Raw genomic sequence first — 58258 nt, forward strand, 5'->3', positions numbered from 1 at the left:
AAAGACCTATCTTTGACGCGGGACAAGCCGCGAGGTAACCGTTATCAGGGCAACTGTCTGGCGTCTCCAGCATCCGAGCACGCGCGACGGGGGCCCTCGGCGCGTCATTCTTTCAGAGGTCTCGATTGGTGGATTTCGGGCCAATCGGAGAAGCCGGTGGGGCGGGCCGGGGACGAGCAGTGTCCCAGGGAAGGCGTTCCCACCGTCTCGCTCCCCGACTTCCGGGTCGCGGTGCTTGCAGGGAGCGCACGGCTAGTAGCGTCGTTTCCGTTGCCGGCAGTTTGCAGTTGGGGAAACCGAGGCAGCTCCAGCTCCTCCTAGTTCTTCCGCTCCCTTGAGGTGGCTGCTGTTTGTTTTCCTCTCGCCGGGTGCTGCTTCGGTGCGGCTTCGCTGGAGGCGCGCGAGCCCCGTGGCGCCCTGCGGAAAGTCCACTGGGCGTCCGGGCCGGCGGGGCTTTGTGCGAGCCGTTCCCTCCCACTCGCGGGGAGGGCGCGAGCTGGATTCGGCCAGACTCCGGGAGGGGGGCTCGGCGGCGCAGCGACACCCCAAGGGCTGGGGAGCTCTGGCGCCGCGAGGCTGGCGTTCCCTCTGCTTGGCAGTTCGGCTTCTTTTGTTCTGATGAGCGCGGACCAGATGGATTCTTTTTAAAGTCACAGTTCAGCCCGTCTCTGATTGCACAGATTCTGCGCTGACTTGAGGGGATTTCGAATTTGACAATCCCTCGGGAGACTATGTATCGGTGGGAATATTTAAGCCAGGAGGGAGATGAGCTTTTTCTTTAGTTTTTAAGTAACTCCTCCTGACTTAAATTTCCCCCACCCCGCTCCATGTTAAGAACAGATTTTTTTCTTAGGGCATAAAGATTAAGTTTTATCGAGGGTGTAGTTTATCACTCTTTTTAATATTTCTGCCCTTCACCTGTTGAATGGAAAATCAGCAATTAGCCAGGGTGTGATCTACTCCGTGTTCAACTTTGTACTTCAATTTGTAAGCTATATGTAGTGATTTTGTCACCTGACTGGGACACATGTAACTGGGTTACCAACGGGGTTAAGAAGAGTTGTTCCTTATACAAACAATCCTGATGTATACTGTATTTGATTTAATCGTTGCTTAGCTGGGGTTTTTTCGTTCTTGGGCTGTTGATCCCTATTCTCAAAGAATAAGAAATTAAATAGTGAACCGAATCTTACCTAGAGCTTGAATCTAGGTAAATAGTTTGATTTTTACAGTTAGTTGTTTAAAAGACGTAAATAGACTGTTTGACCCAGCATCATTCAATTAATATAAATGGTGTATATTACACCTGTCATTGTTTTCTTAGATGTCTAACACTACTACAAAACAGGCATGATGGATTAACAATATAATTTGGGATTCAATGAGTTGGATAAACTAATTTTTCCCTTTTAAAAAATCCAATTTAGGGCCATTAAACCTGTCATATATTTCCTTCTGCAGGGAAAAAAAATGTTTATTGCTTTGTGGGAGTTCTTCTATGGGCACTTTTTTCGATTTTGGATGAAATGGCTCTTACGGCAGATGACTGGAAAATGTGAATTGCAGCGAATTTTTGATACCTATGTAGGTGCACAAAGGACGCACAGGATAGGTAATGTTTTTCAAAAAAGAATGATTAAAAATGAACAAGATTCTATTTTTCTCAGTACTGATAGTGACAGATGCTCTTGCGTATCGTGATCAAATCACTTAATCTGTTTCATGATCTTTGAATCCTTCTAACTCTAAAACTGATTTTATGGAAAAAGAAACAATTATTTAATTCATCAGTTGTATCTTAGATTATACTTGCAACCTACTTTCTAGAAAAAAAAATCTCTCTACTGCTATCACCCCTTTGAAATTTTCACTTAAGTAAAGTAAATTTTTACATTCAGCATCCTTCAGTCTTAATTTCTCAATGCAGTTCATGAAAGAACAATCTGGTAATCCCTGAGAAAAATCATTAGACTGGAAATCTGCTCTGTCATACTGTGTAGCCAATAGCCACATGTGGCTGTTGAACACTTGAAATGTGATTGGTTTGAATTGAGATGTGCAGAGGTATGAAATATATGCTGGATTTCAAAGACTGAACAAAGAATGTAAAGGTGCCTCATTAATAATTGTTTATATTCATTGAATGTTGAAGTGATAATATTTTGGATCATTGGGTTAAAATATATTAATGTTACTTTTATCAGTGTCTGTTACTCTTATATGGCTACTGTTTTGTTAAATGTGAACATACATGGTTCACATTTGGGCTTGCATTATATTTCTGTTGAACAGTGCTACTCTAGAACCTTCTAAAATTGATCAGATTTCCATGCTAAATTAAAAATATTACTTTAAATTAGAACACAGATGAGTGAGAAGTGTGACTGAGGTCATTTCTCCTTGACCAGAGTAAGGCAGACCAGGGATGGACTGCACTTCATGCTCACGGTGTTAAATGGGAAAATCATGACTTAACCAAAACCTCTTTTGTGTTGAACAAGTGCGCTTCAACTAAGAAATCCACCCCTGTTAGATGTGAGCAGTGGGTGTTGGTAGCCAAGACAACAGGCAAAGAATGGCAGACGGTCAGGGAGGGAACCTCAGGGCATCTGGATGACTGAAGTTTAATTACTTCCTAAGATTTTTCACAAATTTCTGACTGACTTAAATTCTTGCTTGATCTTAAGAGTTGCCCTTTTGACTGCTCTGAAGAGAGCAAAGTACCTCTTGATAAGAAAAAAATGTAAAAATTATTGTATCATCTAGAGCTATTAAAATAATTTGTTATTTTCTCGGTATTTATAATATTTGTTTATAGAGTAATTCACAAACAGTATTTAAGTAATAATATTCTTTTGCTTCTTTTCAGAAAATTCCTTGACATACTCCAAGAATAAGGTAGGATCATATCAAGGTAATAATTCTAGAAAATTAACTTGGAGATACTTTTTCTTTAAAAGAATGTCTCAGTTTTAGAGTTAATTATTTTTAGTGTGCTACTAGAAGAGTCTTTGCTGTTAAGAGTATTGTGTGAAGTTTTCCCACTTAAGAAGTAGTATTCTATTTTTTAAAACACTTTTTTCCTCTTTGTGTGTGTGAGGAGGGGGGGGAGCGTACAATACTTGTCACAAAGAAGTATTTGAATAATTTGTTCTGTTTTGAGGTTTTGCTTGTTTATTTTACCTCAAAACTTGATAACTTGTGGGAAAGCAAAGTGTTTAGGGGGAAAGCCTTCTCATAGATTGTGTCCTTAGGATAGGTTTGGATAGTTATTTGGGTTTTCAATAGAAAACCTTTTGATCCAAAATAAGTCACTTTTTATTACTCATGCTATTGATTAGTCAGCTACTGCTGTATTGTTGTGGTTTAGTCTCTAAGTTGTGTCCAACTCTTTGTGACCTCATGGACTGTAGCACACCTGGCTCCTCAGTCTTCCACTATCTCCACAGTTTGCTCAAATTCATGTCCATCGAGTCAGTGATGCTATCCAACCATCATCCTCTGCCACCCACTTCTCATTTTGTCTTCACTCTTTCCCAGCATCAGAGTATTTTCCAGTGAGTTGGCTCTTCACATCAGGTGGCCAAAGTATTCGAACTTCAGCATCAGTCCTTCCAATGAATATTCAGGGTTGATTTCCTTTAGGATTAACTGCCTTGATCTCCTTGCATTCCAAGGGACTCTTGTAAGAGTCTTCTGTGTAACAGAATTATAAAATCTCAGTGACATGTACCAAAGTTAGTTATTTCTTGCTCATATATCTGTGGGCCGACTGGACAGGCTCTTCCTCAAGCTGGTGCCAAGTTCAGGTCTGTTCCAGTTGTCTCCTTCTGGGATCCAGATTGAAAAGAATCCACATTGATTCATAGTAAATCATTGGAGCTCCAACCACACAAATATATTTTAAGTTTTCTTGTGTCATGTGTCATTAACATGCCTAGAATAAGTTACATGGCCAAGCCCGAGTCAAGGGATGGAGAAATACATTCTGCTCACCATAAACCCATGTTAGACATGTGAGTATATAATTCAGTTACATGGGAATGAAAAATAGGGGCCGATTATTCATTCTAACACATGCTGCTGCTGCTAAGTCGCCTCAGTAGTGTCCAACTCTGTGCGACCCCATAGACGGCAGCCCGCCAGGCTCAGCCATCCCTGGGATTCTCCAGGTAAGAACACTGGAGTGGGTTGCCATTTCCCTCTCCAGTGCATGAAAGTGAAAGGTGAAAGTGAAGTCGCTCAGTCGTGTCTGACTCTTAGCAACCCCATGGACTACAGCCTACCAGGCTCCTCCGTCCATGGGATTTTCCAAGCAAGAGTACTAGAGTGGGGTGCCATTGCCTTCTCCCTAACACATGCTATACTTCCCTATAGTAGTTCACAGTTTTTTTCCTCTGTATATAGATTAGTTGGTGTGGCAGAGGTAGAGTGGGTCATCTAGATTCTTGTTTGACTGACGTAGTGGATCACAACAAACTGTGGAAAATTCTGAAAGAGATGGGAATACGAGACCACCTGACCTGCCTCCTAAGAAATCTATATGCAGGTCAAGAAGAACTGGACATGGAACAATAGACTGGTTCCATATCGGGAAAGGAGTATGTCAAGGCTGTATATTGTCACTCTGCTTGTTTAACTTATGTGCAGAGTATATCATGCAAAATGCCGGGCTGGAGGAAGCACAAGCTGGAATCAAGATTGCCTGGAGAAATACCAATAACCTCGGATATGCAGATGATTATCGCCCTTATGGCTGAAAGCGAAGAAGAATTAAATAGCCTCTTGATGAAAGTGAAAGAGGAGAGTGAAAAGTTGGCTTAAAACTCAACATTCAGAAAACTAAGATCATGGCATCTGGTTCTGTCACTTCATGGCAAATAGATGGGGAAACAGTGGAAACAGTGGGAGACTATTTTTTTGGGCTCCAAAATCACTGCAGATGGTGACCACAGCCATAAAATTAAAAGATGCTTGCTCCTTGGAAGAAAAGCTATGACCAACCTAGACAGCATATTAGAAAGCAGAGACTTTGCCAACAAAGGTCCTTCTAGTCAAAGCTATGGTTTTTTCAGTAGTCATGTATGTATGTTAGAGTTGGACTATAAAGAAAGCTGAGCACCGAAGAATTGATGCTTTTGAATTGTGGTGTTGGAGAAGACTCTTGAGAGTCCCTTGGACTGCAAGGAGATCCAACCAGTCCATTCTGAAGGAGATCAGTCCTGGGTGTTCATTGGAAGGACTGATACTGAAGCTGAAACTCCAATACTTTGGCCACCTGATGTGAAGAACTGACTCATTTGAAAAGATCCTGATGCTGCGAAAGTTTGAAGGTGGGAGGACAAGGGGATGACAGAGGATGAGATGGTTGGATGCCATCACCGATTCAATGGACATGAGTTTGAGTAAGCTTCAGGAGTTGGTGATGGACAGGGAAGCCTGATGTGTTACAGTCCATGGGGTCGCAGAGTCAGACACGACTGAGCAACTTCACTGTCACTATACATCTATAAATTTTTTAGATATTCATATATGTTTGTATTTGGTCGTGATGTACAATGTGGATATAAGGCAATGGCACCCCACTGCAGTACTCTTGCCTGGAAAATCCCATGGATGGAGGAGCCTGGTGGGCTGCAGTCCATGGGGTCGCTAGGAATTGGACTCGACTGAGCGACTTCACTTTCACTTTTCTCTTTCATGCATTGGAGAAGGAAATGGCAACCCACTCCAGTGTTCTTGCCTGGAGAATCCCAGGGACGGGGGAGCCTGGTGGACTGCCGTCTGTGGGGTCGCACAGAGTCAGACACAACTGAAGCGACTTAGCAGCAATGTTGACTTTCTACTAGTGTCTGATGATACTGATATGAGTACCTGATTCATGCCAGATAGAAAATGGACAGTGTTGAATGTTGCAAGCTTATCAGTTAAGTTCTGGAAAGTGACCTATAAAATAGGTGCTTTACTGATATAGTCTTTTATTTATAAATGGTCAGTATAACTCATACATGAATGAATATTGTGGTGGGGAGCAGTGCAGAGTCCTACTTTTTTGTTCAGAATCTTACAGAATCTTATTTGGTTCAGAATCTTTTTCTCTCCTTCTTTAATGAGACTGTAGGGATCTAGAGTGTTACCAAATTGCTGATTCTAAAAATTTGTTTATACCTATCCACCCATATAGTTCCTTTAATAACTTGGAACACAATTTTATGAAGTAATAACATCATAAATTGTAGATGAACATCTGGCGAGATTCTGGAACTGGGAACTCTCTTTCACATATCTGTCTCTGTAACTATTATTACTAAAATTGATTTTAACATTTTCAGTCATGGAATTTGCTAGTGGGATTTCATGTGTTGTAAAATTATGCCCAAATTAAGTGAGACTGTATATAAGACGTTACTTTTTAAGAACTCTAGTGCCTTAGTCAAGTCCTTGAGCAAAGATTTGAGTGATTGCTATATGTTCAACATTCCATCAGGGTCTTTGGGATACGAAACAGGAAGTAAAAAACAAAATCTAATGTAATTATAAACAGGCATCTGGAGATGTAAGAGGTAAGGTGGGCTGAGGTGAAGTGTCTGGAGGCTTTAAGGTAGTAGTTGCAAGTTTAAAGAAAATAAAATGTTCATTATCTTTTATCTCCTTTACTGGCTACTAAAGTTCACTAGAGAACTACACATTAAAATTGTATTCTTATGATGTTATTATTTGAAAATTGCTAATTGTGTTTTCAAGAGCATACTAAAAAGAAATGGTCAGCAAGTGGGTGGTTAAATATTTACTGAATTAAATCATAGGAGCTTTGTTTTAAGTTTTAAATCTAGTGTAAACTTGTCAATAAGCTAATGGGCGAAGTCGTATCAGTTTAGACATACAATTTATGGTGTGTGTTGTATCTCATTTGTATACTTCATTTATCCATACTTTGCAGAGTAAAATTGATTTCTGATTTTGTGGTATTTCCATTAACTTGCTCTACTTTTTTATTTCTATGAAAAAAGTCTAAGTTCAGATTCTGTCACTTCCTTTGACTTTGTGCAAGTTACTCATTGTAAAAGGAAGGTATTAATATCCACATGGTTGTTTTAAGACTAGAGATGTTAATATGGAAGCAGTTAATATATAAAAATAATAATGTTTTCAAAGTCAGTGAATGTAACTTGCCACATTAACAAAGTAAATCAGAAAAATATGGTCATTTCAGTAGATATTAAAAAAACTGTTTTGACAGAACTTAATATCCATTCATGATCAAAAACAGTCAACTAACTAGGAATAAAAGGAACTTCATCGTCATATTAAAGGCTGGCATGACATACAACACTGAAATATTGAATGCTATGCACGTTCAGTTGGAAAAAAATGAGGCTGTTTACTCTCCTTTTATCCAGCATTTGCTGGAAGACCTAAGCAGTGTAGTAAGGCAAAGAAAATAAATCTAAGACATAATGAGTGAAAAGAAATAAATGCCATCTGTCTTTATTAACAGATGGCATAGTTTATGAGTATAGAAAATCCTAAGAAATCTAAAAATTACTAGCATTATTAGTAAATGAATTTAGCAATGTCCTAGGACATAGTATGTTTCTGTATGTTAACATAAACTTCTTAGAAACAAAAAAAGAGAATAATTCCACTTACAGTAGCATATTTTCAGGGATAAATTTAATGAAAGCTGTGTAAGACTTCCACATTACAACTCCTTTTCCTGAGAAAAATTAAAATGGAAAGATATACTGTATTCATCAATTAGAAGAGTCAGTATTGTTATGATGCCAATCTCCAAACTGACCTGTGGATTCAATGCAATTCCAGTCAAAATCCCAGCAAGTTATTTTTGAAGGGAGTGGCAAGCTCATTTAAAGTTGATACAGAGTTTTAAGGGACCTAGTATAGCTCAAATAGTCTTCTCAAAGAACAAAGTTAAAGGACATATACTGTCTGACTTCCAAGACTTTCTAGGCAAAGAGATAAATACAACAGGTGAGAGAACAGAAATAGGCCATATGTAACTTTTAAAAAGAATACTAAAGCAATTCAGTGAGATCAGGAAAGTATTGGAAAACCAGTAAAGTGCAGGAACAGCTGGAACCAAATTGGGAGGGTCAGGGGTGGGGAGGCTCCTATCACTCTCTTCTTGTGAAAATTAATTTGGTATGGACTTTAGACCTATATTTAAAATGTTAAGCCTTCTCAAAGAAACCATAGGAGAATATACATCTTCTACCATGGGTTAAGCAGAAGTTTCTTTTAGAGAAGACATAGCATTACCATTTAAAAAAAAAATCGAAAAATTAGACTTCATCAGAATAAAAACTAGTTATCAAAAACGCCTTTAAGAAATGAATTGGCAAGCCACACAGAAAACATTTACAGCACATATATCTGATTAAGGACTTATATCCAGTAACGAACTTTTTAGAACTCAGTAATAAAAAGCACAATTGCCCTTTTGAAAATACTCCTTTTTTTCCCCAGCTATAAGAGATTTTTCTCATACAGCTTTCTTTCACACAAATAGGTTTTACAGAAAGCTACACTTGTTGTTCAGAGTGAAGTGGACAGATGTGTAGAAGATATAATGAAGGAAAAGAATATTAACCCTGAGAAGGATGCCAGGTGTGTGTTTTTACAGTATTCTCATTTATTGTGTGCTTACATCCTGTGAGGTTAAAGATCACACAAAGTTGTGAAACATGAGAGGTGAAAGGTTTGTGAAAATCATCCAATTCAATCCTTACACCTCACTCGATGAGGAAGTGAGGTCCGGAGAGGTGAGTAGTAGGAAATCTAAAACCTGTATCTCTAGGTCCCAGGACTTCCCTGGTGGCTTAGACGGTAAAGTGTCTGCCTTCAATGTGGGAGACCCGGGTTCAATCCTTGGGTCGGGAAGATCCCCTGGAGGAGGAAATGGCAACCCACTCCAGTACTCTTGCCTGGAAAAATCCCATGGACGGAGGAGTCTGGTAGGCTACAATCCATGGGGGTCGCAAAAAGTCAGACATGACTGAGCGATATCACTCACTCACTCACTGGGTCCCAGTCCAGTACTGTTGCCAATTTATCATCTGCCTTCTCTCAAATAGCTTACCATTACTTTCCCAAAGTTAAATGTAACTTCAGCACCTGTGTCCTTTGTCTTTCAAAATTCAGTTCCTCCACCCTCCTCCAGGAAGGTCATCTATTACACAGTTAACCCATTGTCCTATAGTCGCTGATCTGCTCTTGCTCCTCCCCAAATGAATTCTGAGTTCCATAAGAGAAGGACTTGACTTATTCCAGTTTTGTATTCTCAGCACTAGTTTATTGAGATAGTAAATATTTAGCAATTTTTTCTTCATTTGGTATTTTCTATGTGGATATTGAGGAAGGAGTCATTTGTTTAGGCTGAAACAGGGAAAGGTACAGGAGAGAACTGTGATGATAATTCCACAGAAGAGGGAGCGTTTGCGCTGTACCTCATTGAGTGGGTTGGGGAGGACATTTCATGCAGAGAAGGAGGCTACAAGGCACAGAGCCCTTGTGGATCTGGAAATGGTAGAGTCCTTTGCGGCCTGAGCGTTGGATAGACACAGAGCAGAGGCTGGAGAAGTGGGTGGGGTGCGAGGTCAGACACATGCAAGGCTCACACGTCACACTGAAAAACTTGGATTTGTCCTCTGTTTTTTTTTTTTTTTTTAAGTGAACAAGCTGCATGATCAGATATGTATTTTAGGAAGATGGAGGGTAAATTTGAGGGTATAGAAGGCTGGTAAAAGGGATAAAGACAAAACAAGAAACTGAGGCATTTGGACAAGAGACAATGAAGCCATAAATATACCATGTTAAACAGATATATGATGAGGGCTTTAACGGACATTTCAGAGCCAGAAAGGATAAGGGCTCGGGGACCTTTTGATGTGTTTTTGATGGAGAGGAGTGTCAGAACTCGGAGCATTCTAGCTTGGGGAACTAGCTTAGTGATTCCATGAACAGATTGAGAAACTGAGTTGAGAAGGAGCATGCTTCTTCAGGGAAGATAAGCTGTTGTGTTCAGGAGAACTGGGAGAACCTGTCATGGTGATGTGTGTTGTTTGATCCTTGGAAAACCAGGTCTGCTGTTAATATTGGGCAATAAAAATTGGGAAATGTGTGAGATTGCACAAAGAAAATGTGAAAAGAAGTGAACAAATGAAGGATTTGCACACTTTACAGTTTGCAGAGTTTGCTTTTCCTATGCATCTTGCTCTCTTTCTAGGCCTTGTTCTATCTTACCGTACATGATACTTTGTATAATGTTTTGTGTTTTCAGAGGCTCTTGATGCTTATTGTATGCAACTGAAAACTAGAAATTGCTTTCTAAATAGACATATGAACCACAAGCTATGGAAGGTGTTACTTTATTGTGGTAGAAAGGTATGTTTTTAAAAAATGATAATTTTTATCATTTTCAGTTTTAAAATCTGCATGAAGGCATGCTTACTACAGATATCTGGTTACAAACAGCTCTATTTGGATGTAGAAAGTGTGAGAAAAAAGCCGTATGATTCTGATAACCTGCAACATGAAAAGCTGCTTATCAAGGTAAGTTTTTGGCATTCTGTATTTGGAGTGACACTGGAAAATAAATCAGGCTTAAGATAGTAAGGCCTGTGTGCAATGTCTAGAGGCTTACACAGCTATCTGATTTCTTTGCCTCTTAGAAAATGTAATCATGCTGGTGAAAGATTTTTCATTAACTACTTTTGTAATTTTCTGATAAGAATCAATAAGATATTCACATTTAATTTTAATTTTTTTAAATTCTGAAATAAATCATAAACTTAAAAAGGGAGATCTTTTCAACTGAGAAGTGAGTCCACAAGCTTCAGACTTTTTTCCCCCTTAAGTTTTATAGAATTCCTCATAAAAATTAGGCATTTTTTCAGCTTCCTCTCAAACTGTGAACACGGAGGTCCCTTTTCAGATCATTATGTCAGATCTTTGGGGATTTATGAAACGTGCTGAATATTGCCACAATAGATTTAAAAATTAAGGGAGTAAAGAAATTTACTTAGAACCTTCCTATTTCTTATTTCTGGAGTAGAAGTATATAAGGCCGGTGTGGTGCCAAAATGAGAGATTAGACCTGGAGCAAGCTTTCCAAATCATCTACTTTAGTACCTTTGTTTGAGGGATGAGTTTAATTCTGGGGCCTAGAGAAGATGAAGTCATTTGCTTCGGGAAGGTCTTACAATGATCAGTTCTAAAACAGAAATGAATCACCTGCCTGTCCACTTCACCTATTCTGATTGTATTTTTTAATGTTTAAAGTTAGGGAAGACAGCACAGAGCACCTGGTGTTTAGTTATAAACTAAAAGTGTTGTGGAAAGAAATGTCATTCCAGTAAGAGGGTATCTAAGTAACAGTGAGAGACAAGTTTAAAAACAACAACACTTTTTCCTTGTTTTCAGAAAGAGTATAAATATGCACTTCACCGAACTTTAAAAATAAAACTTGATTTTGGCAGAGGATAATAAAACTACTCAAAGGACTTTTGCTGCGGGTTGAGTTTTTATGTTTCAGGTGTTAGCATAGTTAGTGCCTGGCACTCACTGAGGCTGGACTGCTCTTTATAACCTTCTCATCATCATTATTCCCGTAACCTCAGACCCTCTCTACACTGTATCTTCTCTTTAGAGGAGTAAGACCCAGGTCCTAGCATTTTAGTCAGGGGAGTTTTCATCTTGGTGATTCATCGTGAAACTTACCGAAAGGTGAAGAGCCAGTGGCTGGCAGTGAATCACCCAGCCTCACACAAACTCAGCAGGGTCAGGGGCTGAGGAGATCCATGCCTCTTTAAGTGCAGTCTGAGGGCCTCCTTCACTAAAGGTAACCACTGTTTTAACGTTTGGAATCCAGAGTTCCACGTTGGCCTATGAAATCACAGTCTCCAGGGGTGAAACCCAGAAATTTGATATTTACACAGAGTAAGTGTTCAGTATTAGTGGTCTTACCTTGTCTCTCACCACATCGTTGTGGGCCTCACTCTTGGCATAATCAAATGCTTGCTGAGCTCATGGAGAGATGCTAAGGTGAGCAGATGCATGTGTTAGTGATGAGAGGAGGGACCAGAGAAAACCCAGTCTCATGACTGTATTAGCTTCAGGGCCAGAGTCCTGACCCTGTCTTACAGTAAGGTCACAAAGTCTTCACATTTCATTCTAGGTAACAGGATACTCCTTTCATTAGGAGTCCTTTACTCAACAATGCCTGAAATGATAGTGAAATGGAAAAAAAATGCAAGTATTTCTGTTTTGCAAGTTTTCACAAACTTTCTTATCAACTTTTGTAAGTCTGTTTTGTTTGATGACTTGTGGTGTTGAATTTGGAAAATGACTGATTTTTTTTTTTTTAACTTTAGTTTGCATTGATTAGTTTGTTGCTATCCAATAGTTGATAGCTGTTCTTAAATCCTCAGTCTTGAGGAATATATTTACTTACAAACAAGTCATACTTTTTTCTTTTAAAATTATGAAAATTTGTAAAAATAATGTTATTGGTATTGTTTCTCCATGATCCCCTCCCTATCTCAGACTTGTATTCCTTCTGACTAGGGACTAATCGCCCACCATTAGAATAAAGCCTACTTAAGAATATAGTGTTTGAGGCAAGGGCCAAGTGCCTAGGACTGTGTTCTTCTCAAGGAAGCAGTTTACCAAGTCTAGTGTATATGTATTACTTAGTAAGTAAAGCCATCTTATTGTTTCAGATTTCTGTGTATTTGTTACCTTTTCAAAATCTGTCATTCTTTATATCAGTCTTTTATATTGGAATAAGTGTGCTACATTTTTTAGGATAACTGAAATGTTCTCTAAAGTCTTTGTTGAGCCTGTGATTTGTCTACAAAAGTAGTTTAATTGAAAGCATTCAGCTTACCAGTATGTCAGCTGCGAGAAGGAAAATGTCTTGGTAATTAAGAGCATCACTATTGTTTGTAATATGGAAGCATGTTTATACAGCTTTGGAATCTTCTAATGCCCACGAAAAAGTTGAAGGCTAGAATCTCCAAGCAGTGGGCTGACATTGGTTTCCAGGGTGACGATCCCAAAACAGACTTCAGAGGCATGGGCATACTTGGATTAATCAATCTTGTGTAAGTGAAAATAAACTTTCTTTTCTTCTCTAAATGAAATTCCATGTAATCTCCAATCTTGTTAAGTTTTAGGAAGAATTAATCTGGTTGTTTCATATTATCTCTGAATTTTAGTAGCTGCTGTGCTATTAGTATTTACTAATATGCTGGCAAAAATTTGAATATGGCCATATGCTTTGTCTGTGTGTGTGTATGATTTCTTTACTTACCAACTTTTCCTCTTTCTCTTCCTACGTTTCTGATACCATTTAAGGAATTGTATGTACTCTTTTCCTACTCTTTTTATCCTTTTGCCTCTTCCTTCTTGGCTCTCTGATTCCATTTTAGGAAATATAAGCACACAAGATGAAAATAAAGTCTCTTCACACTTATTCTTCACCATCTGTGACAAGTGATCTAAATCCCTGACCTTTCAGAGCCTATATGAATTCTCTCTTGTTTTTCTTTTTTAATATTTATGCTTGGGCATATATGTGAAATCTCAAAATATGTAACTAAAGTCAGAATTGATAACCAACTCTATTTTAGAAATTAACCTGGAAGATTAATATGTATATGAATGTGCAGATGGAGATATTCTAGTGTTTGGGCCTGTCCTTGAGTAGTGATTTATAGGCTTATAAAATGCCTAGGGTGAGAACCCTAACCATAACAAAGTTCATATAATTGTTACTGTGAAAGAATTAATCCCCAAACTAAGCTAATTTATGTTAATATTGAGAAAAAATATCTAGATCAATATGGATAAGGCTATTTGGGAGGAAAATAGAAGATATAGTAGGGCTTTGATATTTACAGGTTTTTTTCCAGTAACAAAAGTATTTAATTTTCTGTAATACCTAAATTTATGAGTAGGAAAGTTCCCTATATGTCTACTTTTCAAAAATAAAGCACAAAAGTCTGAAAAATAATGATAATAATAATTACAAAAAATGAAATTGCCAATTTTTCACTTTGATAAACAGAAACTTGAATTTAAGTAGAATAAATGCAGTTTGTTTTCACTTGGGAAAATTCTAAAATATTTTAAAATTTATTATTGTTCAGAACCTGTAGATCTTTTGTTTTTAGCCTTTAAAGTCCATCTTTTTTTCTTGGTACTTGTAAACTACACAGATAATTGGAGTTCAGTTAGATACACATTCTTCTGATGTTTCCTTTCTTAACTTTTGCTAAATAACCTTGCTTTGGCTCATTTCCTCAGAAATCAAGCTTTTCAACACTTTTCAGAAGATAATTTAGCTTAAAACTTAAATAATTTAATAGGATTTGATTCAGTTCTGTGGTAAGGGATTCTGATAGATCTTTAAATAATTTGCAGATATTTTTACTGTATTTAGAGCTAATAGCTACTAATTTGAAAAATGACCAAGATCCAGATATATTGTTTGATGGCCATTGATGTACTAGAAATGGTTGAAAATATAAAATTAGCTCTGACTTCTCTATAAGATTTGGTCTATAAGAACTCAAAAGAGGTTGCATTGGTACTCACCAGCAGGATGTATGAGCCTTTATATATTTCTCTTCTGTACCTGCTAATACTTCTGTTTTATGGCTGGTATTTTAGTTATACCACTCATCAAGGAGGGTTTTGTTTTTGTTTGGTTTTTAAGCAAAAGGAAGGCTATTGACTTTCTTCTGATTGCATTGACAGACTTAAGTCACAACAGAAGGAATGAACTCAGGTGAAAGGAAGTGTCCCAAGAGGTAGACAGTGACTATTTTATAAGAAATGTGGAACAGACAGACAGAACTCTAGATTTTCCTTAAGATAGATTTAAAAAATCTCTTGTTGGATCATTTTTTTGTCAAATACTTCAAAATCTAGCAAAGGACCCATATCCTATACTAGATAGGCCTGATGGCTCAGAATTAAGTTTTGATTGAGAAGCATCTCAGAGTCACTAAAGGATTTGAGATGGAGATTGGGGTACTTTTGGCAATAGGACTGTCATTTTGACAGTAGCTTTTAAAATTGCTTCTGGGTATCTTCAGTTTGAATGGCATGTTAATTTTGTTATTTTTCTTAAACTTTTTCAGATATTTCAGTGAAAATTACACCAGTGAAGCTCATCAGATTCTTTCCCGTTCAAATCATCCAAAATTAGGGTAAGCTGGATATATTAAAGAGACTGTAAACTCTTGAATTTAAGTTAATTAGAAGATCTGAATTTGAAAGTATTTCAGGGTATTTTTTTAGATTATTTTAGTTAATAAGAACTTTATAAATAATACTGCATGACATTATTTTAATATATGTGATCATAAACTGATTTTGTATGTATTTCAGTTATTTTTATCACAAGATATAGTTTATCTATAAAATGAAAATAAGGACCTTTTAAAATTTTTCTGAGGAAGATTTGAAAATGGGAATGGGAAATGGCTTTGAAATAGGAATAGGAAAATGAGAAATAACTTTGAAATTTGTGAAGTGAAATGTAAATTGACATTATTAGCTTTGTTGTTGTTCGGTTGCTAAGTTGTGTCTGATTCTTTGCAATTATTAGCTTTATCATTATTTGTTTTTATATTTCAATGATACCTATCTTTGAAAAAACATTATATTGATAACAGTATTACATCATAAAAATAAATACCCTGATAATGGAGAAACTGTCAGATTACCCAGTGTATTTTAGAAATCAATGAGGGTGTATGTAGTACTCTCTTGGATTTTTTAAAAAGGATTTTGGTTTTAGATATTCATGTGACCAGAGCTTTATTTTCATGTTTTAGATTAGATCCAGAAAATCAATAGGCTCTGAAGAACAAAAATGTTTAATCAATTCTGATTTACTTTTGTAATATGTAGAAATTATTTTAAAATCAATACTGTGTTAGAAATTAATTAGAATAACATTTTACTAATTCCTTGCATAGTTTAAAATTTACTGTATGAACTATTTGGCTAGCTGGGATAACTGGTAATGTTTCTGACATAGGTATTCTTATGCAATAGTTGGAATCAATCTTACAGAGATGGCTTATAGCTTACTGAAGAGTGAAGCTTTGAAGTTTCACCTCTACAACTTTGTTCCTGGTATACCAACAATGGAACACTTTCACCAGTTTTATTGTGAGTATTGAAATGAGTTAAAAGTAGATATTTCTAAGAAAAATTTTAAATCCTTAGTAAAGTGTACATATATAAATACATATATGTACACAGTATATAATATTAAATATGTAATATATACTACCTTGATCAAATATATAATGTGTATTTGTCATTTTGCTATTTAGTATCTCTGAAAAACAAGATAATGGAATATGGGTTTCTAAGAGTATTTTGTACTTCAGTTTATATATTTGCTGATGTAAAAAATTCACTGAGGCAGTTTTTTGACATGTATGCAAATTTAGTATTTATGCAGTTTCTCTGTAGACATTCATTTTCCAGTCAACTATAGATGAATTTTTCTTCTTATGTAGTGGTTAATGAATGCTGTTGAATCAAGGACAGATATCATTTGGTTACTCTTGTAAGGAAGTTTAAAGGAATGTTTCACACACACACACCCCTTATTTCAAGACCAGGTTTTTTGTGTGTTAGGTTGGGGCTATCTAGTAACTCTTCCTAAAGCAGTTATGTAACAGTCATGTAACAGTTGTAACTGTTCCTTGAACTTTTATTTTAATGATATTCGAATCTTGAAGGTTTAATGTGAATAAACGCATCTTCTGAAGATACTGCTCAGAAGCAAAGAATTCAGATTTACCCTGGCTTCATACTCTCCTTTTTCTTGATCTTTTTGTGTCTTTAGATAGGATATAGGTAATAGGAAACTACTTAGATACTAAGGGCCCAGATCGTAACATCTTCATCCATTCTCAAAGGAGTCATCCAGGTCTCCATTGCCATACCCTCCCCTGCCTTTACTAATCCCTAATTTCCAGGTTTGTCTCCTTCCTGAATTTCTCCACCTATTTCTGTCCCATTGGAACTGTAATGTTACTTTGTTACTAGGTTACTGTTATAGCCTTTTCCCTAGTCTTTCAGTCATGACCCTCTTCTAGATGTCCACATTGAAAGTATAGTTATTTAAAATGAAAATCTGGTCGTTTTCTTTCATCTTGTCACTGAAAAACTGTTTTTCCCTCCTCTAGTCTTGTTTGATTTCTTCTCCTAAATCTCTCATTGACTTTGTGCAAAGGGCTGAAACTCCTGGGACTTGGCCAGCTGTCTCCAGATTATTTGTCTTCTTTATGAATATATGCGTGTGTAATGCTGCTTGTTGAACACAAAAACAAATAGGAAAATAAACAACCAAAAAACTACCCCCCCCTCAGCATTTTACCATATTTAAATAAATGTGTTAGAGTGACAAGTGGGAATGCAGTACAAAATGAACTCTGTCCAGTATTTTCCCCACAGAGGGGTAACTGGAGCATCTTCGATAGTGTTGCTTACAGTGCTTTCAGTACCAGCATCTTCTTTGGCTCCTGACTAGGAAGATCATCAGAGTAATACGTGAGGTGGCAAAGTCGTTATAGGACCTTCTCATTTGCTTTGTTTCTATCAGCCAGATCCCTAAGACCTGTGGATCATCCAGGAAGCAGTGAAGCTAATGTTTTTCAAATTTCTTGAAACATTTAAAGCAAACACACACACATAAAGACACACATATACTCATCTTTTACACAGAAGTTTCCCCCTCAGAATTGACTTTAATGTCTTGGTTAAGGTTTTGCTCTTATTCAGTTCAGTTCAGTCGCTCAGTCGTGACCCCATGAACCGCAGCACCCCAGGCTTCCCTGTCCATCACCAACTCCCGGAGTTTACTCAAACTCATGTCCATTGAGTCGGTGATGCCATCCAGCCATCTCATCCTCTGTCATCCCCTTCTCTTCCTGCCTTCAATCTCTCCCAGCATTTTCTAATGAGTCAGCTCTTCGCATCAGGTGGGAAAGTACTGGAGTTTCAGCTTCAACATCAGTCCTTCTAGTGAACACCCAGGACTGATTTCCTTTAGAATGAACTGGTTGGATCTCCTTGCAGTCCAAGGGACTCTCAAGAGTCTTCTCCAATACCACGTTTCAAAAGCATCAGTTCTTCGGAACTCAACTTTCTTTATAGTCCAGCTCTCATCCATACATGACTACTAAAAAAACCATAGCTTTGACTAGAAGGACCTTTGTTGGCAAAGTAATGTCTCTGCTTTTTAATATGCTGTCTAGGGTGGTCATAGCTTTTCTTCCAAGGAGCAAGCATCTTCTAATTTCATGGCTGCAGTCACCACCTGCAGTGATTTTGGAGCCCAAAAATATAAAGTCTGTCACTGTTTCCACTGTTTCCCCATTTATTTGCCATGAAGTGATGGGACCGGATGCCAGGATCTTAGTTTTCTGAATGTTGAGTTTTAAGCCAACTTTTTCACTTTCGCTTTCATCAAGAGGCTCTTTAGTTCTTCTTCACTTTCTGCCATAAGGGTGGAGTCATTTTCCTATCTGAGGTTATTGATATTTCTCCAGGAAATCTTGATTCCAGCTTGTGCTTAATCCAGTCCAGAATTTCTCATGATGTACTCTGCATATAAGTTAAATAAGCAGGGTGACAATATACAGCCTTGATGTACTCCTTTCCCGTTTTGGAATGAGTCTGTTGTTCCATGTCCAGTTCTAACTGTTGCTTCCTGACCTGCATACAGATTTCTCAAGAGGCAGGTCAGGTGGTCTGATATTCCCATGTCTTTAAGAATTTTCCACAGTTTGTTTTGATCCACAGAGTCAAAGGCTTTGGCATACTCAATAAAGCAGAAGTAGATGTTTTTCTGGAACTCTCTTGCTTTTTCAATGACCCGGCAGATGTTGGCAATTTGATCTCTGGCTCCTCTGCCTTTTCTAAATCCAGCCTGAACATTTTGAAGTTCACAGTTCACATACTGTTAAAGCCTGGCTTGGAGAATTTTGAGCATTACTTTACTAGCGTGTGAGATGAGTGTAATTGTGCGGTAGTTTCAGCATTCTTTGGCATTGCCTTTCTTTGGGATTGGAATGAAACTGTCCTTGTCCATTCCTATGGGCACTGCTGAGTTTTCCAAATTTGCGGCATATTGAATGCAGCGCTTTCACAGCATCATCTTTTAGGATTTGAAATAGCTCAGCTGGAATTCCATCACTTCCACTAGATTTGTTCGTAGTGATGTTTCCTAAGGCCCACTTGACTTCACATTCCAGAATGTCTGGCTCTAGGTAAGTGATCACATGGGTTATCTGGTCATGAAGATCTTTTTTGTATAGTTCTGTGTATTCTTGCCACCTCTTCTTAATATCTTCTGCTAGGTCCATACCATTTCTGTCCTTTATTGTGCCCATCTTTGCATGAAATGTTCTCTTGGTATCTCTAATTTTCTTAAGCAATCTCTAGTCTTTCCCATTCCAGTGGGAAAGATCTCTAGGCTTTGTATTTCTTTCCACTGTTCACTGAGGAAGGCTTTCTTATCTCTCCTTGCTATTCTTTGGAACTCTGCATTCAAATGGTTATATCTTTCCTTTTCTCCTTTACCTTTCTCGTCTCTTCACAGCTATTTGTAAGGCCTCCTAACATAACCATTTTTCATTTTTGCATTTGTTTTTCTTGGGGATGGTCTTGATCCCTGCCTCCTGTACAATGTCACAAACCTCTGTCCATAGTTCTTCAGGCACTCTATCAGATCTAATCCCTTGACTCTATTTTTCACTTTCACTGTATAATCATAAGGGATTTGATTTAGGTCATACCTGAATGGTCTAGTGGTTTTCCGTACTTTCTTCAATTTAAGTATGAATTTGGCAACAAGGAGTTCATGATCTGAGCCACAGTCAGCTTCCGATCTTGTTTTTGCCGACTGTATAGAGCTTCTCTATCTTTGGCTGCAAAGAATATAATCAGTCTGATTTCAGTACTGGCCATCTGGTGATGTCCACGTGTAGAATCTTCTCTTGTGTTGTTGGAAGAGGGTGTTTGCTATGCCCAGTGTGTTCTCTTGGCAAAACTCTGTTAGCTTTTGCTCTGCTTCATTCTGTACTCCAAGGCCAGATTTGCCTGTTACTCCAGGTATCTCTTGACATCCTACTTTTGCATTCCAGTCCCCTATAATGCAAAAGAACATCTTTTTTGGGTGTTAGTTCTAGAAGGTCTTATAGGTCTTCATAGAAGCATTCAACTTCAGTTTCTTCAGCGTTAGTGGTTGGTGCATAGACTTCGACTAATGTGATATTGAATGGTTTGCCTTGGAAACAAACAGAGATGATTCTGTTGTTTTTTAGATTGCATCCAAGTACTGCATTTTGGACTATGCATGGCTACTCCATTTCTTCTAAGGGATTCTTGCCCACAATAGTAGATATAATGGTCATCTGAATTAAATTCACCCATTTCAGTCCACTTTAGTTCACTGATTCCTAGAATGTCTATGTTCACTCTTGCCATCGCCTGTTTCCCACCTTCAATTTGCCTTGATTCATTCCAGCAACATGCAATATTGCTGATTACGCATCAGACTTTACTTCCATCACCAGTCACATCCACAACTCATGTTGTTTTTGCTTTGGCTCTGTCTCTTCATTCTTTCTGGAGTTTTTTCTCCACTGATCTCCAGTAGCGTTTTGGGCACCTACCAACCTGGGGAGTTCATCTTTCAGTGTCCTATATTTTTGCCTTTTCATACCGTTCATGGGGTTAAAGGGAACATTTCATGCAAAGATGGGCACAATAAAGGACAGAAATGGTATGGACCTAAGAGAAGCAGAAGATATTAAGAAGTGGCAAGAATACACAGAAGAACTGTACAAGAAAGATCTTCACAACCTAGATAATCACAATGGTGTGATCACTCACCTAGAGCCAGATATCCTGGAATGTGAAGTCAAGTGGGCCTTAGGAAGCATCACTACGAACAAAGCTAGTGAAGGTGATGGAATTCCAGTTGAGCTATTTCAAATCCTAAAAGATGATGCTGTGAAAGCACTGCATTCAATATGCCAGCAAATTTGGAAAACTCAGCAGTGCCCATAGGAATGGACAAGGACAGTTTTCATTCCAATCCCAAAGAAAGGCAATGCCAAAGAATGCTGAAACTACCGCACAATTGCACTCATCTCACACGCTAGTAAAGTAATGCTCAAAATTCTCCAAGCCAGGCTTCAGCAATACGTGAACTGTGAACTTCCAGATGTTCACATGGATTTAGAAAAGCAGAGGAACCAGAGATCAAATTGCCAACATCTGCCGGGTCATTGAAAAAGCAAGAGAGTTCCAGAAAAATATCTGTTTCTGCTTTATTGAGTATGCCAAAGCCTTTGACTCTGTGGATCAAAACAAACTGTGGAAAATTCTTAAAGACATGGGAATATCAGACCACCTGACCTGCCTCTTGAGAAATCTGTATGCAGGTCAGGAAGCAACAGTTAGAACTGGACATGGAACAACAGACTCATTCCAAAACGGGAAAGGAGTACATCAAGGCTGTATATTGTCACCCTGCTTATTTAACTTATATGCAGAGTACATCATGAGAAATTCTGGACTGGATTAAGCACAAGCTGGAATCAAGATTTCCTGGAGAAATATCAATAACCTCAGATAGGAAAATGACTCCACCCTTATGGCAGAAAGTGAAGAAGAACTAAAGAGCCTCTTGATGAAAGCGAAACTTAAAACTCAACATTTAAAAAACTAAGATCCTGGCATCCATTCCCATCACTTCATGGCAAATAGATGGGGAAACAGTGGCTGACTTTATTTTTTTGGGCTCCAAAATCACTGCAGATGGTGACTGCAGCCATGAAATTAAAAGATGCTTGGAAAGAAAGTTATGACCACCCTAGACAGCATATTAAAAAGCAGAGACATTACTTTGCCAACAAAGGTCCTTTTAGCCAAGGCTATTGTTTTTCCAGTAGTCATGTATAGATGTCAGATTTGGACTATAAAGCAAGCTGAGTGTCAAAGAACTGATGCTTTTGAACTGTGGTGTTGGAGAAGACTCTTGAGAGTCCCTTGGACTGTAGGGAGATCCAACCAGTCCATCCTAAAGGAGATCAGTCCTGGTGTCATTGGAAGGACTGATGCTTAAGCTGAAACTCCAATACTTTGGCCACCTGATGCGAAGAGCTGACTCATTTGAAAAGACCCTGACGCTGGGAAAGATTGAAGGCGGGAGGAGAAGGGGATGACAGAGGATGAGATGGCTGGATGGCATCACCGATTCGATGGATATGAGTTTGAGTAAACTCCGGGAGTTGGTGATGGACAGGGAGGCCTGGCGTGGTGTGGTCCATGGTATCACAAAGAGTCAGACATGACTGAGTGACTGAACTGAACTGATGGGGTTCTCAAGGCAAGAATACTGAAGTGGTTTACCATTCTGCTTTCCAGTGAACCACATTTTGTCAGAACTCTCCCACCATGACCCATCTGTCTTGGGTGAACCTACAGGACATGGGTCATAGTTTCATTGAGCTAGACAAGGCTGTGGTCCATGTGATCAGTGTGGTTAGTTTTCTGTGATTGTGGTTTTCATTCTATCTGCCATCTGATGGAGAAGGGTAAGAGGCTTATGGAAGCTTCCTGATGGGAGAGACTGACTGAGGGGGAAGCTGGGTCTTGTTCTGGTGGGCGGGGCCATGCTCAGTAAATCTTTAATCCAATTTTTCTGCTCTTATTAGAAGAAGCATATTCTAACTGGAAGATAGTTTGAAACCTTATCTTTTGAACATACATACCTTTCTTTGTTGGGAGATTGAGCCCAATTCATTTGCACAAGTCAGTTCCAGGGTCATAGTTTCTATCAAAAAGAAAGAACTATATAAAAAGATTAGCTTTCACATTGTTTATTTCCCTATGATCTGTGTCTGTCTCCGCTGTCCTCCTTGTCCCTCCTCCCATTTTATTGTTATCATCTTCCATGGACAAGACTAGAAGCAGCAAGTGGTGATCAGCTTCTTAGTTCTGTTGTTGCCGTTTGTATATCTAACATGTAAGCACATAGTCACTGTCATCCTGGGAAGTCACCAACCATTGGTTTGGAGGTTCCAAAAAGTTAACTCTTAAATTTGTATAATAAAAAGGTTATGACTTTTACTAGCTGTATTGAGGTGTAATTTGTATACCATAAAAGTCAGCTGTTTTAAGTGTGCAGTTCAGTGAGTTTTAGTAAATTTACTTAGTTGTACACTGTCACCATAATCCAGCTTTAGAACGTTTGTATCACCCCAGTGAAAGGAAAAGGGAAGTGAAGTCGCTCAGTCGTGTCCGACTCTTTGCGACCCCATGGACTGTAGCCTATCAGGCTCCTCCATCCATGGGATTTTCCAGGCAAGAGTGCTGGAGTAGATTGCCATTGTTTTCTCCAGGGGATCTTCCCGACCCAGGAATTGAACCTGGGTCTCCCGCATTGCAGGCAGACGCTTTACCATCTGAGCCAGCAGGGAAGCCTCTGTAGCATCCTTCACCCCAGTAACATCCTTCATACCAGTTAATTCCTGTTCCTGTGGTTCTCCTATTTTCAATCCCTGTGGGAAAGCACCCCTGCAGCTTTGGTTACGGACAGTAGAAGCATACAGGGAATTGTAAGTTTAGAAGTTTTGTGTGGTATTTCCATCAAGTCTGGTGTTTTAAACTCCTGGAGTCAAAGGACAATAGACTGGGTATGTTGCTTTATAGAAACAACTCTTTTCTATCACTTTAAAGTCGTTTGAATAGGTAATGAAAAGCAATTTAAAGGTATGGTAAATAGCTAAAACCCGATAGCCAGAAATACTAAAACAAGCTGTGTTCTATAAAATTTAGTTGGATGCTTGACTTATAATACTACCTAGAGCATTAAATCTCCAAAGTTTCTGAGTGCACATCCCTTTTATGATATTGGGAGTAGGGTGCGGGAGAACACAGACTCAATTTATATATGGATGAGTAGATGTACTATTGTGCTAATGTATACACAGAATAAATTTTGAATGAAAGATGTAAAATATTAGTTAAAAATAATTACAAGATCACCATTCTCAGCTTGTCTCTTGGGAACAGGAAGCAGATGGTGTCTCTCTGCTCAAAGAGGCCTTATTCTTTGATTGTGTCACATACCCGGTTGACAAAGATCTGTTATCAAGGGATTAGTCTGAAATCTTTCTTCAGTTGACCTTCTTATGAAATGATATTTCACTGTTGAAGTGTCGTGGTTCTTATCTGTTATTGTTTACTTTATGACTAATGTTGTAAAGTGGAATTTACAGTCATTTCATACTATGCAATTGTGATCATGTAGCCACTCTTTTATGTAAAGTCAGTGGCTGTATTCCCCCACTTATCTGAAATAGGTCACTTCTTGAACAGCCTTTCAGAAGGGGGAGTGAGATGCTGGTGGAAACCAAGTCTGATTTATAAAGTACTAGAGGCCACTTGCACACTGTGGTTCGGGCGAGTCGTTTAACTTCCCTGCACCTCTGTTTCCTCTGCAGAAAAATGAGAATAGACAACACTGGCTCGTAGCATTGCTATGAGAGTGAATGAGCACATGGCCACGGCTATAGTAGCATTTGCTAAGTAATTGAATAAATGCATCTGGTTGAATCCAAATAGGGTTTAGGAACAGTTTTAAATTCACATATTTTGCTATTGTAAATATGTCTATTTACACGTTCATCTTCATTAAATGCTTTTAACATTTTGAGTGTTAATTTGGCTATTGTAATGAGGATATTGAAAAACAAAAATATTAAGCCTGTTTAGTACTCATGTATTCTTTTCAAAAAGAGAAGGTGCTGGATAGTTCTTTGAAAAAAGCAAAAGTAACTCATTTTTAAATCTAGTAGAAAACATAGCTTTTTTTGTACTTTATCCATGCCTGACATTTTCTTATACTTTCATTTTTCTGTTTCACGGGTCTCTGGAGATAACTTCTCCCCCTACTCTCAGGGTATCTTCTGATAGTTTCTAAATTTGAAGACTTTTGTTGATTTTTTTTGAGACAAAGAATAAATGTACTCTTAAATATCTTATTGAAGTTGATATTTATTTTGAACATAAAAAAATATTTCTTATAAAGTTCCTCAGGTTTCTCTTAAAGATGGTTTCTGATCATTGAATCCTAATATGGAATTTAAAGAATGGTTATACACTTTTAAAATGAGATGGTTGGGTGTGATTTCGTTATTGAGCACTATATTTATGTGTTGTTTTTTTTTTTTTAACTGCAGGTTATCTTGTGTATGAATTTGACAAGTTTTGGTTCGAGGAAAAGCCAGAAAGCATTATGTATTTCAACGTGTACAGAGAGAAGTTTCATGAAAAGATTAAAGGACTCTTACTGGATTGTAATGTATCACTTACTTTAAAAATATGACTCATCCGTAGTATCTTCTATTTCTACCACATTTTGCACACACGACAGAATTTATATGTTGTACCAGAAATTATCTGATCAATTACACACCTTATATATAATTTCCTACAAAAATATTTCAGAAATTCTATTTAAGAAAGCTAGTGGACAATCAGTGTATGTTTACACTTGGTAATACACTGTCCTCCAAAGGTACCTTATCTTCCAAAGATCCCCTCTGTAGAGTCGCATGAACTGCTGCAGTTTGGAGCTTGGGACTTAACCCATTCAGTGTAAAAGTACAAATCAGGTACAAATCAATTTTTGTTAAATTGATTGATTAAAATGTGTAAAAGTCAGTTTTCATTTTTATGTGTTGTAACTATCAAGTTGGTATCTTTTCAAAGCTCTGTTAAGAGTTTCTGGTTTTTAGTCTGGAAATGGTCTTTTTTTCCTTTGCCTTATTTTATTTGTAGGTTAATTAACAGAATAGTTCGTCATGGTTCTCTTTGTTTGCATCTCAATCACACGTCGCAGTGTTGTCTCATAGGAGCAACAGGAGCGTATAGAGAGACACTCTTTGTCAGAGAAGACAGAACTATGGGCTTCTTTTTGGTGTTTCTGATTATTTCATGTGATAGGTAATGCGAGAATGAAGTATTAGTGACTAGCTCTTTTGTTTTTAAATAACACACTTTGAAATATCACAGTGTAATTCTAAAGCTTTAAAGACTTTCTCATCTTCAGTATTTTTTATCAGCTACAGAGAAGAAATTTCAGTGCTTGATGTGAGGGCTTTTATGAGGCCTCTCTGTCTGTGTACGTTTATGAAAAGACATGCTCTGCTAAGAAAATCTTGATTATACTCAAAGAACAGGTGCTATTTTAATAAAGCTGTCTTCGAATTTTAGCAAGAGAAAAACCAAGCTTTTTAAAGATCTCAGTTAAGCGATGTTGGTTGATTTTACTCACTGTTGAGTCTCGCTTCCCTTTGCTTCGACGCCACCACGTTTCTAGATAATGCTGTGCGGCCTCGTGGGTTTTCTGTAATGGTCTGTGGGACCTAAAGTAGCCCGAGGATGATGGCTGTGCCTTTGTACAGCTTTATTCTCTGAAAATCTCAGGAGAGCGGCGACTGCTGCCAAGGATTATAAAGCGATGAGATTCTAACAGGAACAGTTTCTTCTTTGTGTGTTTGACATTTGTACTCACAGCAAAACTAAGAGAGTTTAAAGATAGGTCCATCTGATTACCAAATCCTCCTTAAATCCTACAGAAAGCAGCCTGTTAAATACATAATTTAAAATGTGATGATAGTTAATACATCTTTAAAGTGGTACATATCAAGCATTTAAGGACTGGCTTTTATATAATATATCAAGACCTGAAACTTTCAAATATTTGTTTATGTCTACTGACAGACTTCTCTCTTCAAACTTGCCAAAGAGAAGAGTGGTATAAAATATTCAGCTGGAAAATAACAGATGCAGTGTTGTATAGCACATACATTAACAGTGCATGCCAAAAAAAAGTACATGCATTGAAATTCTTCTTTTCTCAACAAGATAAAATGTTATAATTGGCTCCATTTTACTATAATGGTGGTTTAGATTTTCCGTATTATAGGAATTTTAAAACAGGTTTCTTGTGGGAGACTTCTCAATCCTAGGAGTACCTTGACTTCATCTCTTTAAATGTTTTCCATACTTTATCATCCAGCCAGAGTTCTATGAGATAAAAATCAGGTATTAGCCATTAAAGTTCATTTTATCAGGACGTTTACCATTACATGGAAAGCGATTGTTAGTCTTTTAGTTTTTGCTTAGAAAATACTTACCTTTATATTTAATCTTTTAACAGATGAGGTCTTGAACTGATATAAACCTTTGTCAGTATGGTTTTAAAGAATGATTGAAGTATAGAATGGGAAACTTTTCAAGTATTAAGTTTCTCCTAGGGGGAAGAAAAACCTTTTTAATAATTCTTTAATAATAATGTTTTTAAATGTCATTTGAAATTTTGTTCAATAATATATTATTTAAGTCCACCTTTGTTTGTATAATATATTGCTCTGTTTTTAAGATGATCCGTAACCATTTCAGACAATTCTATGGTAAGTTGGTTGAAAGTCACCAATAGATTCTAAGATTTGATAGTTTGAAAGCCAAGCTAAATGTCACCAGTTGTAAATTAGAATGTAACATGAGCCTTCTGATTTTCATGTGATAGTGACATACATGAAAAGAGAAATATGATAATTGTGTCTGCCATCCTACTTTTCCTTGCTTTCAACATATGTATGTTAGAATTTTAGGTAGTCTAAAAATCCATAGTTAGAATCTGACCTGTTTCTATAGTAATACAATACCAAAGTAGTGATAGAATTGAAGTAGAAGGAAAATTGTTCGCTTTAGCATCAAAAAAGTTAATCAGTGTTGAAATGAATTTTTGTGTGTGCCAGACTGAAGAGTGAATCAGTGACAAAAGTAGTCTAAAAATATAATTACAAGTTGCAGTTTAAATACATTCTGAAAGACAATCTTTAAAGAATTGAGAGAAATCAGGGGATATCAGTGAACTTAGACCCACCCCTCTTTATATATATAAATATGGTGATATAGTTAGATATAAAAATCAGTGTCTTACTGGCACCATTTATAATTGAGAAAGCAGAATCTTTTTCTTAAAAATGCCTGTCCTGATTTTTTTTCCTAAAATGAGCTACTTGGATTTGTATGTATTTTTCTATGTGAAAATATATGTACTCTTCATTTTTATTCCAGTGTCCGTAGTTGTTTATGTGCTCTCTCCCCCCTTTGCATTCAGTGAAATAGAACTTGGTCAAAGATTTGCTAAAAGGAGAAACAGTAGAGGAATGTGAAGGAGGAGTGTTCATTGCCAGAGCAGGAAAGATTACATGTTATCTTAGCACAAAGAGAAGACATTTGGCTTGAAGGGCAATAATGTTTATTATCCTTTTGAATTAGTGATTGGGGACCAGCAGCTATTTTCTCAGGATAAATGGTCCACCCAACTTCTGGGGAGGCTTTATTTCGATTTCATATTTATGAACCTCTCCGATATTTTTAAATGAGGATTCCTGGAGTTGATAAAAATCTGAGAAAAATCATGAGTGAGCCTTTTTTCCCCTAGCTTCAGCTTTGAATAAGAAAAATGTTAAAATGTAGTGCAGGTAAGACCCAACTACTACCTTACTATTATAGGGCAAGGCTGTGTTTCTGTTAAACAATGTATTCAAAAAATATTTAAGCAGTAGCTTTCCCTAGGGGAAAGAGTGCTGGTTGGCAACGTAAAGAAATAGATTTCTGTCTACTTTGGATAAAGCAATTAACTTCCTATGTAAAAGCAATAGTTGAAATGTAATGTCGTTTTGTTTGGAATTTGTGAGCAAATAAAAACATGTTGAAATTGTCATAAGCCTCTCTATTAATATTTCTGCTTCCTTCCCATCTTCCTCATCCCTTATTTATATCATTTATGTTCATGAAATAATACTTTTTTCATTTAATCCTTTAATCATGTTCCTGTAGGGTAAAATCAGAATATACAGAAAATTTTCTTATTTTTATGACTTTAACTCATCTACTGATTACCTATTTAAAAGGTTATTGGAAAAGAACAATTGGTTATGACACCAGAAAAGAAACTACCATCACCCCCCCCTCCCCCTGTTCTTAGAAAGGCTAGGAATAAATCATACTATCCTGCAACGTGTTTTCACAGTTGCTCACGGATCTGTTTGTATGTTAATGCATAGCTTCCATACTTTTTTTAAAGCTGCAAAGCATTCCTCTGTGTGTGTGTGTGTGTGTGTGTGTGTGTGTAGCTTATCTTGAACTAAATATGGAACTGGTTTGATACAGCAAATGCAGTCCTTATTAAAGTTAGTACTAATTATAGCTTTAAATGTATATGTTAGGGAAGAAGTGCTTTAAAGACAAAGCAATCGTCTCAAGGAGTTTGAAGAAGAAGTACCAAATAAACCTGAAGAAAATAGAGAAGAAAATATCAAAGACAAGAGCTTGGATGCATAGAAAAGAAAAAATGCATATAATAGGATCAACAAAGTGTTTGAGAAGACTGACAGTATTGATAAACTTTAGTGAGACAAATTAACAATAAAAAAGAAAGCAAGTAATAAATACTGTCAAGAATGAAATATGAAAAATCACTAGAGATACTGTAGATATTAAAAAGAATATATTGAATAATATCAAAATTAGGAAAATTAGATGAAATAATTTCTAGAAAAATACATTTTATCAAACCTATCCGAGAAGAAATAGAGAAGCAAAAAAGTCCTGGAGCTATTAAATGGATTCAGCAATTAAAAACCTTTCCACTGAAAAACCTGCAGTTTCATATGGGTTTCACCAGTGAGTTAGCACATTTAAAAATAAAATAATGTTAGTTTTCACAGAACTTTCCAAATAACTTAATGTGTACACTCTGCAATTCATAAGACTGTTATGATCTACTTTTTAAATTGGGGTATAGTTGCTCTCAATGTTCGTTAGCTTCTGCTGTACAGTGAAGTGAATCAGCTGTATGTGTACATATATACCTTCCCTCTTGGACTGTTGGTGGGATATAAATTGGTACAGCCACTATAGAGAACAGTACAGAGATTCCTTAAACAAATAAAAACAGAACTACCATATGACCCAGCAAACCTACCACTGGGCATATGATGATCTTTAATAGATACAGAAAAAGCATTCAATAAAAATTAAATATCCATTCGTGTTAAAAACTTGGCAAATGAGAAATAGAAAGGGATTACCTTAATTTTACAAAATATATCTTTATAAAATGAACTATAGCAAATATACTTAATTATAAAATATTGGGATCAGAATTAAGAAAGGATGTCTTTTCTCATCTCTTGTATCAGTCAGTCATTGCCACAATACAATGTACAATAACCAACCACAAAAATATCTCAGTGACCTACAAAACAATTTTACTCCTCACACATGGGTAGGCTAGCCAGACAGTTTGGGTAGTCTCAGCTGGATTCAGCTAGCCTTAAATTGAGGTCATCTGCAACAAGATGCTTTACAGTTAACAACTAAGGGAAAGAAATGGGAGGGAACCCTCAGAGTCAACGGAGGAGAAACGTAATAGTAAATGTGATGTGGAGCTCACAGCGCCTGGCAGCCTGGGGACTACCTGGCCATTTAGTGGCCACTCCTTGTTTTTGTCTGAACAATTCTTTTAATCTCCTGTTTATTCTTTGCCTATTCCTTCTGTACTCAGCTGGTAAATGAAAAGGTTACTACAGATGCAAATGACGAAGTTGGCTTTGCTGGAGAGATGCAATGTAGATTAATTTTCATCTCAATCTGTTCCTCTATCTAACCAAAGGCACCTTCTAGCTCTAAAATTCTGTGATTCTAGGATAGATACTATGATTCTAATAACAGCAGTGCCCCAATGAACACAGTGTCTTAGAAGTTGTTATAGATGCCATAAAATGTGGACTCTCAAAATCAAAAGCCTGTACTAATAACATTAAAAGTAAGTTTTCGCCCATTGATTCTCAAGACCTTTCCTTGTTATTTGGGAAGTTTTGTAACCCAGGTGAACCTCAACTCTTACATTAGAAACAGATCCAAAAAAGGCAAACTTTAAGAGATGTTAGCAATATTTTATTGAATATATTAACTGACAACGGGGTTAATAAAAAGGAAACTTCGTTTTTAAGTATTGATAAAGTGTATTTCACTCAGTTTTCCTTTTCCATCAATTAATAATTGAATTAATAATTAAAACATGTTAAAGGTCTTCATATTCAATCATAAAATCCCTCCCCCCATTAAATAGTCAATTAGGTACAGTAGCTTATCTGGATATTACATTTGCCAGGGTATACATTGAATGTTTTGCTTTCCCTTCCTTAAAATACTGAGAATAAAAGTCATAGGAAATAGTAGTTTTCCCTTGGAAAAAAAATAGTCCAGAACTCTCTATCAGAATTTCCTTATCTGGGTGAAATAAAGTGAATAGTTTCGCTTGCTTTTTAAAATTATCTGGTTAGCAAAGATCCCCACTGGTCTGTTCCGTCTTCTTCCCGAGGAGGACTAGGTCGCACAGTCCATGGTCTGCCTCGACTTCATCAATTCTCGCTTCAGCTGCTCGAAGCACACAAACATGATGATGTTCCAGGATCCCAGTCGCAAGAAGGAAGGTACAAATCTAGAAAAGTGATGTCATCACTCTATTAGTTTGCTTAAATTCTGATAGCTATTACAGTGCGTGCCTTCATCGACTCAATGGACATGAGTTGGAGCAAACTCCGGGAGATGGTGAAGAACAGGGAAGCCTGGCGTGCTGTAGTCCATGGGTTCCAAAGAATTGGACACAACTGAGCGACTGAACAACAACAAATCATGGTCCAGGCAGTGCATGCTTCTCCTGTGCCACGCATCTCCAGCGCAGGCACTTGAGAGTGCCTGCTCTTCCTGTTTCCTTCCTCGGCCTCAAGTTTCATCCAGGTGCCCTACCCTGCTTCTGAACAACGAAATCCAGAGGAGCCCATCTATACAACAGTCCCACCAAACTAAACCAAAGCTGGTCTCCTGCTTCTCCATCATCTTCTCCTTTTTGAGGGGACAGGAAATCTTGTTTCCCTTTGCTTTCTGAATGGAGTGTAGGAAACTTTAATCGTTTAAAAGACGAAGTAAGTGGAGAAAGCAAAGTGATGAGTAATTAGACCATTTTCCAGGGTCAAGAAATCAGTGCTGTCTAGATCTTGGTAATTCTGGTCCTAAGAGGGGTGGCCAGAGACTGATTTGCGTTTTGTTGTTTCTGTTGCTCTTGCTGTTTTGAAGAATTCTGCCATGGTGTACACACCAGATGATTTATTTTGAAAATCCTGTCTACAGCAATGAAATATTCCCAGAGAAAATGATGTAAAATCTGTTAAATCTGTCTTGGATAGGTATGTTAGAGATCTTGCCTATAAAGATCACCCCCCAATATTCTGGGGGAATCTCTTAATATATATCTTCTGACTCCTGAATGTTTGTGTGTGTTTTATGGTAAAATATACATAACATCAATTTATAATTTTAGCCAGCCATTTATACACATACATATGTATATATATATATATGTCTCTCTCATATATATATATTCAATAGTATAATTCAGTTGCATTAAATATGTTCTCATTGTTCTCATTACCAGTCCCCATCTCCATCCCAAACTGAATCTCTGTACCCATTAAAAAATAACTCCCCTCAGCCAATAGATTGAGACCAAGGGACAAGCTGTCGGTTTCGAATGAGCCACTGATCAAGCTTGAGAAGATTTTACTATCACAGCTTTAAATTTCCTGACACAGTGGAATTGGTGTATTGGAGAGATTTATGGCAAAGAAAAGTAGACATTAAGTACACTGCACATTCTAAGGCTGCTCAGCTGTCAATTGTTCAGATGAGATGCCTCCCGCCCCCCAACCGTAGCACACAGAATCCCTGAACATAACATTGTAGATACTGAAGAACACATCCTACCCTTTGAAAAAAGCTGACGGTCCTTCCCTAATGAACATCATCATTGCGCAGTTGGGCACACTTGTGTACTGTCCTGGTGAAGAGTTAACAAATCGGGTTTTCACCACATCCACGGGAGAGGACAGAACCGTTGTGCAGAATCCAGCAACAACAGCGGACACGAAGTGGCAGGGCACGTCGTCTGAAACGGGTCGATGAGGCAGGTCAACACTGGATTCTGGGGAGGGGCTTCTAGTTTTTAGTTATCTATCAGATCCTCAAAAGCCTGTTGATAACAGCTCAACGTAGTTGTCTTATAAATCAATAACATACAGTAAGTGAGTGTTAGTCACTCAGTCGTGCCCGACTCTTTGCGACCCCATGGACTACAGCCCACCAGGCTCCTCTGTTCAGGGGATTTTCCAGGCAAGGATACTGGAGTGGGTTGCCATTCCCTTCTCCAGGGGATCTTCCCAACCCAGGGATCGAACCCGGGGATCTTCTGCACTGCAGGCAGATTCTTTACCGACTGAGCTACAAGGGAAGCTTGTACATACAGTAAGGAATGTTATAATTTTAGAAAAAGTTGGCAAATGGTACATGGCATACTGGATTATAAGTGCTTTAGGAAAATAACCAGTTACTTACCTCTGTCCTTAGGGCATGACATAATACTCAACACATAGACATCTATACTTTTTTAAAAAGATTAAAGTCATTGTCCAAGGAGAATTTCAATGTTTCCAGAACCCATTAGAATAAAATTTTTAGGAACCTATCCAATGGTTCTACTTTGGGATGAAACCACCAAGAAGCTCCTTATTTAACTAGCTCATCTGGATATAAGATGAGCTAAAGAAAAAAACTGTTGCAACAGAACTTCTAAAGCCTGCGGTTTTGGTTATATCTATTATTCAAGAGTATTACTTTTTTTAAAGATAAAATTATTACAATTAAGGGGTTCAGTATAATAAAAGATGAAATTATAAATGTGCAGACCTGCCATGTGAAAAAGAAAGTTACCTGCTAATAGTTTGTTTTTCACAAGGGCCTTCTTCAGTAGGTCATACGTTACTAGCTCTGTACAGTTGATGATGACATTTCTTGTCAGATTGGGAGTAGTCCCTGGGGGGAAAGAAAGTGTTGAATAGCTCCATCATACGATAAGATGCTAATTGGATATGCGTGTTTTAACGATTATAGAATCCATGTTGAAGAGAGTCACCTTTCCAAAGCCCCATCAAGCCTTCTGTTGTTGCTATCATTCTGTAAGCATTGTAAGTCCCAGTGTATCGAGGTTTGGGACCGTGGAGATGGCTCTGAGCTTGCAGTCTGACCTTGACCACCTCTGTGGGTTGCCCAATGAACACGGCCACGCCTCCAGTCGTTAGACCCGCTGAGATCTTGCTTCCTAAACTAGCTGTTGTTATCCAGAGAGAAAAAAATGATGTGTCAAGCAAAAGAGAAAAAAGTCAAGACCCAGAATGCATGGGTATGTCTTTTTAATTTTTAGTGGTTAATACTACTGTGTCATTCTATCTTGAGTACTTCCCTAATGCTTGTGCACGTGCTAATCATGTACTGTGCTGTGCTTAGCCGCTGAGTCACATCCAACTCCTTGTCACCCCATGGACTGTACTAAGAATGTATGTCATAGGAGGGCTAGAAGATTTCAAAGTTGACTGAATTGTTTTTTTAATAAAGACTTTCAAGGAGAAAGAAAAACCCAATGCTTGTTTAAACAATGGCTTAGTTCTTTCCTATATTTGGCTTAGTTCTTTCTTTATATTTGCTCTATTTTTCAGTATTTCCCAATTGGGCGGAAGCACCAGTCACCAGTGAAGCTTACTCTTCTAACCATCAATGAGACTGTTAATTATTGGACTTAAGGATCTTAGGAAAAGCCCTAAAGAACAAACTGCCCGAGTTTGGGACGTCAAGTGGTCTCAGGCTTCAACAGGCTCCTAAAGGGACAAAAATAAGAAAGAAGTGATCACGTGATTTTTAATTGCAAATTTTGAAAAATTAACATGGGTTCCTCAAGACAGATATCATTTAATAAAATGACAAATAGTCTTGGAGCCTCATTAGTCGCTAAGATATGTCCTACTCTTTTGTGACCCCATGAAGCCCCATACCTATTCCCATAATTAAAGTGTAGATCAATCACATTTACTCATCAAGGACTTTCTCAGTCTCTAATTCTATTTCCTGAGCTGTATAAAATGGAGGTAATAATATCTACCTCACAGAGTCACTGTTTCTAAGAGTTAATAACAACATAGCACTTAGCATAGTGTCCTGCGTATGGGAAATTCAGCAAGTCTTTTCATGACTGTGTGGTTGCTTTCCTTTCTCAATACGCTTGGCCAGGAGCTGAGCACTGAATAATACCCATCTTTTAAGTGGCAAGATGATACTTAAATAATTCCCTTCACTTTTGGCCCCTATTTACAGTCTTATTTGGTTGCACTCATCCTGTGTTCCAATCCCCTTTTCAATTCCCAAGCTCCTTGGGAGCAGGGCCATACTCTTTGTCTTCCCTTCTCACGGCCCATCTTCTCCTCAGTCCTCTGCAATTTAGCTGCCACTTCTACTACTCGGCTCAACATGCTTTTGCCAAGGAAACCCATGAGTTTCTGCTGTTAGGTACATCGTTCCCTCCTTTCCTCACTAGATACCTCTGCTCTTTGGCCCTAATGATAATTCCTCCCATGACTGGGAAATCTATCCCAGGTGTTTCTCCTAAGTTTTTGTGCAGACCAGACATTACCTATCCTCGACACATTCTATGAATGGGATAGAATGAATGGGATATTTAACCGGAAACTTGTAAGTCATCTTAACATTCCTACCTTTTCTTTATACCTCACTTCCAACTCTCCACCAAGTTTAGTCAATTACATTTCCAAAATCTTTACTGCCATTGCTTTAGCTTGCCCTGATCATTTCTTCCTTTCTAAATTACCCTTTTCTTCCCCTTTTTCTGTATAGCTTTTACAGTGCTGCCAAAGTGACCTTCTGAAAATATAAATTATTTATGTTATTCCTTTGTTTATTATTTTTCAATGACTTCCCATCATTTTAAGGATAAAACCTGAACTCCTTAGCATGGCCTGCAAGCTCTCCTGTGATCTGATGCATTTCTGCCTTTCTGGTGTCACTTCTTCCCACTCACCAGCATGTCTTCCCTCCATGCTCTGTGTGTTCAAATGTTGATGTTGGCTTGCCAGTTTGTTATGAAGACCACTACCCTGTGTGTAACTGTTTACTGGGTCACAGCTGAGCCTAGGACATGTCTCTCTGACTTCTCCCCCTCCCAGGAACACTGCCTGCTTACCTTCTTTCCCTGTGGTGAAGAACTCCTGGACAGTATCATAGAGGCCGATCCTAAGAGAGGCGAAGCTTATTTGTCTCTGGAGACCAGCAGGCAGCCCGCTGTAGAGTTTCACTGGCCCTTCTGTTTTTGCCAGAGTGATGATTGTTCCCAGGACGCCTTTATACCTAATGGCACTGGAGGTCAGGCATTCGCCCTGGATCTGGAAGTGAAAATTGAAAGGGAGTCCTACCTAGTGAGGAAAAAACAAAGGTTGGCATCAAGCTGTCCTCAATGGAGAAAACTTGAGCCAAGATATTTTTTCCATTGTGTTCCTATTTTCAGTCCTTTTTGCCTTCTCAGCCAACATCTCCCCTTATCTATCTATCTAAATCCCTGGGTGAGGAAGATCCCCTAGAAAAGGAAATGGCAACCCACTCCAGTATTCTTGTCTGGAGAATCCCATGGACAGAGGAGCCTGGGGGGCTGCAGTCCATAGCGTCGCAAAGAGTCACATAGGACTGAAATGACTTAGCACACATCTAGAGCTAGATATCTAGATATCTATCTATGGAAAGGGGGAAGGGAGAGAATTTGGCTACTAGGCATACTTTGAAGGTCCTCCCCATCTCGCACCTCACTGTCCCACCCCCAGGAACTCTCCAGAACCCTTAGGCAGTAGGCTAGGAAGATGTGCCTGTCTGATCAAGTACAGGAGAGGTTGGCAACAGTCACAGTCAACCCGTCCTCCTTGACCCTCGCTCTTCTTTAGTTAATTCCTCCAATGTTCCAGTTTCCCACCCTAAGGCATCCATCCAGTGACAGGCAAACTTTTTTTTAACGTGGCCACCTGCTCTACCTAAGGTGAGAAAGGATGGTAAAACCGAAGCCAGAGTCAAAGGGGTGCACACAGTAGAGGTCCCCTCTCTGCCCGAGGCACCTCCCCTTGTCCACAGCGCTCCCTACCTGTAGCCGGACTTTGGCGGTGTCCAGCGGGAAGGTGATTATGTCAGCCACGCAGGCCGCCACCCCAGCCGAGAAGATCTTGACCGCCATGGTAGGGGGCACGTCTGACGCTGTGTGTCCCACCATCCTGACTCAACGCGGACTCCGGCGCAAGGGGATGAGGGCTTCAGTCCCAAAGGTGGAAGTTCTGCCTGGCTTCTCACTCCTGCGCGGCCGGGCAGCAGACCCGTCCTCTCCGACTTCTGCCCAGTGGGGGAGGCAGACAGGGGGCTGCAGCGGCCCAGGTGGCAGGTGGCGGGGTCGATGCAGCGGCGCCTGCCTGCCCTGCCTCGAGTCCGGGCTGGCCACGCCGTGCCCTCTGCCTCCGCGGATGACTTATATCGCCAGCGATCGGGATCCGGGCTGAGCCGATCCAGGTCTCTGGGGAATGGCAGGGCGTGTCCTGGGGTGCAGGTCCCTCCCACCTCCCCATCCTGGCTCGGCACCTGGGGACCCGCCGTCTACGCTCTACCCTCGATGCGCAGGGAAGGGCGCACAGCAGCGCGCACCCTGAGCCTGGCAAGCTGGGCATCTCTCCAGGCTTCTAGAGTCTTCAGCTGCTCACCCTTGGAGGGCGGGGAGGGGGAGTCTCTGAAACAAGAGCGAGCTCAGTGATCCTGGCAGAAGTCCCTGCCCAGCCGGAGAGCTCCAAGGCAAGAGTGGACTCCTCTTATTCCTCTGACTCCCCAGGAGCCTTGCAGACACCTTCTCTGCTTGGCTTCCCTTTGCTCTCTTTCTGATTTCTTATCCTCTCACCCTCCCAGCCACATGCAGCCAAATGCCATTCCAAAAACTTCCAAGCAGAATCCGAGAACATTCTGAACTTTCAAAGGTTTTCATTTGAACACTTTTTGTAGGAGGGTGTCAAATGAAATGATGACCATTCTAGAAAGCACACCCAGAGTAAATTGCTAGAGCAATAAAGTGCTCCTTTTAATTACATTCTGGGTGCAGGGGCGGTGTGGTGAAAAGGACAAAGACAAGGGCAGGTCACCAGGCTCCAGATGCAGCTCTTACCTTCGCAAGTCATCTATGACCCTTGACTCTTGACCCCTTTCCTAGTCCCATTATATTCACTCCCATGTAAAGTGTGGATATTTGAGAGTCAGCAACATGAATGCAATAAAAGAAGGTCCACACTTTACATGGGAATGAGTATAATGGGACTAGGAAAAGGGGTCAAGGGTCAAGCTATAGGGATTCCCCAAAGTTATAGTCTAGGAAAAATGACCTTATCAAAGGTCAAATTAGGAAAGAAACAGTGTCCTCAGCCATAGAACTATGGCATTTGAGAATATAATTAATGAAGGGTTGGGTCTGTCAAGTAGTCATACTGTAATGTTCAGAAAAAATGTCAAGAGAATAAAAACAAAGGAAAGTATTGGATTTGGCTCTAACATAATTGATCACCTTAGGGAGTGCAGCTGTGGTAGAGTTATTAGGTTGTGAGGATGATGGCTAAGCAGATTGGGAATGTTTGTTATAATGCATAAAAGGTGAACTGCTGTCAACTGGATAATCCCCAACCCACAACCCAACCCACCAACCCTATGCATTGTCTTTCACAGTGGTTCCATCTGACGTGGTTTTAAAGCATACTCGCAAATTGCTCTCATCAGAAAACAAAGGTGCATATCTCTTCCCCTTGCATCCAGGAAGGCTGGTCCATGCCTTACTAATGAATAAGACAGCACCGCTGGTTTCTGACGCTGGACTATAACGTCCTTTCCTAAGGAAACATTAGGAACTCTGGGTTATTATGTAAGAAATCCAACCTCCCTGAGGCTGTCATGCTGGAGAGGCCTGCCCTAGGTAGGCAATTCCAGCCTTGCCTATCAAGGCAGGAGACACGAGAGTGCAGCTGCCTTGGACTCTTCGGATAAACCCGCCTGCCAGCTGAAAACACCACGTGATCTCCATCGCTGGAGTAGGACAGAAGGGTCATCCAGCTGTTGTTCAGTCACTCAGTCGCATCTGACTCTCTGCGCCCTCATGGACAGCAGCACACCTGGCTTCCCTGTCCTCCGCTATCTCCCAGTGCGCAAATTCATGTCCATTGAGTTGGTAATGTTATCTAACCATCTCATCCTCTGCGTCCCCCTTATCCTTTTGCCTTCAGTCTTTCGCAGCATTAAAGGCTCTTTGCACCAGGTAGCCAAAGTATTGGCGCTTCAACTTCAGCATCAGTCCTCCCAATGAATATTCATGGTTTATTTCCTTTAGGATTGACTAGTTTGATCGCCTTGCAGTCCAAGGGACTCTCAAAAGTCTTCTTCAGCACCACAATTCGAAAGCATGAATTCTTCAGAGCTCAGTCTTCTTTATGGTCCAGCTCTCACATCCATATATGACTACTGGAAAAACCATAGCTTTAACTATATGGACCTTTGTTGGCAAAGTGATGTTTCTGCTTTATGATACACTGTCTAGGTTTGTCATAGCTTTCCTTCCCTTGTGGCTCAGCTGGTAAAGAATCCACCTGCAATGCGGGAGACCTGGCTTCGATCCCTGGGTTGGGAAGATCCCCTGGAGAAGGGAATGGCTACCCACTCCAGTATTCTGGCCTGGAGAATTCCACGGACTATATAGTCCATGGGGTCGCAAACAGTCTGACTCGACTGAGCGACTTTCACTTTCACTTTTCCTTCCAAGGAGCAAGTGTCTTTTAATTTCACTGTCCACAGTGATTTTTTAGCCCAAGAAAATAACATCTGTCACTGTTCCCACTTTTTCCCCATCTGTCTGCCATGAAGTGATGGGACCATACCATACCATATCAGTTGAGTTCTGCCCAAATTCCTGACCCATGAAATTGTGAGACATAACGCAGTGGTTGTGGTTTTAAGCTGGAACAACCTTTTCTTTTCTGAGAAGTTAGGACTGGCATCCACTCTCTTTACACTTTCCTCCAACACTACCTTCATAATGAGTTGGATACAGTGCATGGTGTGGAATTTTGGAATTATGATTATAAAGGGAAGTCGTAGTACATTTCTGAAGGAGAAGCAGGGTAAACGGAAAGTCATTTTGTTTCCTTTAGGCTCATGTTTTTAAAAGGCAGGGTATGACAGGCTAGAGGAGAGGGTGAAATGAAAGCTATTAGAAAAGAAGGGAACGTGAGAAAGGGTCTGTTAAAAATGAGGAAAGGTTGTGGTCCCAACCAGCTAAGGACAGATAGGGAGAGATTTGTGACCAGCTAAGAACAGATAAGGAGAGGAGATCTGTGACCGGAGAACTGCGATTGCTCTGAGACTATGAGAAGGACAGCCTCGAGCTCTGGAATGTTAACTTCTAGCTGGGTGGGCGTGGTCAGTTAAGAGACTTCTCCAGAAGGTAGATTTGGTTTATTCAGTGACTGACGAGTGAGCATCTGAGGTGTGCTGGCCAGAAAGCCAAACTAAGGGTCCAGAAGAAGCAGAAGTCACAGCTTCCATGGCCTTCCCTGGCAGTCCAATGGTTAGGATTCTGCAGTTCCAATGCAGGGGGTGTGGGTTCGGTCCCTGGTCAGGGAACTAAGCTCCTCCATGCCACGTGGTATGGTTAAAAAGAAAAAAAAAGTTAAAGTCTCCTGTGGGGCACCCATCAGAGGTCACAGGCGTTCCAGATTCGGAAATGGTTCTGGATTCCAAGGACCAGGCTCCTTTACCCCTTCGGGAGGCTCTGGGAAGTAGGGGAAAGTTTGCCTCAGGTTGGAGAGAACAGTAGGGGAGAGGGCGGTGTCCCCAAAGGCTCAGCCATCTGCTCTTCTGGCACAAAGAAGTAGAGAGGTGAAGAGCAGGGCAGTGTGAGCAAGGGCAGCAGAGCTTTTGTGACGTAGCTACGGGATGGTAAACGCCTACTTCCCTCTTAAAATTTAGAACAACACTGAGGGGGAAGGGGGCTGGGATGAACTGGGAGCTTGGGACTGACATATTTACACTGTCGATACTATGGAGAAAATAGGTAACCAGTGAGAACCTACGGTGTAGCCCAGGGAACTCTCCTTGGCGCTCTGTGGGGACCTGAATGGGAAGGAAATCCAAGAAGAGGGGCTATATATAAACATATAGCTAATCCATTTTGCCGTATAGCAGAAACTAGCACATTGTAAAGCAACTATATGCCAACAAAAATTAATAAAAAATAAAATTTAGAACAACAAACTGTGGTCGACTAGGAACCTCTGAACAAAATGTCTTTTTGTACTAATATTAAACAAGCATAACAATGCTGTACATTTGAAAAATGTTCTGTACTTTCCCATAATTCTCTCATTAACCACCAGTAGGAAATATCATGTTGTAGTTATAGATAATAACTATAGAGATAAATGTGCAAATGACAGAAGAGACAATTTATAAAAGAAGAAATACAACCTTTAAAATAGACTGATATATTTACCATCACTAATAAAAAAAATGTACTTCACCTAATAAATTAATACAGTGTCTCTACAAAAAGCATAATTATTTTAACATTTACATGTACATTTTAAATTTACTATCATAAATACAAATTGTGAGTGGTGTAAATTATGCATATTTAAAATGTGGTAATTATCTTGTCAGCATTATATTAGTGATGGCAGTATAAATTTACATGATTCTTTTAGAAAACAGTTTGGCGGCATGTCCTGAGCCAAGAAATGTCCATATCCTTTCCTCTAACGATTCTATTTCTGGATAGCTATCTTAAAATCATTAGCCAATATATGAAAAAGTCAATATGTAGGAAGATTATGACAGTTAAGTATTTATAGCAGCAAACTAGAGGCAGTGCCAGCCTTAGGTGAGATCTAGCTCTGCACGTCTGGGTGTGTCTGCAGGGCTGGGCATGTTCTGTCCACAAGTGTCTGCTCTGCGCACTGATGCGTGAGGAGGGACAGAGCCTGCCCTTAGGAACAGGGCAGCGGTAGGGAGAGGGCAGGATGGGGTCCAGTCCAGCCCAAAGAGAAGGAGTCTATTGAGGTCCAAATTAAGGAGAAAATATTCCATTTTCATCCCGATTAACATGGTATAGCCTAGTGATTAAGAGAACGACAAGTAGCCCATGTTCAATTCTAAGATGCTTTCAACTGGGTGAGTGTGGACAGATTACCTAACTTCTCTGAGCCTCGAATGCTTCACTTTTGTGATAGGTATGAATCACTAGGTTATTCTTACTAATCGATCACTCCTTATGCTTAGCACTGAATGAACATAATCCTTATAACCCTCCGAAAGATCATCCACTTCGTGCACTTAATGAAAAGTTAACAGAAGCTTCTCTAAGCACTTGACAAAATTTAACACTAGTCCTCATGGCTCTCTCAGAGGGAGCAGTGGTAAAGAATCCGCCTGCCAATGCAGGAGACGCAAGAGACACAGGTTCAGTCCCTGAGTGGAGAGGATCCCCTGGAGGAGGCAATGGCAACCCACTCCAGTATTCTTGCCTGGGAAAAATCCCATGGACAGAGGAGCCTTGTGGGCTACAGTCAACAGGGTCACAAAGAGTCAGACACGACTGAGCACATCTCACGCTACCCATTGCTGCCCCCTGAGGTATGGATTGATGTACTACCATTACCCACTTCATGGGAGGCGGAAACGCGGAGGTTCAGAGGAGTTAAGTAACATCTAGGTCACATAACCACTTCATGGTACACTTGGAATCTGTCTGACCCCCAGACTCTCAATCTCTAAATGATGCCCAAAATGCTTTCCCAATGTATTTATTTATTGTTTTAAAATTTTTATTGAAATATAGTTGATGTAATGTTGTGTTAGTTTCAGGTGTGCAGTATATATATTCTAAATATATATATATAGAATATATATTCTTTTTAGCTTCTTTTACATTATAGGTTATTATAAGATATTGAATATAGTTCCCTGTGCTGTACAGTAGGTCCTTGCTGGTTATCTATATTATATATAGTAGTGTGTATATTTTAATCCCAAATGTATTTGTGACATGATACTTTGCTAAGTTTTGAAGGTGTGTAATGGCTAGATATATCATATTTTTTCTATAAGTCACATCAAATATTACCCCCAAATCACATGAAACAAACATTCTTTTTTTTTTTGAAACAAACATTCTTTTACTCAGTTTATATACATTATTGAAAGTTTTACAAAGACAAAAATAAACAACACTTTTGCTTTAAAAATCACTTGATTTCATGTCATTTTCAGTTGAACCTGGTGGAAGAGTTGGGAAGGTAATATATGAGATTTAGAAAAATTAGCTTTATAGGGTTTGAGGCCTAGTAAAGGGAGCAGGGATTTCCCTGGTGGCTCAGATGATAAAGAATCTGTTTGCAATTCAGGAGACCTGGGTTCAATTCTTGGGTCTGGAAGACCCCGCTGGGAGAAGGAAATGGCTACCCATTCCAGTATTCTTGCCTGGGAAATCCTACGGACAGAGGAGCCAAGCTACAGTCCATGGAGTTGCAAAGAGTCGGCGGGAGCAGAGAACACAGAGGTGACTTAGAGAGCAGGACCTTCTTGTCCTCAGATACTTGAAGGCAGTGGACAGTTAGAGTTGTTCTGTATATGATTAAGGAAAAGAATTAATGCTGAGGAGTGGAAAGTACAGGTGGTCAGATTTAGGGTTAAATGTAAAAAATGTTCTACTTGGGGCGATCAGAGATGGACTGTGATATTATTTTGGGTAATAAGTTCTCTCTCACTACACGTATTAAATTTCAGGTAATTTGGTATAAGATTAATTCAGAGCATCACATTTATTTTCAGAAGGACCTGGATTTGAATCTACCATTTGCAATCCGTGTGACCTCAGGCATCTTTTTTCTTAATTTACTTTTTATTTTTTGGCTGCACTGGGTCTTCATTACTGCGCACAGGCTTTCTCAAGTTGGGTTGCTCAGGCTTCTCATCACGGAGGCTTCTCTCTTTGCAGAGCGCAGGCTCTAAGCATGCAGGCTTGATTGCTTGTGGTGCACAGGTTTAGCTGCTCCATGACATGTGGGATATTCCCAGACCAGAGATCAAACCTGTGACCCCTGCATTGGCAGGTGTATTCTCAACCACTGGACCACCAGGGAAGTCCCATATACATCATATTTAATCTCTTTATACTTCTGTTTTCCTGTCTATAAAATGGGGACCGTAATCATAATTATAGTGATATTGAGAGGTCACAAGTAAATAACGCCACAAGTAATGATCTTAGTAACTGCAATGTGGTACCTCGAAAGGGCATAAGAAGTGATCAGAACAATTGCATTTTTTATGAATGCAGTTTGATGCCCACTGTGCAGGTCGTCAGGAGCCAAAGCATTGAACTAAAGGTTTTAGTGAAGGATGTGAAAAGTGGCTTCACACTCTGAGTTCCTGAGTCCATGACTCTGTGACCCACCCCGGGATGCAGTTATTACAGAGGAGAAGCAGAGCTGGATCCCAGATCTCTATACTGAGATCAGCCAAGAGTGGCATGAGGGTGAAATGGGGACATTCCGGCTGAGAAAAAGCCTCGATGTTCCTGGTACATGGGGTGGAAGTGCTGGGTCAGTGCTCTGATGGGGACATGGTGGCCTGGTCAGAGGTCACAGCCCAGTTCCAGGATCCTCTCCTTCCCTCATCCCTCCTCTTCCTAATCTCCTGGACAAGGGGAAACTTCAGACTGGTGTGTCCTGCCTGGCAGAGACAACTTGGCCAAAGGTTAGGGATTGCAGCCTCATGTGACACAGACACTGGGGACAGGAACAAAAACCAACTGAGGTTATGTTGAAACCATTCTTTAAAAAAAAAAAGTATTTGTTGTTGAAATCAAATTGAATTACAATGTTGTGTCAATTACTGCTATACAGCCAAGTAACTCAGTTATACATATACATATATATGTATATATACACACATACATACATTCTTTTTCATATTCTTTTCCATTATGGTTTATCACCGGATATTGAATATAATTTCTTGTGTTATAAAGTAGGACCTTGTTGTTTGTTAGTTGCTCAGTTGTGTCTGACTCTTTGGATCCCATGGGTGGTAGCCCACCAGATTCCTATGTCTATGGAATTTTCCAGGCAAGAATCTTGGAACGGATTGCCGTTTCCCCACCCAGAGATGGAACCCAAGTCTCCCGCGTTGCTGGCGGATCCGTTATTGTCTGAGACACCAGGGAAGCCCAGTCCGTTCTACATATACCAGTTTGCATCTGCTAGCCCCAAGCTCCCACTCCTGTCCTCTCCCTCCATCTCCCCCTTGGCAGCCGCAAGTCTGTTCTCTATGTCTGTGAGTCTGCTTCTGTTTTGTAGCTATGTTCGTTTGTGTTGTATTCTAGATTCCACATGTAAGTGATAGCATACGATATTTATCTTTTTCTCTTTGACTTACTTCACTTAGTAAGATGATCTGTAGTTTCATCCATGTTGGAAACTTTCTTTATGATGTCTGAATCTGTTGCTTCAAACATGGTTTGCCTATTTCCAACGACGAGGAAATCAGAGACAGGCCAGGAGGCCGCTCAGCCGTGTGCTGCCTGAGAAAGAACCACTGTTGGCCTGTGCGGCGAGACCCTGATCCCGAGTGTCTGGGACGGGAAACCCTGACACTAGGGAAGCAGTGGATTTTATTTCCTCCACAGCATGATACAACAGGGTGAAATAAAACACTGCCTCTACGTATCCTCACCTTGCTGTGTCAGTGTGGAGTGTGAAAGGCTAAGGGGGCAGGGAATGGGAACTCCCCAGGGAAATGTGTCATCTCGCGCCTCTGAAGCTGCCGTGTCTGAAGGGAGAGTTCAGGGTATATGCAGACTTTGTCACGTGCATGCACATTTGTGTGCTTAAAATTCCGTAAAAGTGTTCTCTTTTATATTTTATTTGTGTGGTTACGGTGATTATTTGGAGACACGTGTGACCAATTTTAAGATGCCAGAATCTCACAGACAAGAGAATAAAGCTTCGTTTGCACCGTTTTCCAGGGATCTCTAGAATGACCTTTGGTTTTGTTTTTAAATTTACTTTTAATTGAAAGATAATTGCTTTACAATATTGTGTTGATTTCTGCCAAACATCAACATGGGTCAGCTATAGAGATACATATGTCCCCTCCTTCTTGAACCTGCTTTCCACGTCCCACCCCATCCCACCCCTCTAGGTAGTTACAGAGACCCAGTTTGAGTTTCCTGGATCACACAGCAAATGCTTACTGGCTATCTGTTTTACATATGACAGTGCATATGTTTCCATGTTACTCTCTCTGTATGTCCCACCCTCTCCTTCCCCACCCATGGCCATAAGTCTGTTCTCCATGTCTGTGTCTCCATTGCTGCTAAATACCTTCAGTCGTGTCCAACTCTGTGTGACCCCATAGACGGCAGCCCACCAGGCTCCCCCGTCCCTGGGATTCTCCAGGCAAGAACACTGGAGTGGGTTGTCATTTCCTTCTCCAATGCATGAAAGTGAAAAGTGAAAGTGAAGTCGCTCAGTCGTGTCTGACTCTTAGCGACCCCATGGACTGCATCGCTGTCCTGCAAATAGTTCCATCAGTACTGTCTTTCCAGATTCCATATATATGTGTTAGTATAAAACATTTGTTTTTCTCTTTCTGACTTACTTCACACTGTACTATAGGCTCTAGGTTATCCACCTCGTTAGACATGACTCAAACACATTCTTTTTCATGGCTGAGTAATATTCCATTGTATATATGTACCACAGCTTCTTTATCCATTCATCTGTCAGTGGACATCTAGACTGCTTCTAAGTCTTAGCCATTGTAAATACTGCTGCAGTGAATACTGGGGTACATGTGTCTTTTTTAATTTTGATTTCCTCAGGGTAATGCCCAGTAGTGGGATTGCTGGGTCATATGGTGGTTTTATTCCTAGTTTTTTTTAAGGAGATTCTTTAGAATGACCTTTGATGGCTCTCCCGGGGGGATTTCTTTGCCCTGCTAGATTTCATAATGAAATAGCTTGCATGGATGTTTACTTAGAAACTGTCCCTTAACGCTCTACTCCAGGTTTCTGGGCCATTGCCATTTTGAGATGTGCCCTGTTTAGCTTCTTTGCTAAACTCTCTGGCTCAAAACTTCTTTTCTTTAAATTCAAGTATAATTGATCTACATTGTTTCAGGTATACAGCAAAGTGATTCACCTATATATATATATAAATCATTTTCAGATATTTTTCCATTATACACTGTTATTACAGGATTGAATACAGCTCTCTGTGCTATATATTGGTCCTTGTTTGTTAGCATCCCTCTCCCTGCTTTTCTCATCGAGTAACCATAAGCTTGTTTTCTACGTCTCAGAGTCTATTTCTGTTTTGTAAATAATTTCGTTTTTATCATTTAAAAGTTTTTAATATTTTTAAATTTCTTTTTTGGCTGTGCCACGTGGCATGCAGATCCTAGTTCCTGGACCAGGGATTGAACCCAGGCCCCCCTCTCCCCTCCCCACTCCACAGTGGAAGTACAGGTCTCAACCACTGGACCATCAGCAAAGTCCCTTTATCATTTTTTATTAATAGATTCAACATGTAAGTGATATGATACTTGTCTTTCTCTGATTTACGTCACCCACATGCTGCTTGGGAATCAGAAGAAACCTCGAAGGCAAAGGAGTAACCAGCATGGAATTTACTTCTCACTGCTCACATCCTCTCCAGGGTCTGGGCTCCTCAAGGCCTGGCTGCCGCGTCATTCCTGCACTCCAGTTTTTGTCTCTCCAGCCTGAGAGAGACGACTGAAAACTCTGCTCAGCACTTTTGCCTCTTTGCCACCACTGGTTTTTGCTTAGCTTCTCAGCCTCTTTGCCCTGCACCTCTTTACCTTATTCTAAGGAGAAAAGCTAAACATCTCCATGCACATTGGGATCACCTCCATGCACATTCATTCTTTCCAGGACCTTAGTCCCTGAAGTCCTAGCTGCCTTGATCGTTTCCTCATGCCTTCATAGTTTCTTTGTTTTCAGTTTTGGTATTTTATCCAGCTTTTCTAGCTGTTCTTGAATAGAGTCAATCCGACACAGATAATCTATTGTACCCAGAAGTAGAATCATATAGTTAACAACATATCTTTTTAAAGATTAAGAAGGGTGAGCAGATGCTTGATCCTTATAGTATTAGAAGTTATTGTTTAACTAGAAAAATTAAAATAGATTCATACCTTTAAACATAAATTAGTTTATCTGGATTGTAAAAATTGATTTGTACTAGAAATCTTTATGAATATCAAATGATTTGAAACAAGTAAAGCATCTTTTGCATACATTTTCTGAATTTTTGGTTTTCGTATATGAGGCATTCTAAATCAAAATCTCTGTGAAACTAATTAGGCTGTACCGTATGCTCTAGCCATAAGCTTATATTTCAATATCTTTGGTACAAATTGAGCCATGATTACTGCCAGTTAAAAACAAAATGGCTTCTTCTTATTGTAAATAGTGAGAAGAGGCAGAGAAGTTTAAATTTCCGTTTTTAAATGAACTCTAATGTTTCTTGAGAGAGAGGTGGCCTGCGGTCACAGGGAGGAGAGAGGGGGACACCCGCCCCCATCTGTCTAGTGTGTGATAAGGAGAAATACTCAGACACAAGCAGCCGGGGACGGAAGGCTGCCTGGGGAAATGCTCCCATCTGGGCTGTAGAGAAAAGCACTGTTCAGTTCAGTTCAGTTCAGTCGCTCAGTCGTGTCCGACTCTTTGCGACCCCATGAACTGCAGCACGCCAGGCCTCCCTGTCCATCACCAACTCCCAGAGTTGACTCAAACTCACGTCCATTGAGTCGGTGATGCCATCCAGCCATCTCATCCTCTGTTGTCTCCTTCTCCTCCTGCCCCCAATCCCTCCCAGCATCAGAGTCTTTTCCAATGAGTCAACTCTTCACATGAGGTGGCCAAAGTACTGGAGTTTCAGCTTTAGTATCATTCCTTCCAAAGAACACCCAGGACCGATCTCCTTTAGAATGGACTGGTTGGATTTCCTTGCAGTCCAAGGGACTCTCAAGAGTCTTCTCCAACACCACTAGCAATTCTCAAATAGAAACCTCGATTCAGTATTTATGCCTAACACATGCCTCAACATATTGCAAAGTATCCAATGGTAAAGAATCTGCCTGAAATGCAGGAGACCTGAGTTCAATCCCTGGGTGGGAAAGATCCCCTGGAGAAGGGAATGGCTACCCACTCCAGTATTCTTGCCTGGGAAATCCCATGGACAGAGGAGCCTGGTGGGCTATAGTCAATGGGACATGAATTGGAGATTGAGAACACAACTTATCACCCCCCATTTCTCACAGGAGAGGCATTGTGCATATGGTGTGACACCTCAGCTCATACATCATAGCTCTGTAAACAGTCTTCCCAACAGCAACTCACAGGCACCTTGGTGCTCTAGGGTGCCCACATCTCAGCAGGATGGGGAAAAAGATTCAGCCAAGAATAACAGGGTCAGGTCTGGGGTGCGATGGAGATGGTGAAGGTAATGCAATTCCACACACCAGTCTCCATGGTCCTCCTGGAGCGGTGGGTAGGGAGCTCTAGGACTCACATGGTGGACAAAGCATGGGGCCCAAGACAGGACACTAGATGCTCATGTCTGGGCACAGGACTGAACCCAAATGGCTCTCTGATTCGTGACATTTTTCAGGTAGTATTATATTAAATATTATATTTTTTTAAATACAGGCAGGGGGAAGGGACAGATGACTGGGGCCAAGTCTGTCCACAAGCTTAGCTTCATTGAGTGGTTTTACTGAGTTTCTTAATTCATTCCTCTTAGGAACCTGAGGGGCCTCTAAACTCTCCAGGTTTGCTTTTATTCCCACAGAGTTTCCATGGCAGCTGCAATCAGAGGGGAGGAGAGAGGGAAGATAGAAAAGGGAGTCAGTAGGAAAGGGCAGAGGTTTGTGTGGCGGGGAGATGCTTCTTCCCATAAGAGGTGGTTCCACTGACCCACCCTCTGCTTCGTCGACTCCCTCTTCTTTTTTTTCCCCCAAGCTCTCAGGTTAGAGACTTTAAAGTGGGAGTGGAGGATCTCCTTCGGTTTCCAAAGACTCCGTCTGTAAGATAGGGGAGGGAGAGCAGCAGAGAATGTATGAGGGAAGGTAAGCCCGTGGTCGTCCCACCTGCCGGTCCTGACTCAGTCAGCGCCACCCCTTCCCTGACCATCACAGCCAGAGGTGCCAATCGGAAACAGGACGTGAACATTTCCAAGGGGACTAGACTCACCGAATTTGAAACCTGGCCTAGCTATTTCACACAGGGAACTTATCCGTCTTTCTCTCCAGTTTCTCTTTCTCTGCCCCCCACGCCCGCCCGCCCTTGCCAAACTAAGAAAGAGCATTACCCAGCTTTGTCTGCAGGTGTCGCTGTCTGAGAGCTTTCTTGGTAGAAGGGCCACTTGGCATTGAGCCCTCCGTCAAGGTTAAGGTTTTATTATTTTAGAAGTAGCACCGTTTACTTTTTGAATGACTGTCTCATTGCACGTGGATCATTTTGACCTTTGTTTCTTCAATCAGACCTTTCATGTTTTTAACGGAGCTTTTGCAAGCGTCTCTTTTTCAGAGAAAATACAAAGTGCGGTAGACGGAAGTGCCTTTGGAGAGGGGCAGGACCTTTTGGAGGATGACCGGGACTGCGCTTTGGGACGTGATTTTTGTACACGCTTTTCCTGAGCTTCTGACTGTCAGGGGAGGCCACCAGAAGTTATCTGTGATTCAGGCCAGCCCGATGGGAGGTGGCAGAGGTGTGCTAGCCAAGGGCACTGAGCCTCTGGGGACCGCCTGGCCCTGGCATGGCTGTATAAGCGAATGTTGCCAGTTTAAGGCCACGAACCCGAGAGGAAACCACATCCTAAGCAGAAAGAAAATCCTCTGGAGATATTTCATGTTAGGTAATGTTTGCGTCATGGAGGACATCATCTCTCCTGCATGTAATCTTTTCTTCCTTTGATCCTTTGGCTTCCTGACGTTGTCTCTGCAGAGTGTGACCTGAGCAGATGCTTCTATCAAGCTTTTCTTGATATGCTTTGAGTTATTACACTTGAATTCACAGCTCTGCCCTCCTTTTCTGCCCTAACTGTATTGAGCAGTTAAGGGCAATGTATCCTTTTAGTTTTTACTAGAGATGTAAAACTTTAACCAGAATATGTTGAACGTGGGCCTCAAAGTTAGTCACAGGGATTGGTCTTTAGCCCAACATTACCCTCTAGTGGGATACAGTAGAATGGTTATTAATTAAGTATGTGGGAAGCAACTAAGCAGAGATTTTGCATCAGGTTTGCTCTGTGGCAAATACAAGTGGCTATTAAGACTAAAGAAGAAGAAGAAGAAAGAAATTAAAAAATACTCCTCTTATTTCGAAGGTCATTGGTCTTCAGAGAGGGTGAAGCAATTCATTACGCTTAATAACCTCCTCACTGTCTTTCATTGTATTCTCTCATCGTTGCCATAATGAGTGGCATTTACAACTAGACAAATAAAAAACAGAAGTCAGATAGAAAACGGGTAACAGAATTGGTGCCTAAGAAAACGACAGACGATTATAGAATGCATGACACCAAAATGTAGAAGAGAAATACAAAAGAAATTGAGAGAACCAGTAAATACTTCAAAAAATATTCAACTTCCCTACTATGATAGAAATCCAAATTGAGATGAAATATCATCTTTTATCTATTAGATTAGTAAAAATTGGAAGATGGTTAACCTCCAATGTCAGTGAACGTGTGTGAGGAGAGAGCCCTGGTTGTTGACGGGAGTGTGAGCAAGTTAATTATTTGGGAAGGAACTTGGCAGGGTTTGTTACAGTGTTCATGGGTATATGCTTCAATCCCATGCTTTTTCTCCTTCAATTCTGTCCCAAATGAATATTCCTACATATTATCCAAATCTCTTTGCAATGATATTCATTGACACAGTGTTTATAATAAAATGAATCTATCATAGTGGAAAGTCCATCAGCTGGGAGGGAGGAGGAGTATGTGGTTAAATAAAATATAGAACACTCTCTTTCTATGGAAACTATCCTGCCATTAAAATAAGTGAATTAAATTTAAACTGATATGGAACAATCTCTCTGACACTTAGAAAAAAATGAAATCAGGGAATACTTTTAGTTTGGTCTACTTTTTAAAATGTGTGTATGTAATAAACAACCAACAAAGACCTAATGTATAGCCCAGGGAACTCTGCTTAGTATTCTGTCATAACCTAAATAGGAAAAGAATTTTAAAAAGAAAAAAAAAAAGCACGTGTATATACATTCTGCTGCTGCTGCTGCTGCTAAGTCGCTTCAGTTGTGTCCGACTCTGTGTGACCCCATAGACGGCAGCCCACCAGGCTCCCCCATCCCTGGGATTCTCCAGGCAAGAACACTGGAATGGGCTGCCATTTCCTTTTCCAATGCATGAAAGTGAAAAGTGAAAGTGAAGTCTCTCAGTCACGTCCGACTCCTAGCGACCCCATGGACTGCAGCCTACCAGACTCCTCCATCCATGGGATTTTCCAAGCAAGAGTACTAGAGTGGGGTGCCATGGCCTTCTCCAGTGTATATACATAGATGTGTGTAAAACTTTGTAAGACAAATGAGCTTCAATCTCACAATAATATTACCATGAGGGAAATAGAAGTTTGTTAATAAAGGAAGGGGCTTCCCTGGTGGCTCAGTAGTAAAGACCCCGCCTGCCAATGCAGGAGACCTGGGTTTTATCCCTGGCTCGAGAAGATCCCCTGGAGAAGGAAACGGCAACCCACTCCAGTATTCTTGCCTGGAAAATTCCATGGACAGACGAACCTGGGGGGTTACAGTCCATGGGGTTGCAAGAGTCGAACACTACTTAGTGATTAAACAACAGCAAATTAAACACGAAGACTTTCCCAGCTTTTAAAAAAATATTTAGGCTTCTTTGGCCGCACTGGGTCTTAGTTGTGGCATGAAGGATCTTTCATTTGGCGTGCAGGCTTCTCTCCAGTTGTGGTGTACAACTTTAGTTGCCCTGAGGCACCATGGGATCTTAGTTCCCCGACCAATCAGGGATCAAATCTATGTCCCCTGCACTGGAAGGTGGATTCTTAACCACCGACCACCAGGGAAGTCCCTAAAAATCATTCTTCTTGCTCTGCCCATTTGGAAAGAAAATGGAATTCCAAAGGAGATTCTGAAACCTCCATGTCCACTTGTGTGTATTTTTAAAGCAACTCCATCTTCTACTTCATTTTCAAAGGCATCTCATGTGTTGCTTAAAGAAGTCAGTATACCTGATTGTTAACTTCACTTAAGCAGGTATCACAAATTCCCTTATTGCATGCTGCATCTTCTTTATGTAACCAGCTCTTGAAGAAATAACCCAGGGTAACACCCCAAAATATATTATGCTTTTTTTCTCATAGACTCTCTCAAAGGTCTTCTCAGCTTAAATGAACATCTCTTTGATTGATTTCTCCAATAAGGATCCAGTGAATTCAAATGTCTCCCTTATTTTCCCCTTGTTCTGACATACAGGTCTTTCTCATATTGAGAAGAGATATTGTGTTGTATTATGCTGGAAATAGCTGACGTTTCAATACAAATTACAGAGGAAGAATGTCCCAATATGTGATGCTAAACCCTCTTTTTGTCTTTTGATGAAATTTAATAACACAAAGATGTGCAAAACTTCACATGTCTATACTATCCTCTATTTCTCATTCGTAGGTCTAAATTTGGGGCAAGAGTTGTTGGAGGGACTGAAATATTGCACATGGTTCATAGATGTTGACAGTATGACAAAGGAAGCTGTAAATCATACACAAAAACCAGCAAATGGGAAAAATAAATTTTATCCCTCATATATTTTACGTTCCTTGCCCCTTGGAATATCAATAAGTGCTGAGAAGTTAGTCTATGGAGAAACAAGCAGTAACTTATTATAAATTATAAATTTATAATTATATTTAACTTATTATAAATTATAAACATTTTTATATGCTTTTTTAAAATCAGACATCCCTAGCGGCTGAGTGGTAAAGAATCCGTCGGCCAATGCAGGAGACATGAGTTTGATCTCTAGGTCGGGAAGATCCCCTGGAGAAGGAAATGGCAACCCACTCCAGTATTCTTGCCTGGGAAACCCCATGGACAGAGGAGCCTGGCGGACTACAGCCCACGGGATTGCAAAGAGTCAGATGCAATATGAGCACATATTATGGTGTAGGAAGTTGAAGAGATTTGAAGTCGAAGAAAACGTGATTACACTGAAGGTTTAGAAAGACTGTGTAAGCGTCAGCTTAGAAGAGTAACTGGAGGGTGTGAAGGGCAGATAGACTGGCTACAATCCAGCAACCTGTACTGTAATCAAATCTTTATCCCACTCAGACTAACCGATAGCCAGAGGTCTACTCTGATGACTGCCTTCCGACTGGTAAAAGAATATATGCAAGCATGCTCAGTCGTGTCCGACTCTTTGTGACCCCATGGACTGTAGCCCTGCCAGGCTCCTCTGTCCATGGGATTTTCCAGGCAAGAACACTGGAGTGGGTAGCCATTTCCTTCTCCAGGGGATCTTCCCAACCCAGGGATTGAATCCGTATCTCTTGTGCCTTCTGCACTGCAGGTGGATTCTTTACTGCTAAGGCATTGGGGAAATAGACCCCAATTAAGGAGAGTCACCTTGGAGCTGCCAGAGTCAGGGACTATAAATCCACAGATAATCTTCCATCTGGGCTTCCCAGGTGGTGCTAGTGGTAAAGAATCCACCTGCCAATCAATCAAGACACGCGAAGTCATGTCCAACTCTGCAACCCCATGGACTGTAGCCCACCAGGTTCCTCTGTCCATGGAATTCTCCAGCCAAAGATACTGGAGTGGGTAGACATTTCCTTCTCCAGGGGCTCTTACCAACCCACAGATGGAACCTGGGTCTTCCACACTGCAGTGAGGAGGATAGATCAAATATTAATATAATATAATAATTAATATAATATTAATTAATATAATAATAAAACCCTCTTGGACATTCAGATGAATACAGAGCTGAACTAAGAAAGTATAACTGAGAATAGACAGAGGAACAGAGATTAAAAGGTGCTCAGAAAGAAACAATGGATTGACTTCGGTAACTGGAGGTGGGTCATAGGCAGGCAGGAGGAATCAAAGATGACTTGTTTCTGGCTTCAGGTACTGGATGGATATTGTTATTACCAATTAAACTAAGAAATAACAAAGGCAGACAGGTTATGAGGAGAAAGTAGTCTAGTTTCTAAAGTGTGACAGAATCTGATACACGGTAGATGGTATTCAGTCATAAAATAAGTGAATTCACTAAACGATAGATTATTGTCAACCCGGTCCTGGCATTAGTCTAGCCAATACTTTGCCCTTGAGGAATTCTAAGAACAGCTACAGGATTTTTGTTTACAGATCTTGGTCTCCCTGTGAAGTAGAGGAGGGGAAGCAGTTGTGAATCCAGGAAGCCCAAATAGTCCACAGCTTGGCCCTCAGCCGTCTACTCCCGGAGACACTGAGCAGACCCAGATGTCTCCATCTGAGCTAGTCCTAAGCTCACAGGGACAGCTTCCCAGGCCCCACCTCCTCTCCTCACTTTGCGTCTCCTTATAAATTCCTTTGTCTGGCTGTGTAAGCTTTTTTTTTTAAAGAATTGGACTGTCAAGAATATCTTAAACAAAAGACATAGGGCCTGAAACATTAGGTAAACGAGTCATTTTAAAGCAGAAAACAGCATGAAATGCTTTGTACTCACCACATCAACTGCTATTCTTTTCAGGTTAGAAGTTGATGCTGTAACGAAAGAGCCGTCTTATAGGACGGGTCATGAAGAACACACAGAGGAGGTATAGAATGAGGCAGTGACCAGGACTCCCCACGAGGTTCACTGTTAGATTCTTGAACTGAGCAAGCTCTGAGTTGAAGTCCCCTTGACAAAGCTTCTGTCAGAAACCAGGCCAAGCTGCTCCATGTCTGGGGACAGGGGAGTGAGGAGACCTCTAGCCACCCTCGCTACTGACTAGGACAGGAACGTACTGGGAGCTGCCCTCTGCGTGGCCGCCAGGGTTCCCGGTCTGCGTCCTTTGGTGGGGATGAGGATGCTGTTGGCAGTGAACCTTCTCGTTGTCCGTGGCTCCTATGGTGGCATGTGCACACAGCTTACCCACCTCCCACCCAGACTTGAAGTAATGCCAGGATGGGAGGATGTGGCTAGATCTGTGGTTTCTCTGGGGGCACTCATTTGCCCAGCATTCAGGCTCCAAATGGTCTCTCTCTGTTTCCCCCAGCAGTAAATTTCTCTTTTGAGTTTTCATATACGAAAGCTCTGGGCTTCCCAGGCGACGCTAGTGGTAAAGAACCCACACGACAATGCAGGAGAGGCAAGAGACATGAGGTTCGATTCCTGGGTTGGGAAGATCCCCTGGAGGAGGAAATGGCAACCCACTCCAGTATTCTTGCCTGAAGAATCCCATGGACAGAGGAGCCTGGTGGGCTATAGTCCATAGGTTTGCACAGAGTTGGATGCAAATGTAGTGACTTAGAACACATACATGAATCTGAAAGCTTCACTAAGACCAGTGCCCAGTGCTCTGGGCCTGGAAGCCCACTGGGATGCCAGATCAAGTCTATGACCATAGAGACATTGAGCCCATCACTGGGGATGGTGTGATAGTTATTAGCATCACAGGGGAAGTGACCATTCAAAGAAGATGGTCACTCATAATACACTGAAATCAAAGAGAATAACCCATAGGAATACTAAAAAGACATAACACAACCATTAGAAACTTGAGAGGAAGTTTAATGCTGTTTGAAATGCCCTGTTTGCCTTCTGGAGGCCAGAGAAGGAAGACGCTAAAAAGATGGACTCACAGGTTGAACTGGCAATAACCAACTCAAAGGCTCAGGGCTCCTCCACGTGCAGCCTTTAGAAGCAAACAGACTAGAAACTGCCATTGTAAAATATATTGATGCTGGGATAAAACCATGGTGAGCTGTTTGAACAAATAGGGACAGTATTACAACAGAGCATCAAGAGAAACATGTTTTCAGGGTGATGTACTGTTCATTTATAATTCTGTTCTCAATGATAATGGAAAAGTCTGGCTCCTCTCACTTATCTCAGTTCAGTTGCTCAGTTGTGTCCAAATCTTTACAACCCCATGGACTCCAGCACGCCGGTCCTCCCTGTCCGTCACCAATTCCCGGAGTTTACTCAAACTCATGTCCATTGAGTCAGTGATGCCATCCAACCATCTAATTCTCTGTCGTCCCCTTCTCCTCCCGCCTTCAATCTTTCCCAGCATCAGGGTCTTTGCAAATGAGTCAGTTCTTCACATCAGGTGGCCAAAGTATTGGAGTTTCATCTTCAGCATCAGTCCTTCCAATGAATACTCAGGACTGATATCCTTTAGGATGGGACTAGGGATCTCCTTGCAGTCCAAGGGACCCTCAAGAGTCTTCCCCAACACCACAGTTCAAAAGCATCAATTCTTCGACACTCAGCTTTCTTTATAGTCCAACTCTCACATCCATACATGACCACTGGAAAAACCATAGCTTTGATTAGACGGACCTTTGTTGGCAAAATAATGTCTCTGCTTTTGAATATGCTGTCTAGTTTGGTCATAACTTTTCTTTCAAGGAGCAAGTGTCTTTTAATTTCATGGCTGCAGTCACCATCTGCAGTGATTTTAGAGCCCAGAAAAATAAAGTCTGCCACTGTTTCCTCATCTATTAGCCGTGAAGTGAGGGGACCAGATGCCATGATCTTCGTTTTCTGAATGTTGAGCCTCAAGCCAACTTTTTAACTCTCCTCTTTTACTTTCATCAAGAGGCTCTTTAGTTCTTTGCTTTCTGTCATAAGGGTGGTGTCATCTGCATATCTGAGGTTGTTGATATTTCTCCCAGCAATCTTGATTCCAGCTTGTGCTTCATCCAGCCCAGCATTTCTCATGATGTACTCTGCATATAAGTTAAATGGGCAGGGTGACAATATACAGCCTTGATGTACTCCTTTCCCGATTTGGAACCAGTCTGTTGTTCCATGTCCAGTTCTAACTGTTG

At 40.3% G+C, this 58258-nt stretch overlaps 2 protein-coding genes and 1 long non-coding RNA gene across 9 annotated transcripts; 1 reads left to right on the forward strand and 2 right to left on the reverse strand.

Moving 5' to 3' along the window:
• Window positions 1–201: 201 nt before the first annotated feature.
• ELMOD2 (ELMO domain containing 2) lies at window positions 202–28867 on the forward strand. 2 transcript variants are annotated; one of them, XM_006079251.3, is made up of 9 exons: window positions 202–339; window positions 1462–1612; window positions 2870–2898; window positions 8531–8628; window positions 10443–10572; window positions 12991–13124; window positions 15168–15236; window positions 16073–16206; window positions 25308–28867. In XM_006079251.3, the coding sequence occupies exons 2-9, from the start codon at window positions 1471–1473 to the stop codon at window positions 25451–25453; spliced, it is 882 nt and encodes a 293-aa protein (XP_006079313.1). In that variant the 5' UTR covers window positions 202–339; window positions 1462–1470; the 3' UTR covers window positions 25454–28867. The 2 variants fall into 2 exon arrangements, with proteins under 2 accessions (XP_006079313.1, XP_025123881.1); XM_025268096.2 differs by lacking the exon at window positions 202–339 and adding an exon at window positions 375–987.
• UCP1 (uncoupling protein 1) lies at window positions 25308–37838 on the reverse strand. 6 transcript variants are annotated; one of them, XR_006545660.1, is made up of 7 exons: window positions 37235–37838; window positions 36293–36521; window positions 34178–34372; window positions 33976–34077; window positions 32974–33154; window positions 27270–27385; window positions 25308–27159 (listed from the first exon to the last, which is right to left on the reverse strand). XR_006545660.1 is itself a non-coding variant. In XM_044930453.1 (6 exons), exons 1-6 carry the CDS (start codon window positions 37358–37360, stop codon window positions 27322–27324), a joined length of 897 nt encoding a protein of 298 aa, XP_044786388.1. In that variant the 5' UTR covers window positions 37361–37836; the 3' UTR covers window positions 25308–27321. The 6 variants fall into 6 exon arrangements, 4 of the variants coding, with proteins under 4 accessions (XP_044786388.1, XP_044786389.1, XP_044786387.1 ...); XR_006545659.1 differs by having other exon boundaries at window positions 27270–31651; window positions 37235–37815; XM_044930453.1 differs by having other exon boundaries at window positions 25308–27385; window positions 37235–37836.
• A 12361-nt stretch (window positions 37839–50199) lies between these two features.
• On the reverse strand, window positions 50200–52405 carry LOC112579969. The gene is made up of 2 exons (XR_003104325.2): window positions 50556–52405; window positions 50200–50268 (listed from the first exon to the last, which is right to left on the reverse strand). It is a non-coding gene; the product is annotated as an uncharacterized LOC112579969 (long non-coding RNA).
• Window positions 52406–58258: the final 5853 nt, after the last annotated feature.

Source organism: Bubalus bubalis, chromosome 17, assembly GCF_019923935.1.
Source record: "Bubalus bubalis isolate 160015118507 breed Murrah chromosome 17, NDDB_SH_1, whole genome shotgun sequence".
NCBI classification, from domain to species: Eukaryota; Metazoa; Chordata; class Mammalia; order Artiodactyla; family Bovidae; genus Bubalus; species Bubalus bubalis.

Bases quoted from the DNA above. Each gene is read 5' to 3' on its own strand.
- ELMOD2 (XM_006079251.3), top strand. From the start codon at position 1,471: ATGTTTATTGCTTTGTGGGAGTTCTTCTATGGGCACTTTTTTCGATTT. The intron at 13,125-15,167 runs GTAAGTGAAAAT...AAACTTTTTCAG, and splicing joins CTTGGATTAATCAATCTTGT to ATATTTCAGTGAAAATTACA. The intron at 15,237-16,072 runs GTAAGCTGGATA...TTTCTGACATAG, and splicing joins TCAAATCATCCAAAATTAGG to GTATTCTTATGCAATAGTTG.
- UCP1 (XM_044930452.1), bottom strand. From the start codon at position 37,360: ATGGTGGGACACACAGCGTCAGACGTGCCCCCTACCATGGCGGTCAAG. The intron at 33,155-33,975 runs GTAACTTTCTTT...GACCCGTTTCAG, and splicing joins GAAAAACAAACTATTAGCAG to ACGACGTGCCCTGCCACTTC. The intron at 31,652-32,973 runs GTAGGATGTGTT...TCACTTTTCTAG, and splicing joins CCGTCAGCTTTTTTCAAAGG to ATTTGTACCTTCCTTCTTGC.